At 39.1% G+C, this 72,089-nt stretch overlaps 1 protein-coding gene across 2 annotated transcripts; it reads left to right on the top strand.

Annotated features, from left to right (window-relative positions):
- The first annotated feature begins 1,094 nt into the window (after positions 1–1,094).
- DCK (deoxycytidine kinase) lies at positions 1,095–39,032 on the top strand. Of its 2 annotated transcripts, XM_054554038.2 has the most exons (8): positions 1,255–1,649; positions 5,800–5,915; positions 15,705–15,794; positions 30,304–30,497; positions 31,496–31,643; positions 33,752–33,867; positions 34,603–34,693; positions 37,472–39,032. In XM_054554038.2, exons 1-8 carry the CDS (start codon positions 1,559–1,561, stop codon positions 37,496–37,498), a joined length of 873 nt encoding a protein of 290 aa, XP_054410013.1. In that variant the 5' UTR covers positions 1,255–1,558; the 3' UTR covers positions 37,499–39,032. The 2 variants fall into 2 exon arrangements, with proteins under 2 accessions (XP_002814884.1, XP_054410013.1); XM_002814838.4 differs by lacking the exon at positions 15,705–15,794 and having other exon boundaries at positions 1,095–1,649.
- Positions 39,033–72,089: the final 33,057 nt, after the last annotated feature.

The raw sequence follows: 72,089 nt of genomic DNA on the forward strand, positions 1-72,089 counted from the left end.
TGTCTGGGTTTTTGGCGTGTTGAACAAAGAATTGAACCAAACGTAGAAACAAAGCAACAAAAGAAGCAACGAAAGACAAAGCAACAAAAGAACGACGTAACAAAAACACAAATTTATTGAAGCGAAGCAAGTGCTTCAAGAGTCCCAATTGCAGTGTTCTTAAAGGTTACTAGGCTAAAAGAATTTGGTAAACCCCTAGGTGCCCTTTACAGTCGTCCAATTGGTTACACCCTATGAAGGATTGGCCTGCGACCAATCAGAGGCTGAAATGGAGATGGCCGAGGACAATCAGAAGCGATGTGGAAACTTCTGTCTTGTAATCACAGGAGTGAAGGTGTGGCCTGTATGCTGCGTAGTCTTGCCTAGAACTGGCTGCACCTGCTGTTCTTTTGCTTATGCCTTAACCCTTGGTTACCCTAATTCCCTATTCTCTTGCCTCATTAGGCCTTTACCCTGACTAAAAATGCACTCATCTAGCTGGGACAAATCCTACACTGCATTTGTCCCATCTAGATGAGTCTTCTAGCAGAGTACATGGCACATAAGTAGGCATTCAAAAATTCAACATACAGTACATTTCGTTACCTATGTGCCAGGTGTTGGGCAGGCTGAGTTAACAGCTGAACAGAAACCTACCTACCCAACGTGCTAACTTCTATACAGCATGGTCGTGCATCCAATCAAATGGAAAGCGGTATGGGAGATCTGGAAAGGCTTCCTGTGGGTGACATCTGACTACCTAAATTCCCATCCCAGTTTCACTTACTGACTGACACTTGGAACAAGCAGCCTCTCAGTGCCAGTTTTCCCACTGGTAGGTAAATGGGCTAACGACGGTATCTCTGGCACTAGACTTCGTCAATTAATGAAAAGCACATAGAAGAAAACAGCCTGGCTCTCTAAATGGGCAATGCGATTCCCAAGGACGGCACTTCGCCTGATGGTCTTCCTCTAGGCTGAGAAGCCAGGGTAAATCCATTTGATTTTCCTACCACACAGTGCCTTCTCCCCTGATGAGTTCAAAGCTTTAAGTCTATCCAGTTCTGTCCAGACGCGTCTGTTTATCTCCAACAGGCCCACTGGAAAGGCGGGATTTCCAAAGTCTGGCACGCCCTCTGCCCTCCAGCGCCCTCAGGCCTCTGGCGTCCACCCTTCCTCCCCACCCGACTCCGGAACCTCTTCCCGCGCCCCGCCCGGGCGCCTGGCTGCGGGGGGTAGAGGCCTTCCGCCACACGCGCGGCCCCGCCCTGGCCTCCACGTGACCTGGCGTGCGGAGCGCGCGCGCGGGAACCCGCGCTGGAGGCGGGCGAGGGCCGAGGGGCAGCTAGGAATCGCGGCTTGAGGAGGGCGGGGCCGCGCCACAGGCCCGCCAGTGTCCTCAGCTGCCTCCGCGCGCCAAAGTCAAACCCCGACACCCGCCGGCGGGCCGGTGAGCTCACTAGCTGACCCAGCAGGTCAGGATCTGGCTTGGCGGCGCCGCGAGCTCCAGTGCGCGCACCTGTGGCCGCCTCCCAGCCCTCTCTGCCGGACGCGCTCTGGGCCGCCGCAAGACTAAGGAATGGCCACCCCGCCCAAGAGAAGCTGCCCGTCTCTCTCAGCCAGCTCTGAGGGGACCCGCATCAAGAAAATCTCCATCGAGGGGAACATCGGTAAGGAGCCTCCGGAAATGTGGGACGCAAGCCTGGGGTGTCGCGGCAGTGGCTGAAGCTTCCCTTCGCCGCATCTCTCTGCAGCTCCTCGGTGAGGGCTTTCCCACCAGCCTGGCGGTGTGGACTCGGCCTCGGCTTCCTTTCCCACCCAGAGCATCCTTCCCTTACCTCCCGCGCCACGGGGTGACTGCGGTCCCCGGGGTCAGACTGGGCGCCAGGCCTGCGGTCTCTGTGAGGCGCGCTTTGAGCCTCTGCGCCCTCTTTGTTGGGAACTCGGAAAGGGAAGCGGGGGAAGGGTATCAGATTTCTTGAGGTGTAACTTACATTAAATTCACCCTTTTTAGGTGTACTCTTCTATGAGGTTTGACAAACATTATGCCTTTTACTATCACCATGATCGAGATACAGAACATTTTCATCACCTCAGAAAGTTCCTACCTGCTCCTTTGTAGTCAGCCCCCTCCACCCTTCCTATTCCCTGGCACCCACTGATTTGATTTCTGTCCCTGCAAGTGTTGCCTTTTCCAGAATGCCATATAAATGGAATCATAGGCTATACGCCTTTTGTGTGTGGCGTCTTTCATTTAGCATAATGCTTTTGAAATTCATTCATGTTACTTGTGTCTGTAGTTTGTTTCTTTTTATTGCTGAGTAGTATTCCATTGCATGGATGTACCATCGTTTATCCATTTTCTAGTTGTGGACCTCTGGGTTGTTTACAGTTTTTTAGCTATATTATTAACGAAGCATTGTTTTAGCTATATTATTAACTAAACTCGAAACATTCGAGTACGAGGAAAGAGGTCTTTGATGATCTTAATAGCATGGAGTTCCTCACCCCTTACTCCACATCCAAGTAAACATTGGATTATGATTCAAAGACCACTAATGTTTCTGTTAACTTAGATGGGGGGCAGACTAGGCCATGCCTGTCACTTTGCAAGATACACACCAACGTCCGATTCTTCTGTATTTCCAACCACAGGAAACCTACCCCTGAAACTTCCTGTTTTGATAGATTTTTAAAAAAATTTTTTTAGCTCCAGGTTGGGTGCTGGTCATTCATGCATACAGCAAACTTTTTAAAATTCTTACCACATTCAAAGCACTGTACCTTCTTGAAAAAGGCAAGGCAAGCAGATGCTTTAAGCATTCAGATGAATAGAAAAAATGCATTCTCAAAGAGGACTTCTTATTTCATTGCTCCAGAATTAAGGCACCAGTAGAAAAACCATATAATATACTTAGCAATGTAAGTCATTTGAGGGTGCATGTTTACTAGTATGGAATCCCTGACAGCTGCTTAATGAATAAAGAAGACCATATATAAAGACAGGAGAAAGTGGCTGAACAAAGCCATCTGAAAAGTAAATTTGAGGCGGGGCATGGCGGCTCATACTTGTAATCCCAGGACTTTGGGAGGCTTAGGCAAGAGGATTGCTTGAGTCCAGGGGTTCCAGACCAGTCTGGGCAATATAGTGAGAACTCATCTCCACAAAAAAATTAAAAAATTAGCTGCATGTGTTGGTGTGCCTCCAGCTACTCAGGAGGCTGAGGCAGGAGGATTGCTTGAGCCCGAAGATCAAGGCCACAGTGAGCCATGATCACACTACTGCACTCTAGCCTGGGTGACAGAGCAAGACTCTGTTAAAAACACAAAAACAAAACAGTAAAGTTGAATGAATAACCCCTCGGATCGATACCACAATACATTCATTCCCTTTCCCTGTCTCCAATCCAGTTAGGTAGTATCGTATTTAGAAATCTTGCCTCAAAGCATCTTTAATCTTCTCAACAGCTGAAATAATTTCCTAATATATCATCCCATCTCCAGTTTCTCTTAACTACTTCTGCAGTGGTCTTTTTGTATGCAAATGTCATGTGTTATCCCCTGCTTAAAATTCTTCACTTAAAATTCTTCACTTTACCTACACTGAAAGGAGTTGCAAACTGATAGCCTGCAATTGCACGATATTGGCCTGCACAGGTTGAAAAAAAATTTTAGTGGCCAGTGGCTCAAGCTTGTAATCCCAGTGCTTTGGGAGGCTGAGGCAGGAGGATTGCTTAAGGCCAGGAGTTTGAGACTAGCATGGCAACATAGTGAGAACTAGTCTCTAAGAAAAATAAAAATAAAAAAATTAGGCCAGGCACAGTGGATCACGCCTGTAGCTCCAACTACTCAGGCGGCTGATGCTGATGTGGGAGGGTCGCTTGAATGTGGGAGGCAGAAGTTGCAGTGAGCCGAGATGGCACCACTGCACCCCAGCGTGGGTGAGAGAGTCTCAAAAAAAAAAAAAAAAAAAAAAAGCCAGTTGTGTTAGCATGCACCTTTAGTCCTAGCTACTCAGGAGGCTGAGATGGAGATCTCTTGAGACCTATAGTTTGAGGCTGCCGTGAGCTGTGGTTGTGCCACTGCCCTACAGCCTGGGCTACAGAGTGAGACCCTTTGTCTAAAGAAAAAAAAAATTAAATTTGTTGCTAACTCGAAAACATTTTGAGATTTCCCATAAACGATTAGATTCTTGGCTTCTTTTGAAAAATCTGAAGATCTGTTAACACCGGGCCTGCGTTTCTGTATGACAACAATTGTTGTTTAGATGGAGCATGTTCCTTGCCATTTTTCGTCTCCCTGACACTGAGACTTTGTTAGTTACTGTTCATTATCGGTCTTGCACTTTTGTTCATGTCCCCTTCACCTTATTTGCCAGATCCAAATAAGCTATAAATGCACAAATTGTTATGCTGTGCGTAAACTATTTTGCAATTCCTCTATTTTTCCTAGAATTTGAACTTTACTTGGTCGTTTTAGTTTTGTATTTATATAACCCATCTTCTTATGTTCTGTGTTACTCAGATGTTCCCTTATGTTAGATTGATGGAGGACTTACCTGCTTCTCATCTTAGTAGTCTCTTCAGAATGACTTTCAGCATTATAATGCCTACTTGGCATTAGGAATTCTGTTAGTTTCCATGAGTTTTTAAAGTATTAACATCAGTGTCTTTGGTTCTTGTTCTCCTTTGCCTTCATAGAAAATTAATTTATTAATTAGCTTATTTTCTAGCTCCCACTTTCCCCCAGTAAGTTAAGGAACTAGATGTGTTAGTTTGATTGGGAACTCTAGCTGTTATTACTCTGCTTGAACTAAATGTAACTGTTATTACTCTTAGACTTTTTAAGTATGACCATATGCATTTTTCTGCTTGTAAGCAGTGTCAGAAGAAAGTTGAATGCTGTAGCCTTAAGTGCTTTCAGACTCTGGTGGATGCCTAATTTTTTGATTTGTTGGGTGCTATTTCTGAACATCATGTTCTCCTTTCCCTCTTCCATCTAGCTCAGTGAATGTGGGGTATTCTTTCTATATGCTTCCACTTCCACTTAACATTCTTCTAAATGCTGTACAGTCCCTAAGCTTACACTCTCCATACTAAATTTTGGTGGCCAGTGTTTTTCCCATGATTAAATCTCACTGTCATCCAGTTTATTGTTAAAAGTTTTTCTCCTCTCCTCTGGATACAGTTTACTTTGTGTTTTTCTTCTAAACTGTCTCCCTGTGTCACCTTCTTTACTGCCTCGCTCCTTTTTTTTCTCTGTGTGTGATTCTTTAAAGTTCTTCCAGGTTTTTCTTCTTTTTTATTGCCCTGTCTAATGTCCTAGATTTAAATATAGTTCTGCAAGTCAAAGGTAAGTTCTTTCTACTCCCCATGGATCTAATTTATAAAGAAGAGGAAGCTTTGCTTGTAAGTATATTGAAGTTATTTATATGTTCATCTGTGTGTGTGTGCACGCACACACAGGGAAAGAGAGAACATTGTGCTAACCAGAGATGTCTAATACAACCACATTTGGTGACTTCAGATATAAAGGGTGTGGTGGCCATTAGGAGTATTACTTCTAGGTCAAGACTGTCCCTACTATTAAATATAATATATTGTTAAACTAAACATAATAAAAAACAAATGTGCTTAATGAAATTGGGCAGGGAGCCTTTTAATTTTTTTTTAAAGAAATATGAAGAGAAAGTTCAGAAAGTTGAATGTTTTGGGTTTTTTGTATAGCTTGCTATTGTAAATCTTGCAAAAGCTAATGACTACTTGACATCTTTTTTTCCTGACAACTTTTCTTCCTCAATTTTATCTTTCCTCACAACAGCTGCAGGGAAGTCAACATTTGTGAATATCCTTAAACAATTGTGTGAAGATTGGGAAGTGGTTCCTGAACCTGTTGCCAAATGGTGCAATGTTCAAAGTACTCAAAATAAATTTGAGGTATGAAAACAAAATTTAAGTAGGTAAAAGCCTCTTGGTTTAGAGGAGCAGTAGTACTTAATCTCTTTTTCTTTTTCAATAAAACTTTCAAATCTCACTTTAGGTATATATCTTCATCTAGGTGGTGGTTACATGGATATATATACAGTTGGCTCTCCATATCAATGGGTTTCGGATTGATATGGATTCAACCAATCATGAATAGAAAATATTCAGAAAGAAATAATACCAAAAAAATACAAATAATACAGGATTACTGTTCATATAGCATTTACATTGTATTAAGTATTATAAGTAATCTAGAGATGATATATACTATTTGGAAGGATGTACATAGGGTATATGCAGATACTACACCATTTTACATAAAGGACTTGAGCATATGTGGATGTTGGTATCTGTGTGGAACCTGGAATCAATTCTTGAGGTTACTGAGAGGTGACTATATATATAAACATGCATTGAGGCCGGGGTTGGTGGCTCACGCTTGTAATCCCAGCACTTTGGGAGGCTGAGGCGAGTGGATCACTTGAGGCGAGGAGTTCAAGACCAGCCTGGTTAACATGGTGAAATGCTGTCTCTACTAAAAATACAAAACTTAGCTGAACGTGGTGGTGGGCACCTGAATTCCACCTACTTGTAAAGCCGAGGTAGGAGAATTTCTTGAACCCAGGCGGCGGAGGTTGCAGTGAGCTGAGATGGCGCCACTGTGCTCCAGCCTGGGTGACAGAATGAGACACTGTCTCAACAAAAAAAAAAAGGAAAGTAAAATTTATCAAGCTGTGCATTCAAGATTTATGCACTTTAAGTAAAGTATAAAAGTTTTCTTTTTCATAAAAATTTCTTTTTTTTTTTTTGTTATCCTTTAAGTTCTGGGATACATGTGCAGAACGTGCAGGTTTGTTACATAGATATACACGTGCCATGGTGGTTTGCTGCACCTGTCAACCCGTCATCTACATTAGGTATTTCTCCTAATGCTAACTCTCCCCTTGCTTCCCACCCCACCGACAGGCCCTGGTGTGTGATGTTCCCCTCCCTGTGCCCATGTGTTCTCATTGTTCAACTCCCACTTACAAGTTAGAACATGCGGTGTTTGGTTTCCTGTTCCCGTGTTAGCTTGCTGAGATTGATGGTTTCCAGCTTCTTCCATGTCCCTGCAAAGGTTATTAACTCATTCTTTTATTATGGCTGCATAGTATTCCTTGGTGTATATGTGCCACATTTTGTTTATCCAGTCTATCATTGATGGGCATTTGGGTTGGTTCCGAGTCTTTGCTATTGTGAATAGTGCTGCAGTAAACATACGTGTGCATGTGTCTTTATGGTAGAATAATTTATAATCCTTTGGGTATATACCCAGCAATGGGATTGCTGGGTCAAATGGTATTTCTGGTTCTAGATCCTTGAGGAATCGCCACACTGTCTTCCACAGTGATTAAACTAATTTACACTCCCACTAACAGTGTGAAAGCATTCCTATTTCTCCACATCCTCTCCAGCATCTGTTGTTTCCTGACTTTTTAATGATCACCATTCTAACTGGTGTGAGATGGTATCTCATTGTGGTTTTGGTTTGCATTTCTCTAATGACCAGTGATGATGAGCTTTTTTTCATATGTTTGTTGGCTGCATAAATGTTTTCTTTTGAAAAGTGTCAGTTCATATCATTGCCCACTTTCTGATGGGGTTGTTTGTTTTTTTTTTCTTGTAAATTTGTTTAAGTTCCTTGTAGATTCTGGATATTAGCCCTTTGTCTGATGGGTAGATTGCAAAAATTTTCTCCCATTTTGTAGGTTGCCTGTTTACTTGGATGATAGTTTCTTTTACTGTGCAGAAGCTCCTTAGTTTAATTAGATCCCATTTGTCAGTTTTGGCTTTTGTTAACACTGCTTTTGGTGTTTTAGTCATGAAGTCTTTGCCCATGCCTATGTCCTGAATGGTATGGCCTATGTTTTCAGAGTTTTTATGATTTTAGGTCTTATGTTTAAATCTTTAATCCATCTTGAGTTAATTTTTGTATAAGGTGTAAGGAAGGGGTCCAGTTTCAGTTTTCTGCATATGGCTAGCCAGTTTTCGCAGCACCATTTATTAAATAGGGAATCCTTTCCCCATTTCTTGTTTTTGTCAGGTTTGTCAAAGATCAGATGGTTGTAGATGTGTGGTATTATTTCTGAGGGCTCTGTTCTGTTCCATTGGTCTATATCTCTGTTTTGGTACAGCACCATGCTGTTTTGGTTACTGTAGCCTTGTAGTACAGTTTGAAGTCAGGTAGCGTGAGGCCTCAAGCCTTGTTCTTTTTGCTTAGGATTGTCTTGGCTATACGGGCTCTTTTTTGGTTCCATATGAAATTTAAGGTAGTTTTTTTCTAATTCTGTGAAGACAGTCAATGGTAGCTTGATGGGAATAGCATTAAATCTATAAATTGCTTTGGGCAGTATGGCCATTTTCACAACATTGATTTTTCCTATCTATGAGCATGGAATGTTTTACCATTTGTTTGTGTCCTCTCTTCTTTCCTTGAGCAGTGGTTTGTAGTTCTCCTTGAAGAGGTCCTTCACATCCGTTGTAAGTTGTATTCCTAGGTATTTTATTCTCTTTGTAGCAATTGTGAATGGGAGTTCACTCATGATTTGGTTCTCTGTTTGTCTATTAATGGTGTATAGGAATGCTTGTGATTTTTGCCCATTGATTTTGTATCCTGAGACTTTACTGAAGTTGCTTGTCACCATAAGGGGTTATGGGCTGAGACGATGGGGTTTTCTAAATATACAGTCGTCATCTGCAAACAGAGAGAATTTGACTTCCCCTCTTCCTATTTGAATCCCCTTTATTTCTTTCTCTTGCCTGATTGCCCTGGCCAGACCTTCCAATACTATGTTGAATAGGAGAGGTGAGAGAGGGCATCCTTATCTTGTGCCGATTTTCAAAGGGAATGGTATCGGCTGTGGGTTTGTCATAAATAGCTCTTATTTTGAGATACATTTCATCAATACCTAGTTTATTGAGAGTTTTTAGCATGAAGGGATGTTGAATTTTATCAAAGGCCTTTTCTGCATCTATTGAAATAATCATGCGGTTTTTGTCGTTGGTTCTGTTTATGTGATAGATTACGTTTTACTGATTTGCATATGTTGAACCAGCCCTGCATCCCAGGGATAAAGCCAACTTGATTGTGGTGGATAAGCTTTTTAATGTGTACTGGATTCGGTTTGCCAGTATTTTATTGAGGATTTTCACATTGATGTTCATGAGGGATATTGGCCTGACATTTTCTTTTTTTGTTGTGTCTCTGCCAGGTTTTTGTATTAGGATGATGCTGGCCTCAAAAAATGTGTTAGGGAGGAGTCCCTCTTTTTCTATTGTTTGGAAGTTTCAGAAGGAATAGTACCAGTTCCTCTTTGTACCTGTGGTAGAATTCGGCTGTGAATCCGTTTGGTCCTGGGCTTTCTTTTTGGTTGGTAGGATGTTACTGCCTCAATTTCAGAACTTTTTATTGGTCTATTCATTAAACCAGAGTTCTTCCTGGTTCAATCTTGGGAGGGCATATGTGTCCAGGAGTTTATCCATTTCTTCTAGATTTTCTAGTTAATTTGCGTGGAGGTGTTTATAGTGTTCTCTGATGGTAGTTTGTATTTCTGTGGGATCAGTGGTGATGCTTTATTGTGTCTATTTGATTCTTCCTGCTTTTCTTCTTTATTAGTCTGGCTAGTGGTCTATTTTGTTAATCTTTTCGAAAAACCAGCTTCTGGATTCATTGATTTTTTGAAGAGTTTTTCGTGTTTCTATCTCCTTCAGTTCTGCTCTGATCTTAGTTATTTCTTGTGTTCTGCCAGCTTTTTAATTTGTTTGCTCTTGCTTCTCTAGTTCTTTTAATTGTGATGTTAGGGTGTCGATTTTAGATCTTTCCTGCTTTCTCATGTGGGCACTTAGTGCTATAAATTTCCCTCTAAACACTACTTTAGCTGTGTCCCAGAGATTGCGGTACGTTATGTCTTTGTTCTCATTGGTTGCAAACTTATTTATTTCTTTCCTAATTTCGTTATTTACCCGGTAGTCATTCAGGAGTTGTTCAGTTTCCATGTAGTTGTGCAGTTTTGAGTGAGTTTCTTAATCCTGAGTTCTAATTTGATTGCACTGTGGTCTGACAGACTGTTATGATTTCCATTCTTTTGCATTTGCTGAGGAATATTTTACTTCCAATTATGTGGTCAATTTTAGAGTAAGTGCATTGTGGTACTGAGAATAATGTATATTCTGTTGATTTGGGGTGGAGAGTTCTGTAGATGTCTTTTAGGTCCGCTTGGTCCAGAGCTGAGTTCAAGTCCTGAATATCCTTGTTAATTTTCTGTCTTGTTGATCTAATATTGACGGTGGGGTGTTAAAGTCTCCCACTGTTATTATGTGGGAGTCTAAGTCTCTTTGTGGGTTTCTAAGAACTTGCATTTTGAATCTGGGTGCTCCTGTATTGGATGCGTATCTATTTAGGATAGTTAGCTCTTGTTGCATTGATCCCTTTACCATTATGTAATGCCCTTTGTCTTTTTTTCATGCTTATTGATTTAAAGTCTGTTGTATCTGAGACTAGGATTGCAACCCCTGCCTTTTTTTTGCTTTCCATTTGCTTGGTAAATCTTCCTCCATCCCTTTATTTTGAGCCTTTGTGTGTCCTTGCATGTGAGATGCGACTCCTGAATACCGCACACTGATGGGTCTTAACTCTATCTAATTTGCCAATCTGTGTCTTTCACCTGGGGCATTTAGCCCATTTACATTTAAGGTTAATATTGTTATGTGTGAATTTGATCCTGTTATGATGCTAGCTGGTTATTTTGCCTGTTAGTTGATGCAGTTTCTTCATAGTGTTGATGGTCTTTACATTTTGGTATGTTTTTGCAGTGGCTGGTACCGGTTTTTCCTTTCCATATTTAATGCTTCTTTCAGGAGCTCTTGTAAAGGATTTTATTTCTCCTTCACTTACGAAGCTTAGTTTGACTGGTTATGAAATTCTGGGTTGAAAATTCTTTTCTTTAAGAATGTTGAATGTTAGTCCCCCCTCTCTTCTGGCTTGTAGGGTTTCTGCTGAGAGATCCACTGTTAGTCTGATGGGCTTCCCTTTGTGGGTAACCCGACCTTTCTCTCTGGCTGCCCTTAACATTTTTTCCCTCATTTTAACCTTGGTGAATCTGACGATTGTGTGTCTTGGGGTTGCTCTTCTCAAGGGCATCTTTGTGATGTTTTCTGTATTTCCTGAATTTGAATGTTGGCCTGTCTTGCTAGGTTGGGGAAGTTCTCCTGGATAATAATCCTGAAGTGTGTTTTCCAACTTGATTCCATTCTCCCTGTCAGTTTCAGGTACACCAGTCAAACGTAGGTTTGGTCTTTTCACATACTCCCATATTTCTTGGGAGGCTTTGTTTGTTCCTTTTCATCTGTTTTCTCTAATCTTGTCTTCACGCTTTATTTTTATTAAGTTTTTCTTCAATCTCTGATATCCTTTCTTCCACTTAATCGATTCGGCTATTGATACTTGTGTATGCTTCACTAAGTTCTCATGCTGTGTTTTTCAGCTCCATCAGGTCATTTATGTTCTTCTGTAAACTGGTTATTCTAGTTAGCAGTTCCTGTAACCATTTATCAAGGTTCTTAGTTCCTTGCATTGGGTTAGAACATGCTCCTTTAGCTCAGTGGAGTTTGTTATTAACCCACCTTCTGAGGCCTACTTCTTTTTTTTTTTTATTAAGTATTTATTGATCATTCTTGGGTGTTTCTTGGAGAGGGGGATATGGCAGGGTCATAGGATAATAGTGGAGAGAAGGTCAGCAGATAAACACATGAACAAAGGTCTCTGGTTTTCCTAGGCAGTGTTTGTATCCCTGGGTACTTGAGATTAGGGAGTGGTGATGACTCTTAACGAGCATGCTGCCTTCAAGCATCTGTTTAACAAAGCACATCTTGCACCGCCCTTAATCCATTTAACCCTGAGTTGACACAGCACATGTTTCAGAGAGCATGGGGCTAGGGGCAAGGCCATAGATCAACAGCATCCCAAGGCAGAAGAATTTCTCCTAGTACAGAACAAAATGGAGTCTCCTATGCCTACTTCTTTCTGCACAGACACAGTAACAATCTGATCTCTCTTTCTTTTCCCCACATTTCCCCCTTTTCTTTTCAACAAAACCGCCATCTTCATCACGGCCCGTTCTCGATGGTCGCTGTCTCTTCGGAGCTATTGGGTACACCGCCCAGACAGGGCGGCCGGGCAGAGGCGCTCCTAACTTCCCAGATGATGGGCGGCCGGGCAGAGGCGCTCCTCACCTGCCAGATGATGGGCGGCCGGGCAGAGGCGCTCCTCTGAGACCTACTTCTGTCAATTCGTCACACTTATTTTCCATCCAGCTTTGTTCTCTTGCTGGCGAGGAGTTGTGGTCCTTTGGAGGAGAAAAGACATTCTGGTTTTTGGAATTTTTAGCTTTTTTGCACTGTCTTTTCTTCATCTTTGTGGATTTATCTACCTTTGGTCTTTGATGTTGGTGAACTTCAGATGGGGTTTTTGCATGGTCGTCTTTTTTGTTGATGTTGATGCTATTGCTTTTTGTTTGTTAGTTTCCTTCTAACAGTCAGGCCCCTCTGCTGCAAGTCTGCTGGAGTTTGCTGGAGGTCCACTCCAGATCCTGTTTGCCTGGGTATCACCAGCGGAGGCTGCAGAACAGCAAAGATTGCTGCCTGCTCCTTCCTCTGGAAGCTTTGTCCCAGAGGGGCACCTGCCAGAGGCTAGCCAGAGCTCTCTTATATGAAGTGTCTGCCGACCCCTGCTGGGAGGTGTGTCCTAGTCAGGAGGCATGGGGGTCATGGACCCACTTGAGGATGCTGTCTGTCCTTTAGCAGAGCTTGAGCGCTGCACTAGGAGTCCCACTGCTCTCTTCAGAGCCAGCAGGCAGGATTGTTTAAGTCTGCTGAGGCTGCACTCACAGCCACGCTTTCCTCCAGGTGCTCTGTCCCAGGGAGATGGGAATTTGATCTGTAAGTCCCTGACTGGGTCTGCTGCCTTTCTTTTAGAGATGCCCTGCCCAGAGAGGAGGAATCTAGAGAGGCAGTCTGGCTTCAGAGCTTTGCCAAGCTGTAGTGGGCTCTGCCCAGCTTGAACTTCCAGGTGGTTTTGTTTACACTGTGAGGGGAAAACTGCCTACTGAAGTCTCAGTAATGGCGGACACCCCTCCCCCCCACCAAGCTCCAGTGTCTCAGGTTGACTTCAGACTGCTGTGCTGGCAGTGAGAATTTCAAGCCAGTGGATCTTAGCTTGCTGGGCTCCGTGGGGGTGGGATCTGCTGAGCAAGACCACTTGGCTCCCTGGCTTCAGCCCCCTTTCTAGGGGAGTGAACGGTTCTGTCTCGCTGGCACTCTAGGCACCACTGGGGTATGAAAAAAAACTCCTGCAGCTAACTCCGTGTCTGCCCAAATGGCCGTCCAGTTTTGTGTTTGAAACCCAGGGCCCTTGTGGTGTAGGCACCCGAGGGAATCTCCTGGTCTGTGGGTTGTAAAGACTGGGAAAAAGCCTAGTATCTGGGCCCGATAGCACCATCCCTCAAGGCTTCCCTTGGCGAGGGGAGGGAGTTCCCCCACCCCTTGCACCTTCCAGGTGAGGCGATGCCCCGCCCTGCTTCTGCTTGGCCTCTTGGCCTCTGTGGGCTGCACCCACTGTATAACCAGTCCCAATGAGATGAATTGGGTACTTCAGTTGGAAATGCAGAAATCACCCGTCTTCTGCATTGGTCTCACTGGGAGCTGCAGACCAGAGCTGTTCCTATTTGGCCATCTTGCCTGGGAATCTAAAAGTTTTTAAAAAGTTAAATAATAAAAGTTTTAAAAAATCTAACAGCAAATTAAATTCCTTCAGTGTCTTTTCTAATTTTTTTTTTTTTTTTTTGGAGATGGAGTTTCGCTTTTGTTGCCCAGGCTGGAGTGCAATGGCTGGATCTCGGCTCACCACAACCTCCGCCTCCCAGGTTCAAGCGATTCTCCTGCCTCAGCCTCCCAAGTAGCTGGGATTACAAGCATGGGCCACCATGCCTGGCTAGTTTTTTTTAGTAGAGACGGAGTTTCTCCATGTTGGTCAGGCTGGGCTCAAACTCCCGACCTCAGGTGATCCGCCCGCCTCGGCCTCCCAAAATGTTTGGATTACAGGCCTGAGCCACTATGCCCGACCCTTCAGTGTCTTTTCACATTTTGTTTAAAAACAAGCAAATAAGGCCGGGTGCGGTGGCTCACGCCTGTAATCCCAGCCCTTTGGGAGGCCGAGGCAGGAGGATCGCCTGAGGTCAGGAGTTCAAGACCAGCCTGGCCAACATGGTGAAACCCCGTCTCTACTAAACATACAAAAATTAGCTGGGCGTGGTGGTGGGCGCCTGTAATCCCAGCTACTCAGGAGGCTGAGGCGGGAGAATTGCTTGAACCCGGGAGGTGGAGGTGGCAGTGAGCCGAGATCATGCCATTGCAGTCCATCTCAAAAAAAAAAAAAAAAAAACAAGAAAAAACAAAAACACCAAAAAAAAAAAAAAGCAAATAAGAAAAAGAAAAACTACTATTCAGTAACTGAGTTTTACCTTTCAAGCCTTTTGTCATTTACTCTCATTTCTTTTTACTTTCATTCTTGCCAGACTTTCACTCTGGGCACAAGTTTTAATTTTGCAGCATTTTTCCATTCTGCACTGCAAATGAGGAAGAAAGAGAATGACAGAGTTCAGTTTCATTTTTTTAATACCAAAATGTATGGTTGTATGTCTGAGAGAGACGTTGCTAAGATCTTCATTTTTGGAGAAATGAGAATTGAAATTGAAAGCAAGGCCAGATGTGGTGGCTTATGCATGTAATCCTGGAACTTTTTTTTTTTTTTAAGTGACAGCAAGTTTATTAGGAAAGTAAAACAATAAAGAATGGCTACTCCATAGGCAGAGCAGCCAATCCCAGCACTTCGGGAGGCTGAGGCCAGAGGATCACTTGAGCCCAGGAGTTTGAGACCAGCCTGGGCAACATAGGGCGACCCCGTGTCTACAAAAAATTTAAAAATTAGCTAGGTGTGGTAGCCTGCACTTGGGGTTACAGCTACTTGGAAGGCTGAGGTTGGAGGACCGCTTTAACCCAAGAAATTGAGACTGTAGTGAGCCATGCTCATGTCACTGTGCTAGCCTGGGTGACAGCAAGACCCTGTCTAGAAGAAAAAAGAAATTGAAAGCAGTAAGGCAGAAACCTTAAAAATGGAAATGTATGCTAGCAACTTTGATCTGAGGAAGACAGAAAATTGAAAAAAAAGTATCTAAAAAAATTTAGCTGTTGGTATAAGGAATTCTGGGAATAATAATTGAATATTTAAAATGTAAATCACATATGCAAAGAGGAATCACTAGCAAGATATTCCATGGACTTTGAGAATATACGGTTTTGAATAACCAAAAATACTTTTTCATATACCTTCTATTTGCCAGGCATAGCTAACTTTAGACCTAGGGCCTAATTCAGTACACCCCAAACCTTAGGATATCCAGGACTAAATCTTAAAGGGGCTTTCTTCCCATATAGACCTCATTATCTTAAGAAATTGATGTTTTACATCTGATTTTTGGGGAAAGGCAAGGTTAGTCTACAGTAGAATTTTAAAGTGGGTAAATTTGTTTATTTGATTCTTTTTAAAAACATTTTTGACATATGATATATCTGTAGAAAAGTAGGTGAAAGCTAATGTACAGTTTGAAGAACAGTTTTAAAGTTGACATCTTTATAACCATTATCCAGGTCAAGAAATACGACATCATCATTCCAGAAATCCCTGTTCGCCTTCTCCAATCGCAATATCTTCTTTCCTACGTTACTACTCTGCTAGGGGTAATTACTCCCATTCTTTTGTGATAATAATTTTTCTGCTTCCTAAAAATTGTTTGAGCATACATGAATGTACCTCTAAGTATAATTTAGTTTTGTTTATTTTTGAATGTTATATAAGTGGAATTACATTGTTTGCCTTTTTTCCTCTCACTTTTATTTAATACATTTATGAAATTTGTCCATATTATATGCAGCTGTAGCTTATTTTCAGCTATATAGTATTGAATTTTGTTTTTTAAAAATATTCTTTTTTTTGAGACAGGATTTCACTCTGTTGCCCAGGTAAAGTGCAGTGGTGCAGCCATGGTTCACTGCAGCCTCAACCTCCCTAGGCTCAGGTGATCCTCTCTCCTCAGCCTCCTGAGTAGCTAGGACCATAGGCCACCACGCCTGTGTGCCACCATGCTTGGCTAATTTTTGTATTTTTTATAGAGACAGGGTTTTGCCATGTTACCCAGGCTGGTTTCAAACTCCTGGGCTCAAACAATCTGCCCATCTCAGCCTCCCAGAGTGTTGGGATTACAGGCCTGAGCCACTATGTGGGGCCTATAGTATTTAATTTTATTCATCTATCACTGTTTGTCCATTTTATACCTTTAATTGACTTTTGAGTGATTTCCAATTTAGTTGCTTATGTAAACAGCATTGCTCTGAACATAAATTCACCTGCATACATGCAAAAGTTTGTAGGAATAAGAAGTAAATTTACTGGGAATGCTTATGATGTCTGTTTTCCAAACTGGCTTTCCAATTTTCTCTCCCCCCAGTGTAATCAAGCTCTCATTAATCCATGTCTTTGCCAGCATTTAGTAGTGTCTGGCTTTCTCATTTTTGTCATTCTGCTGAGTGTTTACTATTTTTTTTGTTTAATTTGTATTTCCCCGCTGGCTAATGAGGCTGTGTTCCTTTTCATATGTTTATTAGTCATTTTGATTTTTGCGAAGTGCCCACTTGGGTCCTTTTGCCCATTTTCCTCTGAGCCATCTGTCTTCTCTCACTGCATTTTTTATGTAGCTTTTCGCTGAAGTACCTACTCAAGTTTGCTTACCTTTTGAAAGGAGAGACTTGAGTTCTAAAAGCAACTCTTCTTCCTTTTATTTCTGGGGTCTGCTGTCAGTGCAGTTATCCTCAGGTATTAGATAGAAACTGACCAGATTAAACCAATGTTGGAAAATAGAGGGTATTCTTAAACAGGGTATTGGACTAGGTGACCTCCATTTAAGGTCCGTTGACACATTTGTCATTTGACTCTCAGCATGCCTCACATTAACCAAGGGCACAGAAACTGACATATAAAACCAAAATGCCAAAAATTTTAATTTGCAGAAAGAAATGTAATCATTCAGATAATTGAATTTAGATCAGTTTATTCTTTATTTGGTTCATAATTCTCAACCAGTGGAAGGAAGTCATAAGAATGTCTGAGAGCTAAACAGTTTGAACACATGGAGATAGAGTGTGGAAAAATAGTTAACAATAACTGGGAAGGGTAAGTGGAGGGGAAGATGAAGAGGAGTGAGTTAAAGTGTACAGATATACAGGAAGCTTGAAGAAATAATTCAGTGTTTTATAGCAGAGTAGAATGCAAAAATACATTGTACTCAGGTGATGGACACCCTGAATACCCTGATTTGATTACTGCATATTATATACATGTACAAAATTTCTCATGTATTCCATAATTTGCACACACGAGAAAGAATCTCAAGGATTTGGGTGCTTTTTAAAATAACAATCCCTTGGAGGTTCAAATATGTGGGATGCCTCATAGTTAAAAGTCATCACCCTAGTGAATTACTGTTAACTGTTGGGAGTATACTGAACTCTTAGGTTGCAGAGAAGTTGAAAAACATTGCTTTCGTATATAAGACAAGACAATTTATAATAAGGTTGTTGAGCTTGGAATCAGAGCCCAGAGGGATTAGTTAAATCATGTTAATCAGACTGTGTCATCAGACGGTGATGCATTAATACATTTGTCTTCATTTTAAGACTTAATGGCTTTCTGAATCTGATACCCATGTTTATGGGATGGGACATTTTCTTTCCATATACTAGATTCAGAATGCCAAACTGGCCATTCTTTATAACTAGCATGCAGGTGATCCTATTATTATTAACATATTCTTTTATCAGGCAGTTTATTGTAAATTGTAATCTGGTCATGTCTTCATGATGTTACAATTTGATTACCTTTGTTAGAGTTTGTTGCACATTCTTGGAAGGTAGCTTCAGCTGTTTTGTGTGTATGGGGGACTGCTCCGTTGTTGAGATATAGTTGTGGAATATGAGGATGGTTGGGTGGGTGGCTTCCCTGTATCTTTGGATATTTTCTTCCACTAAACTCAAGAAGCGAGATTTTATTTCTTCATCCAGTAGTCCTTCTTCCCCAGACTCATCCTTGATCTATTCCTTGAGGTTATAGTATGAATCACCCACTATTCAAATGTCAATTTTTCTTAGAATGCTGTTAGTGATGAGAAGTGACTGTTTTCAGATCTAACCTTGGCAAGGTCAGTCCTACTTTGGATGTTCTTGTTTCATCACACTTCTTGGCATTTGTAGATTTGGAAGAATTGGGCCATTGGTACCTCTGATCTCTTCGTTTAGCAACTTACTGTGCACCCATATGCTTAGCTTTTGCTGTTTTAGCTTTTTTTTTTTTTTTTTTTAACCTGCCACCTAGTGGCCGAAATGTTGCTGTACTGTTGATAAGGTACCACTAATTTTGGCAAAATAGTAAGAGGCAAAGCACCAAAGAAGATTATGTTCTCTCCCTTCTCCAAATCTCTCTTGGTGAGAATGATCTTTAAAACATACCACTCAGATTATTAGCAATCTTGGTATGGAACGTTTTTAAAAATAATAATAATGTACTTTATATGGTGATTTATGTTATTATTTAGGCCCAAAGCTTTGATTTAATTGTTTCCTTTTAGCTTATTTTTGAGATATGCAGGCTGTTAGGAAGCTGTCTCTGTCTTGTTTTTTCATTGAGCTGAATTCTGTTGGAGGATCACTATTATTAATTGTGAAGTACTATTTTACTTTAAATTTAAAAAATTAAGATATTTTTATTTTTAATTTACAGATAAAAATAATATTTAATTTTATATTATATTTATATATAAATCATATGTAATATAAAATTATATACATAATATAAATTATATATAATATAAAATTATATACATAATATAAATTATATATATAATATAAAAATTATATTTATGGTATGCAACATGATGTTTTAAAATATGTCTACATTGTGGAATGGTTAAACCAAGCTAATTAACATACTTATTACCAGTACTATTTTACTTTTATCCAATACTTCTTACCACTAATAAGCCACTGAAAAACTAGTAATTGTGATGAAGAAGGTGTAAACCATACTTATTTATGACAGAACAGCATATTTTTTACTTTTAATAAGTCATTCTTTTTTTTTTTTTTTTTTTGAGACGGAGTCTCGTTCTGTCGCTCAGGCTGAAGTGCAGTGGTGTGATGTTGGCTCACTGCAACCTCTGCCTCCCGGGTTCAAGCGATTTTCCTGCCTTAGCCTCCCAAGTAGCTGGAGCTGGGATTACAGGCATGTGCCACCACGCCCAGCTAATTTTTGTAATTTTAGTAGAGATGGGGTTTCACCATGTTGGCCAGGCTGGTCTTGAACTCCTGACCTCAAGTGATCCACCCATCTCAGCCTCCCAAAGGACTGGGATTACAGGTGTGAGGTCTCTGTTTTTTTTTTGAGACAGAGTCTTGCTCTGTCCCCTAATAAGTCATTCTTGAAAATTAGTTAAGAATGCTTGATAAAGCGCTTCCACTTGTACCTTTTGAATTGATGTGATAACTTTTGTTGGCTTGTATTTTTTTGAGTCTTGCTTTATTGCCCAGGCTGGAGCGCAATGGTGAACTTCAGCCCACTGCAGCCTCTGCCTCCTGGGCTCAAGTGATTCTCCCACCTCAGCCTCCTCAGTAGCTGGGACTACAGGCCCACGCCAACATGCCCGGCTAATATTTGTATTTTTTATAGAGATAGGATTTTGCCAATGTTGTCCAGATTTGTCTCAAACTCCTGGGATCAAGCAATCCGCCTGCCTCCGCCTCCCAAAGTGCTGGAATTAGGTGTATGAGTCATCATGCCTGGCCTGTTGGCTATTTTATAATTATCTTGTTTGGTAGACTCTGATCTTTTACAGTTGAACTTAATTCAACTCTTTTGCAATGTTTATAAAGATTAGACCTAGAATTAAAAAATAAATGATTTTATAGCTGACCTTGATATTTCTGTTTTTCACTTACCTTGGCAATAATCTGTACTTCCTATAAAGCAATGAAATATTCTTTCATAAAGTGACAATGGACATATATTATAGAGAACAGAATAAATGTTATTCATAATCCTACCACTCTGTATGTATCTTTTACATAGTTGAAATAATAATGTAATAGATTAAATTTTGGTGGAGGTGATATGTAATTTAAAAAGTATTATAAAGTAATACCTGTTTACTGTTTGAAGTTAAGAAAATATTAGAAATTATCAAAAGAGGGGACTAAAACGTACCTATAACCTCATTATTCAGAGATAACCATAGATCTTACTTGAAAGAACAGTATACAGTTTTGTATTTTGTTTCTTCCCCACCCCCCACAATATTTATATGTCAGGAGTCTGAGATCCAACTGCAAGGCGGCAGCGAGGCTGGGGGAGGGGCACCCGCCATTGCTGAGGCTTGGGTAGGTAAACAAAGCGGCTGGAAGCTGGAACTGGGTGGAGCACACTGCCGCTCAAGGAGGCCTGCCCGCCTTTGTAGACTCCACCTCTGGGGGCAGGGCATAGCTGAACAAAAGACAGCAGAAACCTCTGCGGACTTAAATGTCCCTGTCTGACAGCTTTGAAGAGAGTAGTGGTTCTCTCAGCACGGAGTTTGAGATCTGAGAACGGACAGACTGCCTCTGCAAGTGGGTCCCTGACCCCCGAGTAGCCTAACTGGGAGGCACCCCCCAGTAGGGAGAGACTGACACCTCACACGGCTGGGTACCCCTCTCAGACGAAGCTTCCAGAGGAACGATCAGGCAGCAACAATTCCTGTTCAGCAGTATTCGCTGTTCTACAGCCTCCACTGCTGATACCCAGGCAAACAGGGTGTGGAGTGGACCTCTGGCAAACTCCAACAGACCTGCAGCTGAGGGTCCTGACTGTTAGAAGGAAAACTAACAAACAGAAAGGACATCCACACCAAAACCCCATCTGTACGTCACCATCATCAAAGACCAAGGGTAGATAAAACCACAAAGATAGGGAAAAACAGAGCAGAAAAGCTGAAAATTCTAAAAATCAGGGCGCCTCTCACCTCCAAAGGAACACAGCTGCTCGCCAGCCACGGAACAAAGCTGGATGGAGAATGACTTTGACGAGTTGAGAGAAGGCTTCAGATAATCAAACTTCTCCGAGCTAAAGGAAGAAGTTCGAACCCATTGCAAAGAAGCTAAAAGCCTTGAAAAAAGACGAATGGCTAACTAGAATAACCAGTGTAGAGAAGTCCTTAAATGACCTGATGGAGCTGAAAACCATGGCACGAGAACTACGTGATGCATGCACAAGCTTCAGTAGCCGATTCGATCAACTGGAAGAAAGGGTATCAGTGATTGAAGATCAAATGAATGAAATGAAGTGAGAAGAGAAGTTTAGAGAAAAAAGAGTAAAAAGAAACAAACAAAACCTCCAAGAAATATGGGACTATGTGAAAAGACCAAATCTACGTCTGATTGGTGTACCTGAAAGTGATGGGGAGAACGGAACCAAGTTGGAAAACACACTTCAGGATATTATCCAGGAGAACTTCTCCAACCTAGGAATGCAGGCCAACATTTAAATTCAGGAAATACAGAGAACACCACAAAGATACTCCTCGAGAAGAGGAACTCCAAGACATATAATTGTCAGATTCACCAAAGTTGAAATGAAGGAAAAAATGTTAAGGGCAGCCAGAGAGAAAGGTCGGGTTACCCACAAAGGGAAGCCCATCAGACTAACAGCAGATCTCTTGGCAGAAACTCTACAAGTCAGAAGACAGTGGGGACTAACGTTCAACATTCTTAAAGAAAAGAATTTTCAACCCAGAATTTCATATCCAGCCAAACTAAGCTTCATAAGTGAAGGAGAAATAAAATCCTTTACAGACAAGCAAATGCTGAGAGATTTTGTCACCACCAGGCCTGCCCTATAAGAGCTCCTGAAGGAAGCACTAAACATGGAAAGGAACAACCGGTACCAGCCAGTGCAAAAACATGCCAAATTGTAAAGACCATCAAGGCTAGGAAGAAACTGCATCAACTAACGAGCAAAATAACCAGCTAACATCATAATGACAGGATCAAATTCACATATAACAATATTAACCTTAAATGTAAATGGGCTAAATGCTCCAATTGAAAGACATAGACTGGAAAATTGGATAATTGGATAAAGACTCAAGACCCATCAGTGTGCTGTATTCAGGAGACCCATCTCATGTGCAGAGACCCACATAGGCTCAAAATAAAGGGATGGAGGAAGATCTACCAAGCAGATGGAAAACAAAAAAAAGGCAGGTGTTGTAATCCTAGTCTCTGATAAAACAGACTTTAAATCAGCAAAGATCAGAAGAGACAAAGAAGGCCATTACATAATGGTAAAGGGATCAATTCAACAAGAAGAGCTAACTAACCTAAATATATATGCACCCAATACAGGAGAACCCAGATTCATAAAGAAAGACCTTAGAGACCTACAAAGAGACTTAAGACTCCCACACAAGAATAATAGGAGACTTAAACACCCCACTGTCGACATTAGACAGATGAACGAGACAGAAAGTTAACAAGGATATCCAGGAATTGAACTCAGCTCTGCACCAAGCGGACCTAAAAGACGTCTACAGAACTCTCCACCCCAAATCAACAGAATATACGTTCTTCTCAGCACCACATTGCACTTATTCCAAAATTGACCACAAAGTTGGAAGTAAAGCACTCTTCAGCAAATGTAAAAGAACAGAAATTATAACAAACTGTCTCTCAGACCACAGTGCAATCAAACTAGAACTCAGGATTAAGATACTCACTCAAAACCGCTCAACTACATGGAAACTGAACAACCTGCCCCTGAATGAATACTGGGTACATAACGAAATGAAGGCAGAAGTAAAGATGTTCTTGGAAACCAATGAGAACAAAGACACAACATACCAGAATCTCTGGGACACATTTAAAGCATTGTGTAGAGTGAAATTTATAGCACTAAATGCCTACAAGATAAAGCAGGAAAGATCTAAAATTGACACACTAACATCACAATTAAAAGAACTAGAGAAGCAATAGTAAACACATTCAAAAGCTAGCAGAAGGCAAGAAATAACTAAAATCAGAGCAGAACTGAAGGAGATAGAGACACAAAAAACCCTTCAAAAAATCAATGAATCCAGGAGCTGGTTTTTTGAAAAGATCAACAAAATTGATAGACCGCTAGCAAGACTAATAAAGAAGAAAAGAGAGAAGAATCAAATAGACTCAATAAAAATGACAAAGGGAATATCACCACCGATCCCACAGAAATACAAACTACCATCAGAGAATACTATAAACACCTCTATGCAAATAAACTGGAAAACCTAGAAGAAATGGATAAATTCCTGGACACATACACCCTTCCAAGACTAAACTAGGAAGAAGTTGAATCCCTGAATAGATCCATAACAGGCTCTGGAATTGAGGCAATAATTAAGAGCCTACCAACCAAAAAGAGTCCAGGACCAGATGGATTCACAGCCGAATTCTGCCAGAGGTACAAGGAGGAGCTGGTATCATTCCTTCTGAAACTATTCCAATCAATAGAAAAAGAGGGAATCCTCCCTAACTCATTTTATGAGGCCAGCATCATCCTGATACCAAAGCCTGGCAGAGACACAACCAAAAAAGAGAATTTTAGACCAATATCCCTGATGAACATTGATGCAAAAATCCACAATAGAATACTGGCAAACTGAATCCAGCAGCACATGAAAAAGCTTATCCACCATGATGAATTGTGCTTCATCCCTGGGATGCAAGGCTGGTTCAACATACACAAATCAATAAACATAATCCAGCATATAAACAGAACCAACGACAAAAACCACATGATTTTCTCAATAGATGCAGAAAAGGCCTTTGACAAAATTCAACAACTCTTCATCCTAAAAACTCAATAAATTAGGTATTGATGGGATGTATCTCAAAATAATAAGAACTATTTATGACAAACCCACAGCCAGCATAACACTGAATGGGCAAAAACTGGAAACATTCCCTTTGAAAACTGGCACAGGGATGCCCTCTATCACCACTCCTATTCAGCATAGTGTTGGAAGTTCTGGTCAGGGTAATCAGGCAGGAGAAGGAAATAAAGGGTATTCAATTAGGAAAAGAGGAAGTCAAATTGTCCCTGTTTGCAGATGACATGATTGTATATTTAGAAAACCCCATCATCTCAGCCCAAAATCTCCTTAAGCTGATAAGCAACTTCAGCAAAATCTCAGGATACAAAGTCAATGTGCAAAAATCACAAGCGTTCTTATATAACAATAACAGACAAACAGAGAGCCAAATCACGAGTGAACTCCCATTCACAATTGCTTCAAAGAGAATAAAATACCTAGGAATCCAACTTACAAGGGATGTGAAGGACCTCTTCAAGGAGAACTACAAACCACTGCTCAACGAAACAAAAGAGGACACAACAAATGAAGAACATTTCATGCTCATGGATAGGAAGAATCAATATCGTGAAAATGGCCATACTGCCCAAGGTCATTTATAGATTCAATGCCATCCCCATCAAGCTACCAATGCCTTGCTTCACAGAATTGGAAAAAATTACTTTAAAGTTCATATAGAACCAAAAAAGAGCCTGCATTGCCAAGACAATCCTAAGCAAAAAGAACAAAGCTGGAGGCATCACGCTACCTGACTTCAAACTATACTACAAGGCTACAGTAACCAAAACAGCATGGTACTGGTACCAAAACAGAGATATACACCAATGGAACAGAACAGAGCCCTCAGAAATAATACCACACATCTACCACCATCTGATCTTTGACAAACCTGACAAAACCAAGAAATGGGGAAAGGATTCCCTATTTAATAAATGGTGCTGGGAAAACTGGCTAGCCATATGTAGAAAGCTGAAACTGGATCCCTTCCTTACACCTTATACAAAAATTAATTCAAGATGGATTAAAGACTTAAATGTTAGACCTAAAACCATAAGAACCCTAGAAGAAAACGTAGGCAGTACTATTCAGGACATAGGCATGGGCAAGGACTTCATGTCTAAAACACCAAAAGCAATGGCAACAAAAGCCAGCATTGACAAATGGGACCTAATTAAACTCAAGAGCTTCTGCACAGCAAAAGAAACTACCATCAGAGTGAACAGGCAACCTACAGAATGGGAGAAAATTTTTGCAATCTACTCATCTGACAAAGGGCTAATATCCAGAATCTACAATGAACTCAAACAAATTTACAAGAAAAAAACAACCCCATCAAAAAGTGCGCCAGGATATGAACAGACACTTTTCAAAAGAAGACATTTATGCAGCCAACAGACACATGAAAAAATGCTCATCATCACTGGTCATTAGAGAAATGCAAACCAAAACCACAATGAGATACCATCTCACACCAGTTAGAATGGTGATCATTAAAAAGTCAGGAGACAACAGGTGCTGGAGAGGATGTGGAGAAATAGGAACACTTTTCCACTGTTGGTGGAACTGTAAACTAGTTCAACCATGTGTAAGACAGTGTGGCGATTCCTCAAGGATCTAGAACTAGAAATACCATTTGAGCCAGCCATCCCATTACTGGGTATATACCCAAAGGATTATAAATCATGCTGCTATAAAGACACATCCACACATATGTTTATTGTGGCACTATTCACAATAGCAAAGACTTGGAACCAACCCAAATGTTCATCAGTGATAGACTGGATTAAGAAAATGTGGCACATATACACCATGGAATACTATGCAGCCATAAAAAAGGATGAGTTGATGTCCTTTGTAGGGACATAGATGAAGCTGGAAACCATCATTCTCAGCAAACTGTCACAGGGACAAAAAACCAAACACTTCATGTTCTCACTCATAGGTGGGAATTGAACAATGAGAACACTTGGACACAGGAAAGTGAACATCACACACTGGGGCCTGTCGTGGGGTGGGGGGAGGGGGGAGGGATAGCATTAGGAGAAATACCTAATGTAAATGGCGAGCTAATGGGTGCAGCACACCAACATGGCACATGTATACATATGTAACAAACCTGCACGTTGTGCACATGTACCCTAGAACTTAAAGTATAAAAAAAAAATTTATATGTCAGGGCAATTAAAATTGTCGTTAAAAATTTACTGTAAATGATTTTTAATGGCAGCCTAATTTATTGTATGCATGTAATATTATTAATATAAATGCCTAATAATAGTGGAATGATAATCTATTTGCTTAGCATGGTGATAAATACCTTTGTGGTTAAATCTGTATTCTAGATTCTTTCTTTCTTTTTTTTTTTTTTTTTTGAGACGGAGTCTCGCTCTGTCACCCAGGCTGGAGTGCAGTGGCGCCATCTCAACTCGCTGCAAGCTCCGCCTCCCCGGTTCACATCATTCTTCTGCCTCAGCCTCCCGAGTAGCTGAGACTACAGGCTCCTGCCGCCACGCCCCGCTATTTTTTTTTTGTTATTTTTAGTAGAGACAGGGTTTCACCGTGTTAGCCAGGATGATCTCGATCTCCTGGCCTTGTGATCCACCCGCCTTGGCCTCCCAAAGTGCTAGGATCACAGGCGTGAGCCACCACGCCTGGCCTAGATTATTTCTTTAAAGTAAATTTTCAAAAGTGGAATTAATTGGGCCAAAAGGTACAGATTTTTTTCCCCACAAATGTAGCTAAACTGCTTTCTATCTAACCATGTTCTACCAATTTGTATTTAATTTAGTTTCACTGTCACGTTCATATTTTTTATCTGGATAGTTTGCAGAGGGGAAAACTTGATAAAATTAACATTCAGTTTGGTAAAGATGATGCACAGTATTTTTTAGATTTTTTTTTTTTTTTTTTTTTTTTTGAGGCAAGAGTCTTGCTCTGTTACCCAGGCTGGAGTGCAGTGGCACAATCTTGGCTTACTGCAGCCTCCACCTCCCAGGCATAAGCAGTTCTCCCACCTCAACCTCCGGAGTAGCTGGGATTACAGGTGCACGCCACCATACCTGGCTAATTTTTGTATTTTTTGTAGAGACAGGGTTTCGCCATGTTGCCCAGGCTGGTCTGGAACTCCTGAGCTTAAGTGATCTGCCTGCCTCGGACTCCCAAAGTGCTGGGATTACAGGCCTGAGCTGCCTCACCTGGCTGGATAAATTTTTAATATTCTTAACATTTATAATTGCATACAAAAAACCCTAGAAATTTGTCTCAAATTTCATGCATAGGATCAAAAGAAAATGTTTTATATGACTCATAAGTTATCCTGAGGAACCAGATAATGATACCCTGGCTTACTGTTAATTTTCTAATTTGTTACACTTTAAACTAAGAGATAATAACATCTTCATAGCTGAAAATTCTATTTCAGATTTTTGATTCTGTTTGAATTTACATATTTGTATTTTTAGAACTAGTTTATTATTTTTTTGTTAGGTGATGAATCAAGATTGGTTCTCTTAAGTTATTTTAATATAGTAAACTTTGAAATTGCTTTGGGCAAGAGAGATTATATTTATTGAGAAATTAAAATAAAAGGAGGTATGGTCTTTTTTAGTGATTAATTTTTTTATTGTGGCAAAAATATAAATTTTATCATCTGAACCATTTTTAAGTGTACAGTTCAGTAGTTATTATAAGCATATTTAGGTCATTATGAACAGATCTCCAGAACTTTAGCCTCCTGAAAAGATCCAGAGATCCCTGGAGCTTCTCCTACTATACTTTGAAGAACCTCTATCTTAGAGAATATATTATTTCATCTGGAAAAGACAGACTCAGAACTCTAGAAATAGAGTCTTTTAAAAAATATCATCTAAAAGATTTATAATTCTTTTATCATCTTATCTGGTCTGTGTACATATTTCCCCATTGTCTAATAATGTTTTCATAATTTTTTGAAATTAGGAGCCAAACAAGGTTCACACACGTTACATTTGGTGGTTGATACACCTTTTACTTTTTTTGAATTTATTTTTCTGAGATGGAGTCTTGCTCTGTCACCCAGGCTGAAGTACGGTGCACGATCTCAGCTCACTGCAACTTCTGCCTCCGCAGTTCAAGTGATTCTCCTGCCTCAGCCTCCCGAGTAGCTAGGATTACAGGCGCGTGCCACCACGCCTGGCTAATTTTTTATATTTTTGGTAGAGACAGGGTTTCACCATGTTGGCCAGGCTGGTCTTGAACTCCTGATCTCAGGTGATCTGCCTGCCTCGGCCTCCCAAAGTGTTGGGATTACAGGCGTGAACCACCGGGCCTGCCCTTGATATGCCTTTTAAATTTTAATCTATTGATTGTCTCTTTGTTTATAATTTATTTGTTGAAGAAACAGCGTCATTTGTTCTACATAATTTTCCTCATTCTGGTTTTGGCTGAGTGTATCTCTGGTAAAATTTAACATATTTTTCAGTTCTCTGTATTTCCAGTAAATTTATAGGTAGAGACAGGCTTGATTAGATTTACTTTCAATTCTTTTTTGGCAAGATTCCTAGTTGGTGATGTGTATTTCTTTACATCAAGAAGATGTGTTTTGTGATGTTAAAATCAAACAGTTTAGCTGTTGTCAGATTGATTCATCCGTTGTAAAATTCCCAATTAACTTTTCTCTAATGATAGCATCTATTGCTAATTGTTGCCTCATTGCAGTATATTAGTAGGTGTTGTAAAAGGTGATATTCCTTCGTCAGCCTTCTGAATTTATTGGCTGGGATTCTTCAGGAAAGAAGACCTCTTCCTCATATACCACTTTATTACCCTGAAAGTATTTATACAGGAAAGGCCAAAATAAAATGGGACTTTTTTTTCTTTTTACCTACATATTCCCAGAATAATTAATTTGTGCCTTAGGAGCCTCAAAACATGACTAGAGTTTTGTTTGTTTGTTTGTTCAGTATTATAAACTCATGGATTTTTGCCTCCCATTCATTTTCGATGTTCAAATTATTCTTTCTTTGACCAGTGGCAGCTTATTTATGTTGGCTCCTTTGTCCTTGACACAATCCCAGTGGTCAGTAGTAGTTTCCTAAGATTTAGAATCAGAATTCTAATTCTTCCCCAGATTTAGAATCAGAATTCTAATTCCTTTCAGTGGGAAATGGTATTTAGAGATTATAATCTGGGTGATATTTTTGTATATTCCTACAACGTTGTCATTGTTTATAGGCCTTTTGATGGACAGAACTAGGAAAACTTTATAGAAAGAAAAATAATTCATGTGTTCCAGATGCTATTTCTAACTCAGATAAAAGATGATAAGAGTTTTTTACTTCATTTTAAAATTTACATTTGTATTTTTCCTCAACATGTAAATGTGGTTCTAACAATAAGATTATTGAATTGCAAAATCTGGGGCAGGAACTATTGTATTAAATTAGAAGATTGGAGGGTTACAAATACAAATGCTTAAAGGGGCCAGACAGCCAAATGAATATATCAGCCCTGTTATGAAAATCATCCGGGAATGGTGGGGATTAATAAGCTGGAGAGCATATATCCCATCTAAAGGAGGCATCTGTGACTTGACTCTAGCTGATTTTTGCCAAGAGGGAATATGGGCATGGTACTGCTTGGTTTTTTCATTTTTAAAAAGAAGATGTAATCTCTGCACTTTGGGAGGCCGAGGCAGGTGGATCATGAGGTCAGGAGATGGAGACCATCCTCGCTAACATGGTGAAACCCTGTCTCTACTAAAAATGTAAAAAATTAGTTGGGCATGGTGGCACGCGCCTGTAGTCCCAGCTACTTGGGAGGCTGAGGCGGGAGAATTGCTTGAACCCGGTAGGCGGAGGTTGCAGTGAGCTGAGATCGTGCCCCTGCACTCCAGCCGTGGCAACAGAGCAAGACTCCATCTCAAAAAAGAAAAAAAAGAAGATGTAAATCCAAATATTTTATGTGAAATTATTTAGCTTTTAAATATTGACAATAATATTGACAAACTAAATCAAAGTTTTAAAAAGGCCTTTTGGACCAAACAATGATTTCTTCCATAGGTTATTAGTTTGTAACCTCTTGTGAGAAAGATCTAAGGATTTTTCCAGACCTCAGACAATCTGAAAAATATATTGGGAAAGAGTATGAGAAAGGGAACTTAATCATCTTGGTTTTGCTAATCGTGATTGCATTTATTTATCTGAGTTTTATTTTTTAGCCTTAAAAATTAAAATAGCCCTATTGATCATTAATTTTGCTCTTTATTTCTTTTTGCACATTCAAAATAGGAACTTACAACGTCTCAGAAAAATGGTGGGAATGTTCTTCAGATGATGTATGAGAAACCTGAACGATGGTCTTTTACCTTCCAAACATATGCCTGTCTCAGTCGAATAAGAGCTCAGCTTGCCTCTCTGAATGGCAAGCTCAAAGATGCAGAGAAACCTGTATTATTTTTTGAACGATCTGTGTATAGTGACAGGTATGTATAAATAGCTTGTATGTGGCCATTTGAAGTTTTTATCTTAGAACTGGACTTTTTTTTTTTTTTTTTATGTTTCCTGGGAATTAGTAATAATGAATGGCTGAGTTGGGGATTTAAGATGGAAAATGACATTTAAATCCCTCAGCAGTCTGGTACTAATGGCATTAGGGAAGTTATTGCATTTATAATCCCCAGCTTCCATAGAAACTGTTGGGAATATGATGTTGCCCATCTCATTTAAATTTGCAGAGAAGTTGTTTTTCCCTCTAACCCTTTTAAAATTCTCGTCTGCTCTGGTTAAATCTGGATCTATATCCTAGACTCTTACCTGGAGCAAGAAGATAAAAGTCTCTAAGGGGCCTTAGAATTGCCCTACTTATGCTAGGATTCTTTTGACCTCCAAAGTTAGCTCAGAATAGAGGTTCTCAAACATTTTGATCTCAGGACCCTTTTCAATTCTTAATAACTATCGAGGTGTCCAAAGAGCGTGTCCTATTGATACTTACATTACTAGAAATTAAGATGCACAAAAATGATTTAAAATTAGCAATAATAAATTCATTACATATTAATATAAATACATTTGACAAAAAGTTATATTTTCTAAAATAAAAAGTAGCTAGAAGAGTATCATTGCTTTACATTTTTGCAGATATCTTTAATGCCTCACTTATTAAAAGACAGCTGGATTTTTATTTATGCTTCTGTATTTAATCTGTTACAGTATGTTTGTTTGTTTGAAGTATATTGGTATATGAAGTAATCTGGCCTCTCACAGAATCCCTTAGAAGATCTTGGGGACTTAATGGGGTCCTCACTCCATATTTTGAGAACCATTGGCCAAAACATGATGGAAAGACTCCTGTCTTTTTCTGCTTTCCACGGCACTATGTGCCTCTGGATTTAGGAGAATGTTTCATGTTCCTGTTCTCTTTCTTATTTCTTTGTTGGTTTTTTTTGAAATGATACATGTGTTGATGAAGACTCTCTTTTAGGTATATTTTTGCATCTAATTTGTATGAATCTGAATGCATGAATGAGACAGAGTGGACAATTTATCAAGACTGGCATGACTGGATGAATAACCAATTTGGCCAAAGCCTTGAATTGGATGGAATCATTTATCTTCGAGCCACTCCAGAGGTAAAACCCAATAAAAATGTGTTTCATTGAAAATTTAAAGAAATATTTAGAACTCTTTTCAGTGGTATGTAATGAGGGCAATTTAGTTTAACTCCAGCCTCCCAACCTCCCACTCCCCACCTCTAAATTAGAAACTTGTAACTGTGTAGATAGAAGCATTCTTTTTTCTCAGCAAACTGGAATCTCAGACTGGGCAAGTTGCTTTTTTAGGCTCTTTGTGCTTCCTCAATTCTTTTTTATTTTACTCATTATTTCTTCCTAACATTTGCAGACTCTTCTCATTCACCACAGTTAAAGTAATGAATGTGATCAAGCAGCTCCTAGAATATAGGCTTCATGAGGTGGGATCTTGGGTATTTTGATTACTGTTGAATTTCCAGTGCCTAGAACACCCAGTGCTGGGCACTGTTGGAGCATATAGTAGGAGCTCAGTAAATATTTACTGAATGAATGGCAATGTTGATGGAGGTCCATATCAAGAAATCTTTTATTATGGTTGTTTGTGCCTTGGAATGAGTGGATAATGGCAGCTATCATTGGGAAAAGACTTAGAGGACCCTTGCCATTTTCCATTAAGGGAGCTCACTTGAAAAGGTGCTTTTTGTGATAGGTTGTAACATAGCTATTCTATTTACATATGATGTGATATAGTGAATACAGGATGACCAAATAGATGCCTTTCATAAAACTAACGTAAATATTAAGATCTTACATTTAATCAGAAGCTTTCTGGTTTTGGTGCGTGCATTTCTATTGTTTCTGTTTTTTAATTCTCATTTTTTCCTTAAGTCACAGGGTAGGCACTGATGAATGTAAATGTCATAACTTCTGGCCTAAAATTAGAATACTGTGTTGCTGTCGAAGCTGGGTTTTCAAAGAAATTAGATTTTCTATTCCAACGGATGATTTTGTTCTTCATTAAGTAAAGATTTTATTCTTCATTAAGCAAGGATTTAGCAATTTTTTAGCAATTTCAAAAGTGAATTTTGAAATTCACTTTTATTTTTGAAATTTTTTTTGTTTTTAATTACAAAAAAAGTAAATAAAAATGTGAAAAAGAACATAAGGAATACGAATAATTTCATTTGGCTTGAAACATTTATAGTCACTATTAAGCTAGAATTTAGCAAATATAATAATTTTGAAATTCACTTTTATTTTTGAAAAGGTTTCTTAAAGTTATGAAAATAGTACAAACACCAAAAACGTAAATAATACTAATAATTTCATTTTGATACTGATAATTTCATCAGTATTGTTTCTGATATCTTTGGATGAAAGGATTGTTTAATTATTGAAAAGAGAATTTAGAGTAGAGTTTGAAACACAGTTTGTATGCTGCCATGGTCTTACGCATGTCATTTAGGTTGGAGGCTTTTATTTCTTGGAATGCATGAAGAGTTTCTCAGGGTATATGAGCCCCCACAAATTATACGCAATTTTTTATGTATGTGTGCTTTTGGGGGACCGTAATCTAGAGCTGCACTGTCCAATGTGGCTATTTAAATTTAGGGTTATTAAAATTAAATAAAATTTAGAAATTTAGTTCCTTGGTCACCACACTAGCCATATTTCAAGTGCTTAAAAACCACAGGTGGCTAGTGGCTACCTTATTTGATAATACAGATATAGGACAGGCATAAAACATTCCAAAGTTGTTTTGGTTGTGCTGGTATAGAGTTTTCATCACATTAAGAACCGCTGTCTTTAGTGGTTTTATGTGAACTGAACATAGATATTTTGTAATCAAGTTTGGTTAACAGCAAAGTAAGATTATGTTTATAGATTGGCATACCTTTTAGCTGTTGTCTCTGAACATTTTAAGTAGATGTTTAATTTTTTTTCTCCTTTTTATCAAACTTAGTATATTTCATGTGTGGATACCAAAAATTTATAGACTTATTTTTGAAAGTACTGCTTGGCTTAGAGCCACCAAGTGGCTGAAAAGCTCATGGAGGGAAAAATGAATTATTTCAACTTTTAAGAAGTAATAAGTAGAGATTTTGGCTAGCATGAGTAGAGAGACACAGAAAAGAAAATTTTGATGGCAGCAGACGAGAATAATTGTTCCTTGCCTTTTTCTTCCATCTCTTATTACTTGCTTTTAGAAATGCTTACATAGAATATATTTACGGGGAAGAAATGAAGAGCAAGGCATTCCTCTTGAATATTTAGAGAAGCTTCATTATAAACATGAAAGCTGGCTCCTGCATAGGACACTGAAGTAAGACTTATTTTTATTTACTATTCATTTTAAATACCTTTGTTACCTTTATTAAATTTTAATCTAAACTTTGGAAGATATGACTAACAATATGTAAAATTTCCGGTCATTTTGCTTATTAGTATCTTCCAGAACTAGGTGTAGATTTTCATTCTCTTGATTGCAATGAGATCCTATTTCCTTAAAGTTTTTATAACTAGTATCCCTTGGTGGTATTGATAGCGTAATATGTGAAATTTCACTTTAAGTGATAAAGTAGGAAATATATCTGTACATTATTTAGGTACTCTTTCAGAAAGAATTTTGACTTGGGAGATTGTATAGCATGGTTGTTGAGAGGATAGACTTTGTTATTAGTCAGATCTTGGCTCAAGTCCAGTCTTATTGGTGCGTGACCTTGGATAGCCTCTGAGCTTCAGAATGATAATTCTGAGCTTTAGTTTTCTCATCTTTAAAATGCAGAAATTCCTACTTTATTGTCTGCTTTTTGTTTTTGAAGAGAATCATATGTTACAGTACCCAGCTGTATATATTTTGTACCTAAGTTTTTGGGCTCCATATGGTAAATCTAGATGAGAAAGAAGGGGCTGCCAGATGAAGTACTACAAAGAAACTTTAGTGTAAATGATTGGCAACATTTTGATTTTCCAAGGACATACGAATGAATTTTTAATGTTTCTCTCTTTTTTTTTTGTTGCATTTCTGATTATTTTATTAATCTCTCTTTTTAAACAGAACCAACTTCGATTATCTTCAAGAGGTGCCTATCTTAACACTGGATGTTAATGAAGACTTTAAAGACAAATATGAAAGTCTGGTTGAAAAGGTAGATTTAGACAGACTACAAACAAATATTTGTTTTTTCTAAAAAAGTGTACTGAGTGGTGAGAAAACAATTTTCTAACAGAAAAGCTTCCATAAAGTTACATTAAGAAACAGTTAAGAGCTTTAGAAGATTTTGGACTGTTTAAGATTCCAGTCCTGACTAAATTCTAGCTTTGTGGCCTGAGCTAAAATAAGGATCCTTCGGAATCTCAGAATCTGACAGATCTCTTAGAAAAAAATTAAATAAATAAAAATAAAATAAGGATTTTTTTTTATCTTTTAGTGCCTCTATCTGTAGGATAGGGAAAATCATAATAACAAAAATTCTTTCTCACCCCCTTTTTCTCTGCTTTGTCCCCATTTCTTCCTCTCTTCCCTACACCACCAATCTTTAGATACTTTAATAATAAACTGCTTGTGAAATTAAATTTATCTTTTTCAACTAAATTCAATATGGAGGATATTTAAAGTTATAGGATATGGATCTCATCTATTTTTACGTTGGCTAAAGTCTTGAGATTAAGGGATTTTAGTTTCGAGTTTCATTTGGGATCGTGTCAAGGATTAATTGACATTGCTTAATCATTGAGTCATTCTCTTAATCACAGTTCATTTATTGCCCAAATCACTGGGAGTTGACCATATTCTGTTAAGTGAGTGGTGCCCATATTGATAAAGGGAATGGGTGAGAATTTATTGATGAGTATTTGAGAGAGAATAGTAAGGGAATTTGTATAACAAACATCCCTATACCCATGTTGATAACTGAGTGATTAAGCTATAAAGAAGAAAGCACAATTTGTTTGGTTTAGTTTTGAGAGAAATTTGATTTTTCCTTTCTTTTGTGGCATAATGTCTGCTGTTTAATAGAGACTTGACATTCATAAGGGATATATCAAGGATTTTGAAAATCTTGACATTTTATGTAACTACTGTAGCGTATACATGTAGTTGTTTTTCCCATGGTGTGAACTAAAGCTTATCTGGAAAATTCCAATGACCTCTTCATACTACTAATGATGTTAAAAATATAGGATAAATTCACTTATAATACTATTAAATGAAATTGTCAGCATTAAATATTAACAGCCAACCATCAATTTAACTGACTTTGTAAATCACTTTTTAATTTTATCTAACACTTCTTTGTTTTGACCAAGAATCATTTCACATTATTATATTTACTTTTATTAATAATGCTAGCAGTTGACTTTCTTTTTAAGGTATTTTTACAAGGCAATAATTTTTGTCTCTTGAGAATTATTGAGTAGCCTAGAATATGTAGAGAACAAGCATATTCTTACATTATGGTCAGTAGGCTAGGTTCATTGACTCCTTATATGATTTTCTCCACACACTGACATTGCAAAGTATGTGATTCACATATGTGCTTCAGAAACATGACAAATCTACTACATGTTTGATCTTCAAAGTTGCTTGAACTATTGTGCTTATTAATGTTATCAGTGTTAAAGCTGCATATGTCAGTGGTCTATGATATTTAAATAAAGAGATTATAAAATTGGTGTTACAGCTATTTTAGAACTATATCTATCTTAGATTGATAGATGCAGTGGCTCACACCTGTAATCCCAGCACTTTGGGAGGCTGAGGTGGGAAGACTGCTTGAGCCCAGGAGTTCCTGACCAGCCTGGGCAACATAGTGAGACCTCATCTCTATAAAAAACAAACAAGAACTAGCCAGACATGATGGTGTGCACCTAGCCAGGAGTTCAAGGCTGCAGTGAGCTTTGATTGCACCACTGTTATCAGCCTGGGCGACAGAGCAATAAATAACTCCTAAAATGACCTTTTAGGTAATTCATCTTTTACTACTGAAGTATTTAACAATATTTCTTTTTTTTTTTTTTCTCGAGACAGTCTTGCTCCATTGCCCAGGCTGGAGTGCAATGGCACAATCTTGGCTCACTGCCATCTCCACCTCCCAGGTTCAACCAGTTCTGCCTCAGCCTCCTAAGTAGGTGGGATTACAAGTGCACGCCTCCATGCCTAGCTAATTTTTTTTTTTTTTGAGACGGAGTTTCTCTCTTGTTGCCCAGGCTGGAGTGCGATGGAGCGATCTCAGCTCACCGCAACCTCTGCCTCCCAGGTTCAACCAGTTCTGCCTCAGCCTCCCGAGTAGGTGGGATTACAAGTGCACGCCTCCATGCCTAGCTTTTTTTTTTTGAGACGGAGTTTCGCTCTTGTTGCCCAGGCTGGAGTGCGATGGCGCGATCTCGGCTGGGCGCGATCTCGGCTCACCACAACCTCCGCCTCCCAGGTTCAAGCGATTCTCCTGCCTCGGCCTCCCTAGTAGCTGGGATTACAGGCATGTGCCACTATGCCCGGCTGATTTTGTATTTTTAGTAGAGAAGGGGTTTCTCCATGTTGGTCAGGCTGGTCTCGAACTCCTGACCTCAGGTGATCCGCCCACCTCGGCCTCCCAAAGTGCTGAGATTACAGGCATGAGCCACTGCACCTGGCCTATTTTTGTGTTTTTAGTAGAGACGAGGGGTTTCACCATGTTGGCCAGGCTGGTCTGAAACTCCTGACCTTAAGTGATCCACCCACCTCGGCCTCCCACAATGCTAGAATTACAGGCATGAGCCACTGCGCCCGGCCTTAACAATATTTCTTTGGAAAGTAAATGCAATGGCATTGTGATAGTTACTTATACAACTGGGGTCTTCAACTATTATATACTTTTAAATGAAGATGAATATTAGATACCTCAAATTAGTCAAGGAATTATACTGATTTTTTTTCTTCCTTTCCTCAGGTCAAAGAATTTTTGAGTACTTTGTGATCTTGCTGAAGACTACAGGCAGCCACATGGTTCCAGATACTTCAGCTTTGTGTATCTTCGTAACTTCATATTAATATAAGTTTCTTTAGAAAACTCAAGTTTTTAACCATTTTTGTTTTAAGGAAAAAAGATTTTTAAAATGAATCTTATGCAAAACTTTTTGACCAGTTTCTTTTCTTTTCTTTTGTTTTTTTTAAAAAAGACATTTAAAGACAAAGACATTATTTCTCATAGCAGGAAATGTAGAGGTAGATGGTTCCAGTATCAGCATAGTGGCTAAACTACATTATAAAAGATCCAGCTTCCTTCTGTCATTCCCCTCTTTTGTCTTCCTCAGCAGGTTGGCTTTTTTCCCTGGTGCCTCTCACCTCATTGGTGACCAACTGAAAGCTTTAATGTTACATAGTAAATGGTAGTGTGTCCTGTGTAAATTAGTGTACCTATTAAGAGTTGCAAAGTGGAATTAAAGGAATCCCTAGAATAAGGATTCTGAAGTTTTATTTTAAATTATTATCTTCTTAACAGTTTAGTCCCACCTCTTACTTCCTGCCTCAGTCTGCTTTCTCTACTGTCTGGATTAATTAGGCAGCCTGCTATAAAGTTAAAGTCACACATTTCTATTTTGCAAACATTGTGATTACTCTTTGCTTTGTAGTTTCCTTTGCTTTGTAGGGTTCTGCTTTAAGTTTTTCTCTTTTTCAGACAAATTACTGATAAAAATGATATTGCTCTATATGTAATATATCCTGAAAGCATTATTTTTTGTTGAATAGGAAATAAAATTAATGAAGACAGAGGCTAGAAAGCATCCATTAATTAATGAGACACACTTAACTACTTATCTCTAAACCATCTATGTGAATATTTGTAAAAATAATGCATGGATTCATCTTAGTTCTGTATATAAATATATTTTCTTTCTAGTTTGTTTAGTTAAGGTGTGCAGTGTTTTTCCTGTGTATTAAACCTTTCCATTTTACATTTTAGAAAATTTGATGTATTTTAAAATAAGGGGAAGAGTCATTTTCACTTTGAAACTACTATTTTTCTTTCCAAGTCATTTTTGTTTTTGGTTTCTTATTCAAAGATGATAATTTAGTGGATTAACCAGTCCAGATGCACTGATCTTTGCAAAGGGGACTTAATTTCAAATCTGTAATTACCATACATAAACTGTCTTATTATACGTATGCATTTTTTTAGTTTGTTTTTGTTTGGTATAAATTGATTTGTTTACTTAATTAAATATTTCTTAAGTATAAACCTCATGAACTACAGTGGAGCTACCCTCATTGAAATGTAATTTCAGTTCTAAAAAGATGTAATAATCATTTTAGAATTAAAATTTATTCTACTTTTAAATAAATTATGAATATTAAAGGTGAAAATTGTATAAATTACTTTGATTCCATTTTTAGTGGAGACATATTTCAGTGATTTTTAGTAACCTTTAAAAATGTATAGTGACTTTTAAAATTTGTAGAATTGAAGAGACGCTAATAAAAATTTATTATTTATTTGTCATGACTCAAAAGTTGTCTCAGTGTGGTGGTCATAAGAGAATTGAGCCTAATGGTGGTCTGGATTATCTCTTAGATCTATTACCTACATCATGTCTTCCATTAGAATTTATATATTGCTCTTTATAGTTTGCTCTCCTAGAAAGGTAATTAATAATACAAGACTTATTTTTCTCATCCAGAATTTTCTCTTCTGCTATGCCTAAAACTTGAAACTTATACTGAGCCACCTAGAACTTAAGTCTGTCATATGTTAAAGAACAGAGTTGTAAAATGTTTCTAAAATAGAGATATAGATGTTATTGCCTTAGAAAAATGCTAGATACATTGCAACATTAAGGTGTATATAAATTCTGGTAAATAATAGCCTTCTTCATTTGACTAATTTACCTCTTCTTTTAATTTTTTTTTTTTTTTTTGAGAGAGGGTCTTGTTCTGTTGCCTAGGCCGGAGTACAGTGGCACAATTATAGTTTACTGTAATCTTAAACTCCTGGGCTCAAGCAGTACTGCTTCAGCCCCTTAAGTAGCTGGGACTACAGGGCTTTCACCACCATGATGGCTAATTTTTAAAAATTTTTTTTTGTATAGAGGGAGTATTGTCCAGTCTGGTCTCAAACTCCTGGGCTCCAGTGATCATCCTGCCTTGGCCTCCCAAAGCGCTGGGATTACAGGCACGAGCCATTGTGCCCTGCGCTGAAAGCTTTTTTTGAAATAGCTTTAGACTCATAAAAGTTGCAAGAATATTACAGAGTTCCTGTTTACCTGTCACTCAGTTATTTCCCAATGATTATTTAACGATAATATTTTATCAAAACAATTAACTTTGGTGTACTACTATTAACTAAACTACAGACCTAATTTGGATTTTACCAGTTTTATGTCTTACTTTAATTCATAAACTTTAAAGCATCTTTGGCTGACTCTCTTTTTGGACTCAGCCCGCCTGCACCCAGATGAAATAGCCTTGTTGCTCACACAAAGCCTGTTTGGTGGTCTCTTCACACGGATGCGAGAGACGTTTGGTGCCAAAGACCCGGGTCAGAGGGACTCCTCTGGGAGACCAGTCCCCTGTCCTCACCCTCACTCTGTGAAGAGATCCGCCTACCACCTTGGGTCCTCAGACCAACCAGCCCAAGAAACATCTCACCAATTTCAAATCCGGTAAGCGGTCTTTTCACTCTCTTCTCCAGCCTCTCTCGCTACCCTTCAATCTCCCTGTCCTTCCAATTCCAGTTCTTTTTCCTCTCTAGTAGAGACAAAGGAGACACATTTTATCCGTGGACCCAAAACTCCGGCACCGGTTATGGACTCAGGAAGACAGTCTTCCCTTGGTGTTTAATCACTGTGGGGATGCCTGACTGATTATTCACCCACATTTCATGGGTGTCTGATCACTGCAGGGAAGCCTGCCTTGGTCATTCACCCACATTTCCTTGGTGGCAAGTCAATTGCGGGGACGTCTGCTTTGGTTGCTCACCCACATTGCAGCCCAGGGCTGCTCGCCCACCCGCTTCCCCGTGTCGCTACCTTTCTCTTTAAACTTACCTCCTTCACTATGGGCAACCTTCCGCCCTCCATTCCCCCTTCTCCCTTAGCCTGTGTTCTCAAGAACTTAAAACCTCTTCAACTCACACCTGACCTAAAACTTAAAGGCCTTATTTTCTTCTGCAATACCACTTGGCCCCAATACAAACTCGACAGTAGTTCCAAGTGGCCGGAGAATGGCACTTTCGATTTGTCTATCCTACAAGATCTAGATAATTTTTGTTGAAAAATGGGCAAATGGTCTGAGGTGCCTGATGTCTAGGCATTCTTTTACACATTGGTTCCTCCCTAGTCTCTGCTCCCAATGCGACTCATCCCAAATCTATCTTCTTTCTCTCCTGTCTGTTCTTCAGTCTCCACACCAAGCTCTGAGTCCTTTGAATCCTTTTCTACGGACTCATCTGACCTCTCCCCTTCTCCCCACGCTGCTCCTCGCCAGGCCGTGCCAGGTCCCAATTCTTCCTCAGCCTCTGCTCCCCCACCCTATAATCTTTCTATCACCTCCCCTCCTCACACCCGGTCTGGCTTACAGTTTCCTTCCGCAACTAGCCCTTCCCCACCTGCCCAACAATTTCCTCTTAAAGAGGTGGCTGGAGTTAAAGGCATAGTCAAGGTTAATGCTCCTTTTTTCTTTATCCGACGTCTCCCAAATCAGTTAGTATTTAGGCTCTTTTTCATCAAATATAAAAACCCAGCCCAGTTCATGGCCCGTTTGGCAACAACCCTTAGATGCTTTACTGTCCTAGACCCCAGAGGAAGGCTGTCTTATTCTCAATATGCATTTTATCACCCAGTCAGCTCCTGACATTAGAAAACTTCAAAAATTGGAATCCAGCCCTCAAACCCCACAACAGGAATTAATCAACCTCACCTTCAAGGTGTACAATAATAGAGAGGAGGTAGCCAGACAGCAACGTGTTTCTGAGTTACAGCTACTTGCCTCCGCTGTAAGACAACCCATAACCATGTCTCCAGCATACAAGAACTTCAGAACATCCAAGCCACAGCTCCCAGGGGCTCCTTCAAAACATCCTTGTGGACCTTGCTTCAAATGCCAAAAGCCTGGCCCCTGGGCCTCAGAATGCTCGCAGCCCAAGATTCCTCCTAAGCCATGTCCTGCCTGTGTGGGCCCCCACTGGAGGTCAGACTATCCGACTCACATTGCCGCTGCTCCTAAAGCCCCTGGAGCCCAAACCCAATGTTCCTTGGCCGACTCCTTCCCAGATCTCCTCGGCTTAGTTGCTGAAGACTGATGCTGCCCGATCACCTCAGAAGCGTCCTGGACCATCACAGATGCTTTGGGTAACTCTTCCAGTGGAGGGTAAGTCTGTCCCCTTCTTAATCAATATGGAGGCTACCCACTCCACATTACCTTCTTTTCAAGGGCCTGGTTCCCTTGCCTCCATAACTGTTGTGGGTATTGACGTCCAGGCTTCTAAGCCTCTTAAAACTCCCCAACTCTGATGCCAACTTGGACAACATTCTTTTATGCACTCCTTTTTAGTTATCCCCACCTGCCCAGCTCCCTTATTAGATCGAGACATTTTAAATTATCTGCTTCACTGACTATTCCTGGGCTACAGCCACACCTCATTGCCACCTTTTCCCCCAGTTCAAAGCCTCCTTCGCATCCTCCCTTTGTATCTCCCCACCTTAATCCACAAGTATGGGACACCTCTGCTCCCTCCTTGGTGACAGATGATGCACCCTTTACCATCCCATTAAAACCTAATCACCCTTACCCCGCTCAATGCCAATATCCCATCCCACAGCATGCTTTAAAAGGATTAAACTCTGTTATCACTTGCCTGTTTCAGCATGGCCTTTTAAAGCCTAAAAACTCTCCTTACAATTCCCCCATTTTACCTGTCCAAAAACCGGACAAGTCTTACAGGTTAGTTCAGGATCTGCATTTTATCAACCAATTGTCTTGCCTATCCACCCCGTGGTGCCAAACCCATATACTCTCCTATCCTCAGTACCTCCCTCCACAACCCATTATTCTATTCTAGATAAACCTAGCTGACCCCATAGATCCTAAATCCTTTCACCACTCCTTTCCGTTCCTTAAAAACAGTCCTAGAAGCTGCTCCCACAGTAGCTCTCCCTAACTCATCCCAACCCTTTTCATTACACACAGCTGAAGTGCAGGGCTGTGCGGTCGGAATTCTTACACAAGAGCCGGGACTGTGCCCTGTAGCCTTTCTGTCCAGACAACTTGACCTTACTGTTTTAGCCTAGCCCTCATGTCTGCGTGCAGCAGCTGCCACTGCTTTAACACTTTTAGAGGACCTCAAAATCACAAGCTATGCTCCACTTACTCTCTACAGTTCCCGTAACTTTCAAAATCTATTCTCCTCCTAACACTTGACGCATATACTTTCTGCCCCCTAGCTCCTTCAGCTATACTCACTCTTTGTTGAGTCTCCCACAATTACCATTTTTCCTGGCCTGGACTTCAATCCAGCCTCCCACATTATTCCTGATACCACACCTGACCCCCATGACTGTATCTCTCTGATACACCTGGCATTCACTCCATTTCCCCATATTTCCTTCTTTCCTGTTCCTCCCCCGATCACACCTGGTTTATTGATGGCAGTTTGATCAGGCCTAATTGCCGCTCACCAGCAAAGGCAGGCTATGCTATAGTATCTTCCACATCTATCATTGAGGCTACCGCTCTGCCCCCTCCACTACCTTTCAGCAAGCTGAACTCATTGCCTTAACTCAGGACCACACTCTTGCAAAGGGACTATGCGTCAATATTTATACTGACTGTAAATACGCCTTCCATATCCTGCACCACCATGCTGTTACATGGGCAGAAAGAAATTTCCTCACTATGCAAGGGTCCTCCATCATTAATGCCTCTTTAATAAAAACTCTTCTCAAAGCCACTTTACTTCCAAAGGAAGCTGGGGTCATGCACTGCAAGGGCCATCAAAAGGCATCAGATCCCATCACTCAGGGCAATGCTTATGCTGGTAAGGTAGCTAAAGAAGCAGCTAGCATTCCAACTTCTGTCCCTCATGGCCAGTTTTTCTCCTTTTCATTGGTCACTCCTATTTACTCTCCTACTGAAGTTTCCACCTATCAGTCTGTTCCCACACAAGGCAAATGGTTCTTGGACAAAGGAAAATATCTCCTTCCAGCCTCCCAGGCCCATTCTGTTCTGTCATCATTTCATAACCTCTTCTATGTAGGTTACAAGCCATTATCCCGCCTCTTAAAACCTCTCATTTCCTTTCCATCGTGAATGTCTATCCCCAGTCCGCCACTCTTGACTCCCTCTTGGAGTGGATAGATGATCTTTGCTGACAGGACACATCCCAACACTTTCACCCTGATCAAGTCCTATTCTTTTATACTCTTATTCTCGTTCCCATTCTTATGCCACCCTCTACCTCTCCCCAGCTATCTCCACCACAGTATCAATCTCACTCACTGTCTCCTAGCCATTTCTAATCCTTCTTTAACAAACAATTGCTGGCTTTGCATTTCTCTTTCCTCCAAAATCACCGAGCCCTCAATTTATTCACTGCTGAAAAAGGAGGACTCTATATTTTTAAATGAAGAGTGTTGTTTTTACCTAAATCAATCTGGCCTGGTATATGACAACATAAAAAAACTCAAGGATAGAGCCCAAAAACTCGCCAACCAAGCAAATAATTATGCTGAACCCCCTTGGGCACTCTCTAATTGGATGTCCTGGGTCCTCCCAATTCTTAGTCCTTTAATACCTGTTTTTCTCCTTCTCTTATTTGGACTGTGTGTCTTCCTTTTACTTTCTCAATTCATACAAAACCACATCTAGGCCATCACCAATCATTCTATACGACAAATGCTCCTTCTAACAACCCCACAATATCACCCCTTACCCAAAAATCTTTCTTCAGTTTAATCTTTCCCACTCTAGGTTCCCACACTGCCCCTGATCCCGCTAGAAGCAGCCCTGAGAAACATTGTTCATTATCTCTCCATACCACCCCTGAAAATTTTCACTGCCCCAACACTTCACCACTATTTTGTTTTGTTTTTCTTATTAATATATGAAGACAGGAATGTCAGGCCTCTGAGCCCAAGCTAAGCCATCATATCACCTGTGATCTACATGTATACATCCAGTTGGCCTGAAGCAACTGAAGATCCACAAAAGAAGTGAAAATAGCCTTAACTGATGACATTCTGCAATTGTGATTTGTTCCTGTTCCACCCTAACTGATATGATATATTCTCCCCTGCCCTCAAGAAGGTACTTTGTAATATTCTCCCCCCACCCCCCGCCCTTAAGAAGGTACTTTGTACGCCTATCCCAAACCTGTAAGAACTAATGATAATCCCACCACCCTTTGCTGACTCTCTTTTCAGACTCAGCCCGCCTACACCCAGGTGAAATAAACAGCCTTGTTGCTCACACACACACACACACAAAATAAAACATTTAAAAAAAAATCTTTATTTTTTAAGAGCAGTTTTAGGTTCATAGCAAAATTCAGCAGAAAGTAAAGCATCTCATATACTCACTGTTCCTCCTTTGCCCTCCAGAGCCATCCCTACTATCCGCATTTCCCTCCATACTTGGTACATTTGTTGCAATTAATGAACCTACATCAACATATTACCCAAAGCCCATGGTTTACATTAGGGTTCATTCTTGATGTTATACATTCAGTGTGTTTAGACAAACGTATATTTATCTGCCATTGTTTTTACTGCCCTAAAAATCCCCTGTTCTGCCTGTTCATCCCCATCATCCCTGCCAAGTAATCATTTTACTATATTCATAGTTTTTCATTTTCTAGAATGTCATATACTTGGAATCATATAGTATGTAGCCTTTTCATATTGGCTTCATTCACTTTTCACTTAGTAATATGTATTTTTAAGTTTCCTCCATGTCTTTTCATGGCTTTATCACTCATTTATTTTTAGTGCTGAATAATATTCCATCATCTGATGTAAAACAGTTTACCCATTAACCTACTGCAGGGTGTTTTGATTGTTCTGAGGTTTTGGCAATTATGAATAAAGCCCCTATAAACATCCATGTGCAGGTTTTTCTGTGGACTAAGTTTTCAACTTCTTTGGGTAAATATCAAGGAGAGCAGTTGCAGGATTGCATGGTAAGAACATATTGAATTTTATAAGAAATGGTCAAATGGTATTTGAAAGTGGATATGTGCCATTTTGTATTCCCACCAGCAATGAAAGGGTACCCATTGTTTCACAGCCACTTCAGCATTTGGTGTTGTTATTGTTTTGGAGTTTGGTCACTCCTGTAGATCTGTAGTGGTATCTTGTTTTAATTTTGATTCCCTAATGACATGATGTTGAACATCTTTTCACATACTTACTTACCATCTGTATATCTTCTTTGGCGAGGTTCGGTTTGTGTTTTGGGGCTCATTTTCTTATTGTTGAGTTATGAGTTCTTTGTATGTTTTGGATGACAGTCCTTTTTCATGTCTCTTGGAAGTATTTTTCTCCCAGTCTGTGACTTGTCTTACTCCATTGGCATTGTCTTTCATAGAGCACAAGTGTTTTATTTTAATGAAGTCCAGTTTTATCAGTTATTTCTTTCATGGATAGTGCCTTTGATGTTGTAGCTAAAAAGTCATTGTTTTGCCCAAGGTCATCTAGTTATCTTCTAGGAATTTTATAGTTTTGCATTTTAAATTTAGGTCTATTATCTATTTTGAGTTAATTTTTTATGAAGGGTGTAAGGCCTGTGTCTAGGTTTATGTCTTTGCATGTGGATGTCTACAAAGGTGGTTGACCATTCAACAATCTTTGTTGAAAAGATTGTCTTTTCTCCATTGTATTACTTTTGCTCCTTTGTTGAAGATCAGTTGCCTATATTTATGTAGGTCTACTTCTGAGTTTCTACTCTGTTCCATTGGCCTATTTACCAGTTCTTTTGCCAATACCACACTGTCTTCATTACCGTTGCTTTATAATAAATCTTGAAGTCAGATAGAGTCAGTCCTCCAACTTTGTTCTTTAACATTGAGTTGGCCATTCTGAGTCCTCTGCCTTTCCATATAAACCTAATTTTTATTTTTTATTATTTTTTTGAGATGGGTTCTCACCCTGTCTCCCAGGCTGGAGTGCAGTGGTGCCATCACAGCTCACTGAAGCCTTGAATTCATGGGTTCAAGCGATCCTCCCACCCCAGCCTCTCGAGTAGCTGGGTCTATAGGCACATGCCACTATGCCCAGATAATTTTAATTTTTTTTTGTAGAGACGGGATCTCACGATGTTACCCAGGCTGGTCTCAAACTCCTGAGCGCAAGCAATCTTCCCACCTTGGCCTCCCAAAATGTTGAGATTACAGGCATGAGCCACCATGCCTGGCCCTTTCCATATAAACTTCAGAATCAGTTTGTCAGTATCTACAAAATAACTTCATGGGATTGGTTGATATTGTGTTGAATTTGTAGATCAAGTTATGGAGAACTGAACATCTTGACAATGTTGATTCTTCCAATTTATGAACACAGAACATCTCTCCATTTAGTTGTCATCTTTCATCAAAGTTTCATAGTTTACTTCATATAGATCTTGTACATGTGTTGTAAGAGTTAAAGCTAAACCCCATCAAAAAGTGGGCAAAGGACATGAACAGACACTTATCAAAAGAAGACATTTATGCAGCCAAAAAACACATGAAAAAATGCTCACCATCACTGGCCATCAGAGAAATGCAAATCAAAACCACAATGAGATACCATCTCATGCCAGTTAGAATGGCAATCATTAAAAAGTCAGGAAACAACAGGTGCTGGAGAGGATGTGGAGAAATAGGAACACTTTTGCACTGTTGGTGGGACTGTAAACTAGTTCAACCCTTGTGGAAGTCAGTGTGGCGATTCCTCAGGGATCTAGAACTAGAAATACCATTTGACCCAGCCATCCCATTACTGGGTGTATACCCAAAGGACTATAAATCATGCCGCTATAAAGGCACATGCACGCGTATGTTTACTGCGGCACTATTCACAATAGCAAAGACTTGGAACCAACCCAAATGTCTAACAATGATAGACTGGATTAAGAAAATGTGGCACATATACACCATGGAATACTATGCAGCCATAAAAAATGAGTTCATGTCCTTTGTAGGGACATGGATGAAATTGGAAATCATCATTCTCAGTAAACTATCCTAAGAACAAAAAACCAAACACCGCATATTCTCACTCATAGATGGGAATTGAACAATGAGAACACATGGACAGAGGAAGGGGAACATCATACACCAGGGACTGTTGTGGGGTGGGGGGAGCTTTAGGAGATATACCTAATGCTAAATGACGAGTTAATGGGTGCAGCACACCAGCATGGCACATGTATACATATGTAACTAACCTGCACATTGTGCACATGTACCCTAAAACTTAAAGTATATATAAAAAAAAAAGAGTTAAAGCTAAGTATTTCATTTTTAGGAGTGGTAATGTAAATGGTAATGTTTTATATTTCAAAATCTACCTATTTATTGCTGGTTTATAGGAAAGCAATTGATGTTGGAAATTAACTTTGTATCCTGCCACTTCACTATTATCACTTATTAGTTTCAGGAGTTTTTTTGTGATTATTTCAGATTTTGTACATAGACTATTATGTCATCTATGAAGGGAGAGAATTGTATATATTTCTTCCTGTCCAATCTGTATACCTTTTATTTCCTTTTCTTGTCTTATTACATTAGCTAGAACTTCCAGTATGATGCTGAAGAGCAGTGGTGAGAGTAGACATCCTTGCCTTCTTTCTAATCTTAGTGGTAAAATTTTGGGTTCTTCACCATTAATATAATGTTAGCTGTAGGCTTTTAGTAGATGTTCTTTTCAAGGTGAGGAAATTGCCCCTCTATTCCTAGTTTGCTGAGTTTTTATGATGAATGATTTTTTGATTTTGTTAATGCTTTTTCAGTATCAATGTGATTTTGATTTTTTTCTTTAGCCTGCTATTGTGATGGATTACATTAATTGATTTTTGAAGGTTAAGCCAGGCTTGCATACTGATACGATTTGGCTGTGTTTCCACCCAAATCTCATCTTGAATTGTAGTTTCTATAATCCCCACGTGTTGTGGGAGGGGCCGGGTGGAGACAATGGAATCATGGGGGCAGTTTTCCCCATCCTGTCCTCGTGATAGTGAGTTAGTTCTCGTGAGATCTGATGGTTTTATAAGGGGCTTCCCCTTCACTGGGCACTCATTTTTCTTCTCCCTGCCACCATGTGAAGAAGAACATGTTTGCTTCCCCTTCTGCAGTGATTATAAGTTTCCTGAGGCCTCACTAGTCGTGCTGAACTATAAGTCAATTAAACCTCTTTCTGTTATAAATTACCTATTTTCTGGCAGTTCTTTTTTTTTTTTTTTTTTTTTTAATTTAAGATGGAGTTTTGCTCTTGTTGCCCAGGCTGGAGTGCAATGATGCGACCTCAGCTCACTGCAACCTCTGCCTCCTGGGTTCAAGCAATTCTCCTGCCTCAGCCTCCCAAGTAGCTAGGATTACAGGCATGCGCCACCACAGCTGACTAATTTTTTGTATTTAGTAGAGCTGGGTTTTCACCATGTTAGTCAGGCTGGTCTCAAACTCCTGACCTCAGGTGATCCACCGGCCTTGGCCTCCCAAAGTGCTGAGATTACAGGTGTGTGCCACCATGCCCAGCCTGTGGCAGTTCTTTATAGCAGCAAGAGAACGAACTAATGCACATACCTAGGATAAATTCCACTTGATAATACCGTATAATTCTTTCTATATATTGTTGGATTCAATTTGCTAATATATTACTGAGGATTTTTGCATTTATGTTCATAAAAGCTGTTGGTCTGTAGTTTTCTTGTAATGTCTTTGGTTTTGGTATTGGGATAATGCTGGCTGCATAGAATGGGTCAGGAAATATTCTGCTTGTAGGAATTGGTGTAGTTTCTTCCTTAAATATTTAGCAGAATTAACCAACACAACAATATGGGCCTATTGACTTCTGTTTTGGAAAGTTATTAATTATTGATTCAATTTCTTTAAAAGATACAGACATTCAGATTGCCTATTTCTTCTGTGAGTTTTGGCAGATTGTGCTTTTTAAGGAGTTGATTCTTTCACTTTGTTTATTAAATTTGTGGGCCTAGAGTTGTTTATAATATTCCTTTATTAACTTTTTAATGTCTATGGGAGCTGTAGTTGTGCCCCCTCTTGCTTTTTTTTTTTTTTTTTTTTTTTTGAGATGGAGTCTTGCTCTGTCACCCAGGCTGGAGCGCAGTGGTGTGATCTCGGCTCACTGCAACCTCTGCCTCCTGGGTTCAAATGATTCTCCTGTCTCAGCCTCCTGAGGAGCTACGATTACAGGTGGCTGCCACCATGCCTGGCTAATTTTTGTATTTTTAGTAGAGGTAGGGTTTTGCCATGTTGGCCAGGCTAGTTTTGAACTCCTGACCTCAAGTGATCCACCTGCCTTGGCCTCCCGAAGTGCTGGGATTACAGACGTGAGCCACCACGCCTGGCCTCTTTTCATTTTTGATGTTAGTAATTTGTGTCTTCTGTTTTTCTTAGTCTGGCTAAGGCTTAGCAATTGTTATTGATCTTTTCAAAGACCTACCTTTTTGTGTGACTGATTTTTCTCTATTGATTTCCTATTTTCTATTTCTGATTTGTGCTCTAATTTTGATTATTCCTTTTCTTATGTTTATTTTGGATTTAATTTGTTCTGTTCTTATTTCCTGTGGTAAAAACAAAGATTATTGATTTTAAATCTTATTTTCTAATATACACATTCAATGCTATAAATTGCAGTCTGAGTACTGCTTTCACTACATCCTATTTTAAAACTTATTTTTATTTACTTCACAATATTTTAAAATGTCTCTTTAGAGTTTTGTTTGTTTGTTTGTTTTGAGACAGTCTCGCTCTGTCGCCCAGGCTGGAGTGCAGTGGCATGATCTTGGCTCACTGCAACCTCTGCCTCCCGGGTTCAACTGATTCTTCTGCCTTGGCCTCTCGAGTAGCTGGGATTACAGGTGTGCACCACCACACCCACTAATTTTTTGTATTTTTAGTAGAGACGGGGTTTCATCATATTGGTCAGGCTGGTTTTGAACTCCTGACTTCAAGCGATCCACCCACCTTGGCCTCCCGAAGTGCTAGGATTACAGGCATGAGCCACTGAGGCCAGCCTCTTGAGAGTTTTTTAACCCATGTGTTATCTAGAAATTTGTTAATTTTCAAGTAATTGGGACTTTCCAGCCATCTTTCTGTAGTTGATTTCTAGTTTAATTTCCTTGTAGTCTGAGAGCAAACATTGTATGATTTTCTATTCTTTTAAATGCATTAAGGTGTGCTTTATGGTGCAGAATGTAGTCTATCCTGGGGAATGTTTTATATGAGCTTGAGAAGAATGTGTACTGTGCTGCTGTTGGATGAAGTAATCTATAAGTGTTAATTATATCCAGTTGATTGATGGTGTTGTTGAATTCAACTGTGTCCTTACAGAATTTTTTGCTTGCTGGATCTGTCTGTCTAATACTGATAGAGGGGTATTAAAATCTCCAATGATAATACTGGACACAACATATAGTTGGGTCTTGTTTTTTATCCACGCTGACAACCCCTGTCTTTTAATTGGTGTGTTTAGACCATTGGTGTTTAAGGTGATTTTTAAGTATATTTGGATTAATATATAACCATATTTGTTATTCAAAAATGGTGTGAAGGCCAGGTGCAGTGGCTCACACCTGGAATCCCAGCACATTGGGAGCCTGAGGCGGGCAGATCACTTGAGATCAGCGCTTCAAGATCAGCCTGGGCAACATGATGAAACCCTGTCTTTACTAAAAATACAAAAGTTAGCTGATTGTGATGGCACATGCCTGTAGTCCCAGATACTCGGGAGGCTGAGGCAGGAGAATTGCCTGAATCCAGGAGGTGGAGGCTGCAGTGAGCCAAGATCACACCACTGCTCTCGAGCCTGGGCAAAAGAGCAAGACTCAGTCTTAAAAAAAAAAAAAAAAAAAAAAAAAAAAGGTGCCAAGAAACACAATGTGAAAAGAGTAGTCTTTTAAATAAAGGTGTTGGGAAAAATGGATTTCCACATGCAGGAGAATGAAATTCGACTCATCTTATACTATATATAAAAATCAACCCAAAATGGATTAAAGACTTAAACCTAAGGCCTGAAACTATAAAACTCCAAGAAGAAAACGTAGGGAAATCTCCATGACATTGTTCTGAGCAACGATTTTTTGGATTTGACCCCAAAAGCTCAGACAGCAAGAGCAAAGATAGACTCATGTGATTACATCAAACTAAAAAGCTTCAGCACAGCAAAGGAAACAACTGAATGAAGAGACAACCTACAGACTGGGAGAAAATAGTTGCAGTTTATACTAATATATCTAATGAGGGAGCAGTTAATATCCAAAATACATGAGAAACTCAAACAATAAAAAGGAAACAATCCGATTAAAACATGGTCAAAGGACCTGAGCAGACATTTCTCCAAAGAAGGCACACAAATGGCCAACAGATATATATGAAAAATTGTTCAACATCACTTATCATTAGGGAAATGGAAATTATAACCACACTGACATATCATCTCACACCTGTCAGAATGGCTGTTATCAAAAAGATGAAAGACTACATGTGCTGATGAAGATGTGGAGAAAGGAGAACCTTTGTAAACGTTGATGGGAATGTAAATTAATACAGCCATTATGTAAAATTATGGGGTTTCCTCAGAATACTAAAAATAGAATTACTACATGATGGGGATTGATCTAAGATGGCCAGTTAGAAGCAGCTGTGGTCTGCAGCACTCATGGAGAGGAATGAAGAAGGGTGAGTGAATTCAGCACCTTCAACTGAAATATTCAGGTTCTTGCATTGGGACTGCTAGACAACTCAATATGGAGAAGGAAGAAAAGTGGGGGGTGGGGAAGGTGATGGCCCACCTGGGAGTGGCACAGAGCCAAAGGAATCCCCACCCCCAGCCAAGGGAAGCAGTGAGTTATTGTGCGACTACTCTTAGGAAACCACACTTCTCCCACGAATCTTTGCAGCCTGCATGCATTAGTCCGTCGGCGGCTCACACCTGTAATCCCAGCACTTTGGGAGGCCAAAGCGGGTGGATCACGAGGTCAAGAGATCGAGACCATCCTAGCTAACATGGTGAAACCCCATCTCTACTAAAAATACAAAAATTAGCTGGGTGTGGTGCCACACACCTATAGTCCCAGCTACTTGGGAGGCTGAGGCAGGAGAATCGCTTGAACCTGGGAAGGGGAGGTTGCAGTGAGCCAAGATGAGCCCACTACTCCAGCCTGGCAACAGAGTGAGACTCTGCCTCAAAAAGAAAAAAAAAAAAGAAGAAAGAAATACCCCCGAGACTGGGAAATTTATATAAAGGAAAGAGATTTAATTGACTCACAGTCAAAAATGGTGTGAGGGCCAGGTGCAGTGGCTAGGGAGCCCTCAGACAGCTTACCACCATGGTGGAAGGGGAAACAGGCACCTTTTCCACAGGTGACAGGAGGGAGAAGTGAGAGCACAGGTAAAAACTACCACTTTCAAAACCATTAGAGTTCATGAGAATTCACTCACTGTTGCAAGAACAGCATGATCTTGTGATTCTGCCACGCTCATGATCCAACGACTTTCCTTCAACATGTGGGGATTACAGGTCCCTTCCTCGATGTGGGGGGATTATAATTCAAGATGAGATTTGGGCAGGGACACAGAACCAAACAATATCACTGTGGATAAGAAGATCCCCTCATGAGCCCACGCCACCAGGCCTTGGGTCTGATACACAGAGCTGTGTGAAGTCTTGGCAGAGCACCTGCTCAGGCACATATAGAGACCCAGGAGTTTTACATATTCCAACCCCGGGATCTCCAGCAAGGCAGGAAATTCATCTGCACATATCCCTGGGAAGGGGAGACTGAATCCAGGGAGCCAAGCAATGTCATTCTGTGGGCCCCACTTCCACAGCACCTCACAAATTAATTCCAAGCCACAGCACTGGCTTGGAATCCCAGCCAGCCAACGGCACTGGGTTGAAGTCCACCTGAGATGGGTCCAAGTTCCCAGGGGAATGGGTGGCTGCCATCTCTGCGGTTCCATCAACTTAGCTTCTGTAGCTTGCTGACTGTGGAGAATACAGACAGTCTGGGAGAAAGGGTCCCCCATAACGCAGCACAGCTGCCTTGCCAGATTGTGGCCAGACTGCTTTAAGCAGCACCTGGATCCATTTCTCCTTGCTGAGCAGGATCTCCCTGCAGGAGCTTCAGCCACTCCAGCTAGGGTTCTATGGACAGAGCTCTGATCTCTCCCTGGGATGGAGCTCTTGTGAGGAGGGGTGGCTGTCATCTCTGCGGTTTGGTGGACTCAGCCACTCCAACCTGTCAGCTTTGGAGATTGCAGGCAGTTTGGATGAGGAAGTATGCCCCTTAATGAAGCACAACTGCTCTACCAAAAAGCAGCCAGGCTGCTTCTTTAGGAAGATCCCTGATCCCATTCCTTCTGACTGGGTGAGATCTCCCAATGGGGGTTTCCAGACATCTCCTACAGGTGCGTGCAGGCTGGCAACAGGTCAGTATCCCCTGGGATAGAGCTTCCAGAGAGAGGAGCTGGCTGTCATCTTTGCTTTTCGTGGCCTTCGCTGGTGATACCTCCAGGTATGGGAGAATGAGGCAACTGGGGTCTGGAGTGGACCCCCAGCAAACCACAGCAGCCCTATGGTAGAGTGGGCTGACCATTAAAAACAAACAAACAAACAAACAAACACAAAACAACAACAATGACAAAGACCCCACAAAAACCTCATTCACCATGTCAGCAACCTCAAAGATTGAAGGTAGATAAGCCCACAAAGATGAGAAAGAGTCAATGCAAAAATGCTGAAAACTCAAAAGGCCAGAGTGCCTTTTCTTCTCCAAATGACCACAACACCTCTCCAGCAAGGAGAACTAGGCTGAGACTGAGGTGGTTGAATTGACAGAAGTAGGCTTCAGAGGTGGGTAATAACGAATTTCACTGGGCTAAAGGAGCATGCTGTAACCCAAAGCAAAGAAGCTAGGAATCATCATAAAACAATACAGGAGTCGATAGCCAGAATAGCCAGTTTAGAGAGGAACGCAGCCAACCCAATGGAGCCGAAAAACACAACACAAGACCTTCACAATGCAAGCACAAGTATCAATAGCAGAATAGACCAAGTGGAGGAAAGCATCTTAGAGCTTGAAGACTCTTTCTGAAATAAGACAGAGAAGAATAGAGAAAAAAGAATGAATGAAAAGGAATGAACAAAACCTCCGAGAAACATAGCATTATGTAAAGAGACCAAACCTACAACTAACCGGGGTACTTGAAAGAGATGGGGAGAATGGAACCAAGTTGTAAAACATACTTCAGGATATCCCAACCTAGTAAGACAAGACAACATTCAAATTCAGGACATGCAGAAAACCCAGTGAGATACTCCATGAGCAGATCAACCCTAAGACACATAATCATCAGATTCTCCAGGGTCAAAAGGAAAGAAAAAATGTTAAGGGCAGCCATAGAGAAAGGCCAGGTCACCTACAAAGGGAAACCCATCAGACTAACAGCAGACCTCTCAGCAGAAACCCTACAAGCCAGAAGAGATTGGGTGCCAATACTCAACATTATTGAAGAAAAGCATTTCCAATCCATAATTTCATATCTGGCTAAACTAAGAAGATCCTTTTCAGACAAGCAAATGCTGAGGGAATTTGTCACCACCAGGCCTACCTGGCAAGAGCTCCTGAAGGAAGCACTAAATATGGAAAGGAAAAACCATTACCAGCCACTACAAAAACACACTGAAGTACACAGACCAGTGACACTATGAAGCAACCACATACACAAGTCTGCAAAATAACCAGCTAGCATCATGATAACAGGATCAAATTCATACATAACAACACTAATCTTAAATGTAAATGGGCTAAATGCCCCAATTAAAAGACACAGAATGGCAAGCGGGGTAAAGAACCAAAACCTACCATTGTGCTATCTTTGATACCCATCTCTTGTGCAAAGACACATATATGCCCAAAATAAAGGGATAGAGGAAAATTTACCAAGCAAATAGAAAACAGAAAAAAGCAGAGGTTGCAATCCTAGTTTCTGACAAAACAGACTTTAAACCAACAAAGATCAAAAAAGACAAGGGCAGTACATAAAGGTAAAAGGTTCAATTCAACAAGAAGAGCTAACTATACTAAATATAAATGCACCCAATACAGGAGCACCCAAATTCATAAAGCAAGTTCTCAGAGACCTACAAAGAGACTTAGACTGTCACACAATTGTCTCACACAACACTTTAACACCCCACTGACAATATTAGAAAGATCATTGAGAAAGAAAATTAACAAAGATATTCAGAACCTGAACTCAGACCTGGATCAAGTGGACCTGATAGATAACTACAGAACTCTCCACCCAAATTCAACAGAATATACATCCTTATCGCCACATGGCACTTACTCTAAAATTGATCACACAGTCAGAAGTAAAACACTCCTTAGCAAATGCAAAAGAACTGAAATCATAACAGTCTCCCAGACCACAGCACAATTAAATTAGAACTCAAGAAACTCACTCAAAACCACACAGCTACATGGAAATTGAACAACCTGCTCCTGAATGACTCTTGGGTAAATAAGGAAATTAAGGCAGAAATCAAGAAGTTATTTGAAACTAATGAGAACAAAGAGACAACATACCAGAATTTCTGGGGTGTGGCTAAAGCAGTGTTAAGAGGGAAATTTGTAGCATGAAATGCCCACATGAAAAAGCTAGAGCGATCTTGTTACCAACGTAACATCTCAACTAAAAGAACTGGAGGACCCAGAGCAAACAAACTCCAAAGCTAGCAGAAGACAAGAAATAACCAAGATCAGAGCTGAACTGAAGGAGACAGAGACATGAAAAACCCTTCAAAAAAATCAACAAATCCAGGAGGTGTTTTTTTTAAAAAAATAATAAAATAGACTGCTAGCTAGTCTAATAAAGAAGAAAAGAGAGAAGAATAAAATAAACCCAATTAGAAATGATAAGGGGGATATCACCACTTACTCCACAGAAATACAGCCAACCATTAGAGAATACTATAAACATCTCTGTGCACATAAACTAGAAAATCTAGAAGAAATGGATAAATCCCTGGACACACACACCCTCCCAAGACTGAACCAGGAAGGAAGTGAATCCCTCAATATACCAATAACAAGTTCTGAAATTGAGGTAATAATAAATAGCCTACCCACCAAAAGAAGACCAGGACCAGACAGATTCACAGCTGAATTCACAGCTGAATTCTACCAGAGGCACAAAGAAGAGCTGGTACCATTTCTAATGGTACTATTCCAAAAAATTGAAAAAGAGGAAACCCTCCCTAACACATTCTGTGAGGCCAGCATCATCCTGATACCAAAACCTGGGAGAGATGCAACAATAAAAGAAAACTTAAAGATGGATTAAAGACTTAAATGTAAAACCTCAAACTACAAAAACCCTAGTAGAAAATCTAGGCAATGCCATTCAGGACATAGGCACGGGCAAAAAATTTATGAAGAAAATACCAAAAGCAATTGCAACAAAAGCAAAAATTGACAAATGGGGTCTAGTTAAACTAAAGAGCTTCTGCACAGCAAAAGAAACTATTATCAGAGTGAACAGTCAACTTACAGAATGGGAGAAAATTTTTGCAATCTATCCATCTGACAAAGGTCTAATATCCAGTCTACAAGGAACATAAAGAAATTTATATGAAAAAACCTCATTAAAAAGTGGGCAAAGGACATGAACAGACACGTATCAAAAGAAGACATACATGAAGCCAACAATCCAAACATGAAAAAAAGCTCAACATCACTGATCATTAGAGAAATGCAAATCAAAACAACAAGACACCATCTCATGTCAGTCAGAATGGCTATTATTAAAAAGTAAAAAAAAACAGATGCTGGCGAGGTTGCAGATAAAAATGAACACTTTTACACTGTTGGTGGGAATGTAAATTAGTTCAACCATTGTGGAAGACAGTGTGGTGATTCCTCATAGACCTCGAAGCAGAAATACCATTTGACCCAGCAATCCCATTACTGGGTACATACCCAAAGGAATATAAATCATTCTGATATAAAGATAAATGCACACATATGTTCATTGCAGCACTATTCACAATAGTAAAGACATGGAATCAACCTAAATGCCCATAAATGATTATGGATAAAGAAATGTGGTACATGTACACCATGGAATACTATGCAGCCATAAAAAGAATCATGCCCTTTGCAGGGACATGGATGGAATTGGATGGATGGAATTGGAAGCCATTATCCTTAGCAAACTAATGCAGGAACAGAAAACCAAACACTGCATGTTCTCACTTATAGGTGGGAGCTGAATGATGAGAATATATGGACACATGGGGTACAACAACACACGCTAGAGCCTGTCAGAGAGTGGCGGAAGGGAGAGCATAAGGAAGAATAGCTAATGGATACTGGGCTTAATACCTAGGTGATGGGATGATCTGTGTAGCAAACCACTATGGCACACATTTACCCATGTAACAAACCTGCACATCCTGCACATGTACCCCAGAACTTAAAAGTTGAAGAAAAAAAGAACTTAAATAAAATAAAATGTGTAAATATATAATAAAATATTATTTTTTTCTTTATAAAAAAATTAAGAATTACTACATGTTCCAGCAATCCCACTTCTGGGTATATATCGAAAGGATTTGAAATCAGTATATTGAAGAGATATCTGCACTCCCATGTTCATTGCAGCAGTATTCACACTTGATCTTAGCCAAAAGGCCAAGAAGTAATATTGGGTAAAGAAAACGTGGCATATATACACAATTGAATACTATGTAGCCTTTAAAAAGAAGGAAATTCTGGCCAGGCTCGGTGGCTCATGCCTGTAATCCCAGCACTTTGGGAGGCTGAGGCAGGTGGATCACCTGAGGTCAGGAGTTCGAGACCAGCCTGACCAACATGGAGAAACCCCATCTCTACTAAAAAGATAACAATTAGCCGGGCATGGCGGTACATGCCTGTGATCCCAGCTACTCAGGAGGCTGAGGCAGGAGAATCACTTGAATCCAGGAGGCAGAGGTTGCAGTGAGCTGAGATCACGCCATTGCACTCCAGTCTGGGCAATAGTGCAAGACTCCATCTCAAAAAATAAATAAAAATAAAAAATAAAAAGAAGGAAATTCTGTCATTTGCGACAATATGTTTGGATCTGGAATAACCCAGGCACAGAAGGACAAAGACCACATAATCTCACTTATATGTGGCATCTAAAACAATCAAACTCATAGAAGCAGAGGGTAGAATGGTGATTACCAGAGGCTGAGGAGGTGGGGGATGAGAAGATGTTGGTCAAAGAGTACAAAGTTTCAGTGAGACAACAGGAATAAGTTCTTTGAGATATATTGCATAGCATGGTGACTATAGTTAATAGTAATGTATATTTCAAAATTACTGAGTAAATTTCAAATGTTCTCATCACAAAAAAATGTGATGGATATGTTAATTAGATTAATATGTTAATTAACTTGATCATTTCACATTTGATACATACAACATCACTTTGTAGCCCCCTAAATATATAAAATGATAAAAATAAAATAAAATATTAATTTAGCGGGGAAAAAATCAGTAATTATAGCCACTTGCCACATGAGGTCATTATACACTTGATTCTTTATTGTGCTCTGGCTATAATCTAAGCATCATTATTTTGATGGTAAGTGGTCGGAAAAAAATAGTAGCTGATGAGAGGTTTCTTGCATTACCAGACTAACAGTATTATTGATTAATAAATATTTCATTGAGTGAGATTTTATGCATACAGATTCAGGGGGACAAATGAGCTGTTGGATTAAATACAGACAATGAAAACCACAGAACTTTTAGAATTACTTTAATATAAGAAAATCTGCTATACAACTCCCAGCTGCTTCTTTTGGTATTAGATTGAAGAATATCAGTTGTTGGGTATTTAAGGGATAGTACTAGGTTAGGTAATTATGCTTAACAGGTTTCCAGGAAATTTAATGATTTAATTTTCACTCAGACCAAATATTAATGGCTGTTTTCCAAGACTGTTTACCATTTACTTAGTAATAATGTACACAGAGAAGCTTATAGCTATTTTTACTATTCTATGGAACTACCCGGAACTTGGACAGATGATATAGAAAGTGATTCAGTAACAGAGGTAGGTGAAACCTATCGTTCTGAGATTTTTTTTTTTTTTTAGACACCATCTTGTTCTGTTGCCCAACCTGGAGTGCACTGGTGCAATCATGGCTCACTGCAGCCTCAACCCTCAGGCTCAGTCAATCCTCCCGCCTCAGCCTCTTGAGTAACTGGGACTACAGGTGCATGCCACCACACTCGGCTATTTCTTTTCTTTTTTTTCTGTAGAGATAGGGTTTCACTATGTTGCCCAGGCTGGACTTGAACTCCTGGGCTCACATAATCTGCTGACTTTGGCCTCCCAAAGTGCTGGAATTACATGTGTGAGCCACTGTGCCAGCCCTATATTCTGAAACCTTTTAATGTTCTTTGGTGTCACTTCAAAATGTTGGTAGTAATGCTGCCTTTTTGGTAATATTGAATATATTTGTGAGTGTGCATGTGTGCACATTATTTTTTATTGTTTTTACTGTTAGTTTCTGTTTATTAAGATTTAGCCAAAGGTAAAGCACCTCTTAAAGTTGCAATTTTGTCACGCAGTTACTGTCAGTAACAGCGGAATCGCTTTGTGTTGAAAGAGTAAATATGGAAATTGGCTAATGTTATAAAACAATTTACACTCTGCTTGGCTCACCAACACTATTTTGATACGTTATACAATACTAACTATCAAAGCGAATATTGGCTTGGGAACCGAATTGTCAATATGGCATGTTATTTTGCTGTTGGTTGACATGAACTCGTTGCTAGATTGGTATATTGACTTAGTCCATTTTGTGCTGCTTAACCAGAATACCACAGAAGTAGGTAATTTATAAAGAACAGAAATTTATTTCCTCCCTGTTTTGGAAGCTGGGAAGGCCAAGATAAAGACATTTGCAGGTTTGGTGTCAAGGACTTCCAAGATGGTGCCTTGAACTCCATGTCCTCTAGAAGGGAGGAACACTTCCTCACCTGGCAGAAGAGCGGAAGAGAGCAAACCCACTCCCTCCAGCCCTTTTTAGTAAGGCTCTAACCCATGAGGCTCCGCCCTTATTACCTAAACACCTCCTGGTGGGCCCACCTTCCAACACTGTTGCATTGGGGATTAAGTTTCAACATGAGTTTTGGAAGGAACAAAACATTTAAAAAACCGTAGCATAAATGAAATAAGCTTGTAGAGTATGGAAAATAACTTTAAACAAAACGACCTTAAACTGCCAATTGAATATTGTCCTCTTTAAAATAGTTACTTTTAGAGACTGTATGTTTATTCCAAAGACTACCACTATTCAAAACACTCTTGGATCTGAGTTTGGAGTCTGGGTCATATATTCTAAAAATGTGGTTCAGGTTTTTCATGTGTGTGTTACTGGATATGGTTTTTTAAATGGCCATAAATCATTTAGTGACAAGTATAGTGGATAAGATGGGTAGTCAAACTTGAAAAAAGCAGGTTATTAAAAAAAAGATAGCAATAAGTCAGTCAGACCTACTTTCTTGTTCATTTATAAAGTATATCTGAAGGAAATTCATGGTTTTTTACTAAAATGTTTTTGACTAACAGCAGACTCTAAGTACTTATACAGTATAAATAACTTCTTTGTATGGTTACTTTGAAGGCACTACTAAGCATAGAAGATTGCAGTATAGTTTTAAAAATTATGTTCTATTATGTTTACATGTGGTATATAGCAACTGTCATTGTTGTTAGAATTTATCTTCAATATTTTTAACTTCTTGGAGGCAGTAATAATTCAGAACACAGCTTCCTAAGCCAGAATGCTGGCTATAAATCCTGGCCCTGCTCCTTACTGTCTAACCTTGGGCAAGTCATTATAACCTTGGGCAAGGAATGTATTCCAATTTTTTTTTAATCTATAAGAGAGTCATGAATAATAGCACCTACCTATAAAATTGTGCCATTTCGATGTGCAGAGCAGTGCTTGATAAATGTTAGCCATTACTATTAGTATCATTATTTTACTCAGTGTCTTTGTTGATGAAAATATCTAGATAATTGGTAAGTTTGTGCAGTTACTAAAAAGAATGAATAAGCTAGAACTAGTGCAAGATATCCACTGTATTTTTTAAGTGGAAGTAGTTATAATATGACCCCATTTCTTTCTTTTTAAACAGTACATAGGGCATATGTGCAGAAAGAGATTCACCAAACTGTTTATTGTGGTTACCTCTGGGGAGTGGGATTGGAATGGTGGTTGAGATTCTTGGGAGAATGTCTTTGATATAAATATTAAACATTAGGCAATTCATTTAATGTTAAATTTATTTATTCAGCAAATATTCATTGAGCTCCTACTGCATATCAGGGACGGATGAAGAAATAGCTAAGTTGCTAGGAATTACTCTTTCCCTTGAGTAAGTTTGAAACTACATAGAGGTGATTAGATTGCTATCCAGATTCTTAGCATTCTACTTTAGTTTTATTTTCGGTACTTTTGTTTTTTGAATGGTGCTCAATATAAATATTTTTAGTATCTCCATTAATGTTTAAGAAAAGTATAATTTTTCCTTTGTGAATGTAAATGGTCTGGTAATTTTAAAATATAAACCTGGGTTTATTGTTTTCAGATTATAAAAATAATAAATATTTGTTATGGAAAACTCTCAGGAGAATTTGATGCTTGATACTCTTAACACCAAGAGACCTTTCTCTTGGGATATAGATGGGATTAATAGGCTATGGTTATTATCTATTGCTTTTAAGCAAGGTATGTAAAGATCTTTGCACCCCTTTCTAGAAGATGGGTTGTGACAAAGAGAACTTTGTATTAGTATTACTATAAATTAAATAGATAACTATTAATACCTATAAATTATCTTGAAAGTCTGTTTAGAAATTGCCCTTGCTCTTTCTGTTCTTGTAAAAGTTAGAAGCCTATTACTCTTCTTTTATTTGGGTAAAAGAATATGGTTAGTGTCATGAGTCCAATATTTCTGCTCTGGAGAAGTGATTAGAGAAGCAGAATACTCTATACCTCACCCTTACCCAAACAGTTACTCAGATGTTCTTGCAAGGGCATGGTTGCAGGCTGCCGGCAAAACCCCATCAGCACCTCAGACTCTTTGGACAGTTAAAGAATGCCATCTTTGGTGGAGCAGTGCAGGTAACACCTGGGTAATACCTGGGTAATACTTTATTTAATATGGACTAAAAGGAACGTGAATGAAATCCTTTGACTCATCTCCATCTCTTGGTATCCTGCAATTTCTATTTTACTGTAAACAAACTAATCAAGGCAACGGGAGGCATTCCCAATTTCATGGGGGCTAGAGCAGTATTTAATATAGAAAATTAAACAGTCTGGAAAATTACAAATGAAAAAGTATAGATTAATGGAAAGTATAGTTTACTGGAAATACTGAATTTCATATATTCTCATGTGTGTGCATATATGCATATGCATAGACCTGTTTTCTACATTTGTGTATATTTGTCATCTTTAGAGATATTTTGTCTACATTCAGAAACTGGAATCCTACATTGGTATTGGAAATGTAATAATACATAAATTCTTGTACTAAGATTTGATTATCAGTAATATTTATTAAAGCCTTTTTGAATGTTATATGAGAGGTACTTGTACCTAACTTAATGGACATAAAGCTAAACATTTTATAAATTAGAATTTGGGTATATTAATGTTTTCCATTGATTTATAATTTGAGGTGATTTGCTTTTTACTTCCACTTGCTCTCTGGTTGGCAATGACAATAAATGTAAACATGTTTTTTCTTTATAAAAATACAATATGCCAGTTTGAAGCTGCAGTTAGCTATGATTATGTCATGTCACTGCACTCCAGCCTGGGTGACAGAGTGAGACACTTTCTCAAAAACACAAAACAAAACAATATGCCCATTAAAACAATTTGGAGATTGCAGAAATGTTCAAATAAGAAAAGAGCCCTGTGGATCCCATCATGCAGAGATAACACTATCCTAGCTGACTATTGTATTCCAGCTTTATGTACTTGCATCTAATTTTTCTTTTTTACCAAGTTGAGATTATGCTGTAGATTCAATTTTGTGCCCTTAAAGTATATTGTGAAAATTTTCTTATGTCTGTTATTTTTTAATGCAATTATGTCCATCATTTCTTGATTCTATAATGTTTGAAAAGTACAAGTAAAGTTTCAGCTATTGACTGGGTGTGGTGGCTCACACCTGTAATCCCAGCACTTTGGGAGGCTGAGGCAGGTGAATTGCTTGAGGTCAGGAGTTCGAGACCAGCATGGCCAAAATGGTGAAAGCCCGTCTCTACTAAAAATACAGAAAAAATTAGCTAGGCATGGTGGCGGGTGCCTGTAGTCCCAGCTTTTTACATTTATAAAAGACCTCTAATCTAAGAAAATTTATTATAACATTTTCTCCAGAAATTCTATTTGCTCATGCTTGTGTGTGTTAGATGAAGCACTATCTTACAAGCTGTTGTAAGGAGCCAATAATATAAAATCTGTGAAAGGGCTTTGTGAACTATAAAACACACAAATGTTAATAGTTATTATTCAAGGAGCTCCAGGAAAGAAAAGTAAAAGGCAAACGCAACTCTCGATTCCAGCAAGTTGTGGTCAGTTTTCTTTTTAGAACAAATGGAAATTGGGTACGAGAATCTTTCTGTAAGAAATGCAAAAATAACTCCTTTGACTTTCACATCTTCCTGCTGAAAAGGCACACATTTTAAAACTGATCATTTCTCTAGTTCTTAGGGCAAGAGGGAATAGAATTCTCTTTGTACTGTTTTAATTTTCAACAAGGCATGTTTATGGTACCTATCCCTCAGAGGGAAGAAAAAGAGCAAGGGAAAAATGGTATATCTGTCCATCACCACCTGCTATTTTTAGATTGGCTAGGAAGTCCTATTTGGCTGCCTTTGCCCATCTCATTGGCAACTCTTGAGCCTGCATCATTCAGAAGATATAAGAAGCTTAGAAGGTAGAAAAGTGGATTTCTTTGATTTTTCAGACGACATTGCTGAAAAACATATTACCACAGACAATTTGAAGGACACTGACTGTAAGTAAAACAATAAATATTTTCATTTAGTGTGGTGGGCATATGCCACACAAAAGACATGATGTGTTTTCACCTTTCTGCCTTAATAAGGGGTGAGGAAGCGATGAACCTTCTGTCCCGATTTGATTTTCATCCATTGTTAAAAGAAATACTAATCTAGAAAAAGGTGCAAATACAGTGCACACATACAAGTATATATATGCTCATATATTTTTATAGTATTTTAGAATAAGATCCTTGGAAAAGAAAGAGAAACAATATGAATGCCAAGAGAAGAACACACAGAAGCAATCCTGGAAATGACAGATTTTAAGATTAATGCACTAAGTTAGAGGAATTTTAATGGTAAAGAAGTAGAAAGTTAATAGAGAAATTGAATTTTCTATTTACTTGGATAAAAGGACTTAGTATCATACCCATGGATCATTTTAAATGAGCATACATGTTGGCATTTTACAAATAATACAATTTAACCAATTTTATTGGTAGTTTCTATAAAGTGTTCTGAAACATTTCTGTTGTTGGGTACAGTAATTTGCCAAAATCTGCATTAAAAGTCAGTTTATATGTGTTACGTAGTTTTTCTTTTGCCTCTATTATTTTATTACCCTTCTAGCTTCCTTCACTAACTTTTCTTAGCTATTGTTAAATTATCATTCTCTCATAACTAAAGAATTTTATTAAATGAGTCAATAAATGTCAAATTCTCAATAAGAAAAAAGAAAATATTTATTTTCTATTATAATTACAATAATTGTTTGTACCTGGTATTTTTAATATGTGTAAAAATTCTAATAAAATTATATTAGAAAATTTATTTAATGCCAGCCCTATTTCAAGCTATATAATTATTTTGCATAACTGTATATTTAAGATGAAATTTATTTTTTCATACGTGTTCCAAAGTTGTTATTTTTCTTGTCCAAAAGAGTTTGAGAGACACTTGCATTGTAAGCTTCGTCTTGTGTGTAGTGGTAATGTAAAACAATTTTGCTACTAGGAAAAGGTATGGACATAGTGCTCTATTTAATTTTGTGATTGTGAAATCAGTGATATATTATATAAAGGAGTATCCACCCCAAATGATTTACATTTAAAAATAATTTTTTTACGGGTCTAACCTGTGTGTAAAGAAAGGTCAGGGAGCATTTGTAAAGTGCTTTATTGTTTGCAAAGGATTTTTACATGCTTTATTATTTAATCCTAACAATAACACTGTGAGGTGAATAGTACTATTCCCTTTTACAGGTGAGAAAACTGAGGCTCACAGAGGTCACAGTTTGTGTATGATAAAGCCACGATTTCAATTAGAGACTAAATCACTTGAAAGGATTCTGTAGAAATGATGCCTACATGGGGTGGCATCTTGTAAAAGATTGATTATTACACATTGTATGTCTGCATCAAAATATCTCAGGTACCCCATAAATACATACACCTACTATGTACCCAAAACATTAAAAACAAAAAATTAAAAAAAATAGGTTCTACAGGGCTCTTTCAAATCCACATTTCTGTGATTTCTATAATTTTAGAGAGGCAATATGTATGGTATAGTGGGAAGCCAGACCTGGATTTACTGTATCCTGGCCTTGAGCAAGTAATTCAGCTTTTCTGAACCTCAATTCTTCATCAGGGACAATTTTTAGTAACTTGCAGTTTTATTGAAAAGATGAAATGAGATAATGTAGAGAAGATGAAATGAGATAATGTAGAGAAGATGAAATGAGATAATGTAGAGAAGATGAAATGAGATAATGTAGAGAAGATGAAATGAGATAATGTAGAAAAAATGAAATGAGATAATGTAGAAAAGTGCAATGCTCTTAACTGCTTGATGGTAGAGCTATTGTTAATATGTATAATTCCAAATACAGCAAGCCTTTTCATATCCCACAGTTGCTGCAGAGCCCATTAGAGTCATGCCTTTGAAGGGTAATATAATAATACTAATCAATAACTGGTTTTGGTGAATTAGAAAAACGAACAGAGAATTTGTTGAAGATGTTAAAAGTAGAGGAGAGAATTGGATAAAATTGAACCCGTAGTGATAACTTGAAATGAAAACCAAAATAAAAAAAGCAATGCAGATGGAAGGAAGGCCATCGCAGGAGTAAGAAATATGTCAGGACCTAGCTAAGTGGAAGGAAAGAGTGAGAACCACTTGGCTAAATCCTGGGAACACAATTTCAGGACTGGTCATGTATTAGGGCAGCCTCCAGCAATCTCTGTGGTTCATGGACATGGAAAATTTCAGCAGTGGAGTGGAATGGCTTTAGCGTCTGATAGACCTAGGTTAAAATTTGCGCTGTGCCGCTTGCTAGCTATCTAATCTTAGACGAGTTATTTAACATCCTTCTGTCTCTTCTATAAAATGAGGGTGATAATTCTACCTCATTGAGTTGCTTTGAAGATTCAGTAAGGTATCCATGTAAGGTGTTAACTTGTTTTTCTGCTTATTGCCTCCTCTTCTGCCAACAAAAATATAAGATTTGTATGAGTAGGGTCTTTATCTCTGTCCCTGTTGTATAAAATATAGTAGTAAACCTTTGAATATTTTTTGAATGACTGAACAAATGAACTCATCAAAGCTATCTGTATATAGTAAGGCCATATGCCTCACTGAATGATATGAGGAAAATACTCCCAAGCTACAGTGGCATTTATAAGATTTTTGTCGTGAGCCATCCTTGTCTAAATTTTTATTATATTTGTTGTTCAACCATTCAAATAACATTTAACTGTATGGTGTTTTACGTCATCCATTTTATTTTATTTTTCTGATTGTACTGTTAAGTTAATGAAGGGTAGGGGGTATTTTGCCCATCGTCATCCAGTCTGATGCTGTGCTTGGAGTATCACCAGACTCAAATAAGAATATATGTTGTGAATTATTGGGCCATATAATGAGAAAGTTATACATGATAATGGTGATTGGTGAATGGAATTTATACTTGCTAATGGTATGATTTTGGCTGAAGATGAAAATGTATTTTCTTCAATTGCTATTTGTTGATGAAAGGCTGAAAGACGTGATATAAATGGACAGGAAAAAGACAGAAAGATCTATTTGACAATATATATATATTCTAATCCCAGAACAGAGGGTACGTGTTGCTGGATATTTTGAGATTATCTTTGACTAACATGATCTCTCTTGCTTCTGGGCCTTTGTGCATGTGTTTGTCTGGAAAATTGCCCTTACATCCTTCCCTTCACTCGACAATTCCTACTCATCTTTCAGTTATCAGTTCAATGTCGCTTTCTCTGCGGTACCATCCTAAGTCTGGATGAAGTGTCTCTCCTCTGGGCTCCCATAGGACCATATATACTTTTGCTATTGTATAGGTTGATAGAAAAGTAACTGTGGTTTTTAATACTTATAAAATTATATTGTAATTGCCTATTTATTTGTTTGTGTCCCCTACTAGATGATCACTCCACAAGGGCAGGAGTTGTATATGCCCTCCATTATACTCTAATACAGTACAATAAATATCTAACATAGCTCAATAAATATTTCTTGAATCAATGAATGAAAAATGGCTATTAATAAATGGAAGAAAAAAGCCCTCAAAATAATAGCTGTCATTTACTGGATGTCTGTTAAATGACTGGGCTTTTATAGATGTTAATATTTAATCTTTGCAACAGTCCAGATGGGGCAATTGAGGTTCAAAGGACTTAACTTGGTCAAAGTGATAATGCTGAGATTTGAACCAGGATCTCTCTGGATCCAAAGCTTCTGATGTTTCTAATTGGTGATACTGCCTCTTTCATACCTTACATTTGTATACGCTGCTACAGGGCACAAAACATCATTATTCCTTGTAACAGCTTTGTGACGCTAAGTATTATTTCCCATTTTATATCTAGTAAGTGGCAAAGCTATGGCTTTCAAATTTGATATTCTGGTTCAAGGTGCATTCCCTTTCCGTGATAACACAGCTGTCTCATTCTAAAGGATTTAAAGGTGTAGCCCTTTACAAAAATCCCTGAGATGATAAAAATTGAGAAAACAAGAAGTTTTTGATTCACACATAACAGAAACAGTTCCAGAGAGGTATATTTTAGCAGGGCTAGAGTAAATTCCAAATTTTCTTTGTAATTTTTCCTCGAGAAAAGACAAATTAATCAAATTGGGAATAATTGCTGTTAATACTATCAAGTTCTTTCTTCTCTTTGAAGTCTGATTATTTCTTGGCCTCATATTACTACCAGCTCAGAATCGATAGAATCCCTACTGAAGAAACTATTGCTGATGGGGCAGCATGGTGCTCTTGGGTGAATTTCAGGCAGTTCCTTCCTACCAGTGGCCCTCCTTGTTGCAGTTTGTTTTTCAGTTACTTTGTTTATCCTATACCCCTCAAATTTTGGCTTGTGCTGGGAGGGAGCTTAGTGGGTTTGCACTAGAGTTCATTGACTTTGGCCATCCTTGGCCTATGACTTTACTTCGCTCTTTAGCCTCCTGCCAAAAATTACTTCTGTTGAGAGGTAAGGGGGTAGAGATGAGGTAGTGGGGAGTGTCGTATTTTTGACCAAAAGAGGCAGAGGGCCAGAACTAAGGAAAGCAATTCTCTACAACTTCTTCCTGAAAATGGGGAAGTCTCTCACACATGCAGAGAAAAAAAAAATTAGTGTGAAGAGCAATTCAAATGTATTTTCTTAGTACTACCATAGTGTTTGGCAGCTGCTTTGACATATAGGTCAAACTGAACTGTAGGGCAATGCAAATACAGAATCTCAAAAAGGAAAGAGTTTTTTTTTTTAAATTTTCAAAAACATTTTTTAAAGCTTTGAAAGATTATAGTTTCTAAAACCACAGTTAACCAAAGTTCTATTATAATCTCTTAAAAATGTTAGATTTAAATGCAAGACTTAAAACCAATTGCAAATTTGAAAATAAATTGCTCTAAAACAAATATTATTCAAATGTATATCTTGATTATTGGCTATTTTGTTCTGCACTGTGCTGTTCTGTAAATGTCTGATGAAGCCATAGTTCATTATTTACTTTTCTTTGATCTCCCTGCCAGCTAAATATATTTGTGTTTCTGTTTTCCTTGTGACTTTGCATTTGTACTATCTGCCATTGGAATGTTGAATCTACAAGTCTGATTCTTTGTAGGGGAGAAAGAGAGAGCAATTTCGATAACCCAGGCCTAAATAGGTTGTGACTGAATAAAAGGAAATACCAGGCTAGTTCTTTTTAAATTGGGGTATAGTTTATATAAAGTCTGTGCCTCTTAAACACTTTTTTTTTTTTTTGAGTTGGGGGTCTCACTTTGCTGCCCAGGCTAGAGTGCGCTGGTATGATCATAGCTCACCGCAGCCTTGACCCATGGGCTCAAGTGATCCTTCCACTTCAGCCTCCTGAGTAGCTGGGACTACAGGCCTGAGACAACATGCCTGGCTAATTTTTAAAAATTTTTGTAGAGATAGGATCTTGCTATGTTGCCTAGGCTGGTCTCAAACTCCTGGCCTCAAGCAATCCTCCTGCCTTGGCTTCCCATAGTGTTGGGATTATGGGTGTGAGCCACTGCATGTGGCCTTTTTGAACAAACTTTTTTTTTTTTTTTGAGATGGAGTTTTGCTCTTGTCGCCCAGGCTGGGGTGCAGTGGCATGATCTCAGCTCACTACAACCTCTGCCTCCCGGGTTCAAGTGATTCTCCTGCCTCAGCCACCCGAGTAGCTGGGATTACAGGCGAGTGCCACCACATCTAGCTAATTTTTGTATTTTTAGTAGAGATGAGGTTTCACCACGTTAGTCAGGCTGGTCTTGAACTCCTGACCTCAGGTGATCTGCCCGCCTTGGCTTCCCAAAGTGTTGGGATTTACAGGTGTGAGCCACTGCGCCTGGCCAATGTTTGTTCGACAAACATTTTAAAGTATATATACATCCATCTTACCACCACCCAGATCAAAATACAGACCATTTTCGGTACCATCAGACTCTCAGGTGTGCTCTCTCTCTTAGGCATTACCTACTCCCAAGGATAACCACTAGTCTGATTTTCATCACCATACATTAGTTTTGTCAGGGCAAACTTTTTTTTTTTTTTTTTTTTTTAAGGCAGTGTCTTGCTCTGTCATCCAGGCTAGAGTGGCGGGATCACCACTCACTGCAATCTGCAACCTCCGCCTCTCAGTGTCAAGTGATCCTCCAACATTAGCCTCCCAAGTAGCTGAGACTACGGGTATGCGCAACCACACCCAGCTAATTTTTGCATTTTTTGTAGAGATGAGGGGATCTTGCCATGTTGCCCAGGCTGGTCTCAAATTCCTGGGCTCAAGTGATCTGCCTGCCTTGGCTTCCCGAAGTGTTGGGATTACAGGTGTGTTAACCTGGGACAGCCATTTTTAGCAGTGCTTTTTACATAAAACATCATGAATGGGAGTGACTGATACAAAGTTTGAGGATTAGGAATAAGTTCAGTCTTTTGTCATGACATATATGACAGTTGTGATGTGTTTGCTGCATCCCAAAGATAGACATTCCCAACTGGTTCCATTGAGTTACACATTTGTTAGAGGGCAGCCTTTGGCTGACCCTGCCAGTTGCCTATACAACACATATTCTCTCTTTCTTTCTTACTAAAGAGAATCATTATTTTTTTCAGGGCAGGCACATACATAGATAAAATATTCACCTCCCCAGATTCCCTTACAAATAAAAGTAGTCATGTGACCAATTCTGGCTAATGAGATGAAAGGAAAAAATCTGGGCGAGTAGTCCTTAAAGAAACCTTACAAGAATTAGACTTTGTACTTTTCTGCCTTTCTATGAAACATGGACATAGAGGCCAAAGGTACATTCTCACTCTTGTATCCCTGAGGACAAAACAAAAAACAAAAAACAAAAAAACAAAAACAAAAACAACAAAACAGACTTGAAAGATGACAGAGCAGGTAAAAAGAAGGAAATTATTTCCTTGATAACACTCTTGACAGGCTGCACTGGCTTTGGTCCACCTATTTCTGAGTTTCTTGCTACATGAGAAAATTACTTTCTTGTTAAGCCACTGTTTATAGGATTTTCTGTTATTTGCAGCTATTTGCATTTCTCTCATATATTTCCCAAATTTTGATTGGGACCCTTAGAGATCATGGACACCAAAAAGATTATGTTATTAAAACCAGTTTTCTCAACATCTCCAAGTAACTTTATCCTTATTTTATATACTAGAAACCCCAAAAGCCCTGGTTGAAAAATATTTAGCTTCTATTCTTTCTTTGGACAGTTATTTACAAC

Source organism: Pongo abelii, chromosome 3 (genome assembly GCF_028885655.2).
Source record: "Pongo abelii isolate AG06213 chromosome 3, NHGRI_mPonAbe1-v2.0_pri, whole genome shotgun sequence".
Taxonomy (NCBI): Eukaryota; Metazoa; Chordata; class Mammalia; order Primates; family Hominidae; genus Pongo; species Pongo abelii.

Coding starts and splice junctions, on each gene's coding strand:
- DCK (XM_054554038.2), top strand. CDS start 1,559: ATGGCCACCCCGCCCAAGAGAAGCTGCCCGTCTCTCTCAGCCAGCTCT. Junction 15,795..30,303: donor ACGTTACTACTCTGCTAGGG/GTAATTACTCCC, acceptor CATTCAAAATAG/GAACTTACAACGTCTCAGAA. Junction 34,694..37,471: donor ATGAAAGTCTGGTTGAAAAG/GTAGATTTAGAC, acceptor TCCTTTCCTCAG/GTCAAAGAATTTTTGAGTAC.